Genomic DNA, 72,089 nt, shown 5'->3' with positions numbered 1-72,089 from the left:
AAAAGAAGATCTAACGGAACCCAGTTGCCATTATAAACACCATTTCTTTTCCTCAAAGAAAGTCAGGTCCGAAGCAGAGTTCTACCGTACAAATACATCCCCGAGGAACCTCCTAAAGTCTATAACCTTAAAAATTGAGTTAAAAGTGGTTAGAAAAGGAATATGATACAAGGCTAGAACTTGGAAGCAGAAGCAATAAACTCATTAACAAATATACTATGTAAATTTGTTAGCAAAGCCAAATTTGTATAATCCTCAATATGGGTACCTTAACACGACATAAACTATTAAGGCTAATATAATAAGATGGGTGCCATCAAATTAAGTTTCTTAAATAAATATGTCTGTCATTAACAGGGTAATTTCTTGGCATAAATATTATACCTAAGTTGTCCATTGATATAATAGATATCATATACAGCAGTAGTAGAACCCTGATGTAACAAACTATGTCTGCCAAGCCAGTTGTAATAGTCTTACATAAGCAGGTAGGTGCTTTGCACAAGACTAGAAGATAATCCGCTCACAAAATTTCCAATTAGCATTACTTCATCATAAGGAGACAGCAGAGAAACGATGGATATAATATGTTTATCATTCATATATTAATACAAAACAACTTCAGCATTGGACAATCATAAAATAATAAAGAATAATAATCCACAATTGCAAATTCATATATTAGCTAAAATGTAGCACAACAATTAATTAGACAAATTCATTCAATTCTACTGTACGAAGGTTTTTCTATTCCAATACAAAATCATATTGTACACTCCCTATTTCCTAAGCACCGAGTTGAAAACATTTTGTTCCCAATATACATAAGTGGGTGGTTTAGGCATTTTATCGAACACAAGTAGGCAATTCACCAAATGGTCTAAACTAAGTTACCGTTCCTTCATTTTGTTTCCAAAAAAATGATATAACAAAGGAAAAGTGAAGAACTGAACTAACAAAACCAGAATTATGTTTTTTCTTCTTTTTCTTATTTTGGTTTGTTTGGCTAAAATCAAATCTGGTCAACTAATAACCATATATAACGAGAGAGAGAAAGAGCACGAATGCATGAAGATTAACTGAATTAGCTAATGATAAGTTATACGCACAAATTAAGAAGATCAAAATTGAGAAATGCAAGAGAGATAGAGGGAGTACCTGAATATGAAGGAGAATGATCGAAGTGAGAGAGTTAGGAATAGACACTAGATCTGCTCTCAAAATCCACAGAAACACACGAAAGATAAGAATAAGAACAAAATACTGCAACATTCAAAGATCTATATATGCCATGTAGATTAGAAAGGTTGCAGATCAGAAAAGTCACCGTAGCAAAGAGAACTCCAAGATTTGACGCTCAATTGCAAGCATAATGCATGATAAAGAAAGGAACTGAGTTCTAATTGAAGCTCACGATTAAGAAAGGAAAAGAGTTCCAAGAACTCTAGATTTTGAGCTAAACATCAGGGTTTATCGATAATACAATAGATAGAGGTGGATAAAAAAGGAAAACGTTTTCTATAAAAAAAATTAAAAGAACTAAAAAATAGTTCCGCTACATTTAGAAAATGATGTCGCTAATTGGGAGCATATTCGTATTTTTCTCAACATGTAAAAAATGTGGTTAAAATTATGTGGCAATTGGCCGTGTTTTTTGTAGTGTGAACGTGAAGAAGCCAATATGCTGAGGAGAACATGTCCCTGTGAGAGTTAGGAACGACGTAACGAAGCTAACAGGAACGACGTAAATCCCAAAAAAATGTTAATTTTTTTATAGGTCATTTTTGTAATTTTATATATAAAAAGTGCTTTTTTTTTTATTTTAACATCCAACTAATTTTTTGATGTAAAAGTGATTTTCAGATCATACATCCAAACGTAAAATAACTTTACTTTTTTAAAAAAGTTCTTTTAAAAAAAGTAATGCATAAAAAGTTATAATTGCTAAAAGACAAAATCTTGTGTGCTTTAAAATGTCACAAACTAAACTCTTTTTAAAATAAAAAAAAAAACGTGGTTTGAGTGGTTCTGTTGTCAACAACGGGGCAATCAACAGGAGTATGTTTTAGCTCTTATAAATTTGTGTTGAATTTTCTTCAACTTAGCATTTAAAAGCACAAAATAACCCTTGTGAGTTTGAAGAGGAGTAACAAATAATGGCGACGAAGGAGGAGGTTAACGTAACAAGGTCTCAAAACAAAGCGAGGCTTGCCATTTTGGAAATAGCACACATGATGAGTGTCCCAATGTCTCTCATTGCCGTCATCAACATGAAGGTACCTGACACCATATGGCAAGGTGGTTCCAACACTCCCCTCTCCGCTTCACAGATTCTTTCCCGCATTTGCCCCCATAGTGGCGGCGGCGCGGAGAACCTCCAGCGCATCCTCCGCTTGCTCACCAGTTATGATATTTTTACCGAGCACTTAAGCAGCACCGGCGAAAGAAAATACTTCCTCACCGACGTCGGCAAAACTCTTGTTGCCGATTACGAAGGTCTATCCTCCGCGCACTACGTGCTCCAGCATCATCAGGTTAATTTTTTTGTTACCCTAATTTTTCAAGTTTTTTTTTTTGGTACATTTTTTTCAAGTTTTTTAAATACAAAATAATAATAAAAATATGATATGATCATGAGATATGTAAATAAATAATTAAATATGGTATTATATATTGTTTAATACCAAATGGTTATAAAATAAATTTGACTTTAATTTTTTAATAAAAAAAATGGTTATAACATGTGAAATGAGATGAGCGATTTATAAAAAAAAAAAAAGTGAAAAACCACTCCAATAAAATTCCGATTTACGAGGATAGAGCTTAAGCAAGGAATAATATCATTAAGAAGGATGATTTGGTGATAAGTATTTGTTTATTGTCATCACTAGACTCACAATAGTTCTCTCCAATGATACTTCCTTGTCTATATATATGACTCTCAAGTGGGGTATGTGTGTTTTTGAGATGTGCATATATAGGATGCGTTGATGCGAGCTTGGCCGTTGGTGGAGGAGGCAGTGGAGGATCCAACGGTGGAGCCATTCGTGAAGGTGAACGGAGAATCAGCAATAGCACATTACATGAAGCAGCCAGATATAATGGATTTGATATATAAGGCCTTATCTGGGATTTCCGTACCCTTCATGAGGGAAATGTTGGAGCTCTACGATGGCTTCCAAGGAGTGAAGACACTAGTTGACGTTGGTGGTAATTCTGGTGTGTGTCTACGCATGATAATGGAGAAATACCCAAATATACTTAAGGGCATCAACTATGATCTTCCCGATATGGTGGCTCTTGCACCACAGTTTCCAGGTTAGGATTACTTCCATTTTGGAATGTGTGGGTTTTGATTTGTTGTTCTTAGCATAACATTAACCTAGCTACTTGTCTTGTGGCTTATATATTGTAGGTATAACCCATGTCGGTGGAGATGCGTTTAAATATGTCCCTTCTGGGGATGCTATCTTCATCAAGGTGCCTCTCTCGCACGTTAAACTATTCGTTCACGAAATAAGATTCAAGAAAACATCGAGAAACTATATTCCAAAAATAAATAATTGCAAAAGTTGTTGTGACAAGTAATGAGTAATGTTATTCATCCTATATTTCCTATTATCTCTTAAAAAAAAAAAGACATATTCAACTTTTTATAAACGGTATCATTAAATTGACAACTTAAGAACCGGTAAATTATATTTGAAAAAGTATTAACTGCCCGTGACTTTTGGTTTCACATATGTCATACCTGTTGATGTGGCATCATAAAAATATATATCTGTGGAAATTGATATAAATTCAATTATAATTCGATTATTAAAGTTATATATATGAGAAGTAATACGTGTGTGTATATATTTATGGGCCTAGCATTATTGTTAGATTTGTAAATAAATTGATTGTGCTTGTCTTTGGTGTTATTAAAAGTGAATTATTTCAATTGAATTCTATAATTAAATTTCATGTTTATAGTTCACTAAAACAAAATGCAATATGAATCAATTGGAAAATTAATTTTCATCTTATATATTAACTAAACTCATTTTGTGTAAATGAATACATTGATCACTAGAATAGATAACAGCTACGAAGCACCGACACTTCAAAAACTCTGACGTGTCGTGTCCGACACTTCCCGACACTCTCGGACACTCCGACACTCCCTGATACTCCAACACGCGTTATATAAATTCAAAAAAAGGTTCAAAAGTTAAGTTGCGTTGAGTTTTTAGTTTTAACTATTAGATTCGTTGATTACGATTACCATTTTATTGAGTTTAATATAAATATTGGGATACCTTATGTTTTTTTGCAAAATTTATGAATATTATAAGTTTAGATATAATTTTTTTGTTAAATTATTGAATATTAAATATAATATATACTCCATAAATTAAAAATATTATTTAATATCAAAACGTGTCCTAACGTGTCGAAATCTAACATTTTTTAGAATTAATGTGTCGGAGTGTCGTGTCGTATCGTGTCACGTGTCCCGTGTCAGTATCGGTGCTACATAGGATAATAGAACTAAGTTAATAAGGTTAAATTTCTTATTTTTTTTATAATTAAAAATAAGATTTTATGAACACGTGCTCTTAAGATATAAAGATGACATTAATTTATTAATTATTTTAATTACTTAAATAATAAAGTATTAAATACTTTTCAAATTGTGAAGGAATTATATTCTAGTACTTTTCATTTAATAATTTTATAACATTTTTTTAAATAAATCATCCATAAAACTAATTTGTCTCCAATTTTTTAGGGTCGATATATTCCAACATGATGTTTTGTATTAAAAAAACCTACTTAAACCTTCTCTCATCAAACTTAACATAGGAAATTTTAAAACATTAATACATAATATATATGATATATCTATTTTTGCAGTGGGTATTTTTAGGATTGACGGATGAAGAATGCAAGCAGGTCTTGGAGAATTGTCATAAGGCAATTCCGGTGGACGGAAAATTGATTGTTTGCGAGCCAGTGGCGCCGGAGTTGACCGATGAGAGTCAAAGAACAAGAGCATTGCTTGGGGGTGACATATTCGTAATGACAATATATAAGGGGAAGCACAGGACTGAACAACAATTTAAAAACCTCGCCATTTCTGCTGGTTTTTCTCATTCCAGTGCCTTCTATCTTGATTCTTATTTTGCTATACTTGAGTTTCAGAAATAAGTAGGCTTTAATTTGAAGTATGGTGATATGAATTGGGGAAAAATAATTAGGAACAGTACTGAGACACTAATGGCGATTGTTCCTTAATGAATAAATATTCCTCATAAGTTTAAAATATGGCTCCTCATTATCTTCTGCTTTTATATTGCAGTGTTGTTACGATAGTCGCAATAGCAATACGACCTCAACTTTGATTTAAATTATTTACATTAATTTTATTTAAGTAAAGAAAATTAAACAAATTTGATGGTTTATTTTCTTTTCTTTTTTTATTTTTAGTTAATATAAATTTTCGTTAATGATTACAAAAAGTATAATATTATTTTTACTGTATTTTATAATGAGTTTTATGTTTGTTATGTTACGTAACATAACTCCACCTTCCTACACACACAACAAAGGGAAGAGAGAAAGTGGAATGATGAAAAAGAGAAAAAAATATGTGAACCCCACATCTTTGATGTGTGTGTAGGCAAGTTGAGTTATGTTATGTAACATAACAAACATAAAACCCTTATATAATTTTAAGAATTTGCGAAGGTAATATTGAAAACAAATAAAAATTTGGTTTCACCATTTCACTCACAACATCTTAAAGACAACAAACAGTGTGCAACGTAGGGGTGCTAAGCTAAGCTTATATTTAAATGTGTCAGCTTGACCAAGCCTGTTAGCTGTTATAAATATAATTATCGGCCTGTGGCATGACTTTTTTACAAAAAAATAAAAGTCTAATTTAGCCTATTTGCCTGTTTAAAAAAGAATAAGACAACAAAAATATATCCAAATATAATATACAATCAACAACATTAGTAATTTCATAAATATTCATAAATTCAATTATATCCAAACAGCATAATATAAAACAAAATCATTCAAAAAGTCTGTTAACCAATAAAATAGGGTGAAATAGATTGAGGAGAGAGAGAGCTATAACAAGTAGTATAAAAAATATAAAATAAAAATTAATATACTAGGCAAGCCTGAGAGGCTCTAAGGCCGAGCTTTTGAATTGGAGCCTAAGGCCTTTTTATTAAACAAGCTTTTATACAAGTTCAAGTCTGGTTCCAAGAATCAATTTTAAACATGTAAGCTCAGGTCTTCACAAACCGAGCCAAATGCCTCTGTAAGGCCCCTGGTTCGTTTACTACTCCTATGTGCAAGTAAGGTTCCATTTTTGTAATTCTAAACAATAAAAAAATATCAATTGAAAATAAAAGTAAAAAACAAACCAAAAGCAACTTCAATATTTATAAGTATTTTATACTTGCAATTTAATCAATGTACGCAGGATCCTAAACCGTTGAGCATGACATCAGACTTGGCCCTCTCCATCATAGATCTCAATTCTATTGGCTATATTTATTTGTATCTTTGTTTGTATTTATGGACATTTTGACTACTTTCCGATGCACTATATATGCTGGTTGTTTGTATTGACGGAGATTTGTTACTAATCTATTTTCCTTGATAGTGCATCAGGATGATAATTGAACGCGTACTAGGAGGAATAATTTCTTCTTCTTTTTTTGGATATTAGGAAAAACAAACAACAAGACCAACAGGCTACTTAAAGATCGTTGTGGATTTAACACATCCCAACAGATCCTTCTCTATAAAACAACTACAGCTAAAGGGAGCATTACGTAAAATAACTAAACCTCAAGAACTATGATCAACCTTAGTAGCCAAACAATTAGCTACTTCATTCCCTTTTCTATTTATATGAGTGAACATAACCTTCCACCGTTTAGCAACCATCTCCTGGATTCTATTAATTAACCAACTGGTAGAAAGGATGGTCAGTAGAACAACCATCTTGAATTAATTGCAAGGCTTCAGTTGAGTCTCCTTCCAATTGGACTTGTCTAAATCTATGGTCCCAAGCAACCTGAAGACCCATTAATGCACCCCATAACTCAGCCTTCAGAACATTTCCTTGTCCAACTTTCTTCATATATCCAACCACCCATCTTCCATCACTATTGCGCAGAACTCCCCCACAGCCACTCTGGGATCCATCAAGAGAACAAGCACCATTAGAATTGATTTTAACCCATCCCTCTAGGGGAGGCCTCCACTGCACTACTGTATCTTCCATCTTCCTCAATCTATCAGCAACCACATCCAAGGTAGATTCAGCATGCATCACATTTTGAACATATATCCTCACCTTGTGACAAAAAATTTTAGGGGAACACACTTCCTTTCTAAAAACAAAGCTGTTTCTGGATTGCCACAGCATCCAACAGGTAACTCCAAATGTGAGCCTCCATAGCTGGCCTTGCTCATTGTCCCTCCCTTTCCACAGATTATTTTGGATCCACGCTAGAAAAATTGCCCGCAAAAAAAGAATTGTATCTGGTCTTAGAGGTCAGAATGGACTAGACCTATTTAGCCCAATAGCAATCTCTCATCACATGGCTGCAATACTCACAGGGGAACAGTCATTTAGGACAGTGGGCCTCTCCTCCCATATGTCTACGGCTTCTTTGATCATTTGTTAAAAGATTGTTCCCTAGAAGGAGCCATAAGAAGTGTTTTATCCTTTCTGATCTCCTCCAACTCCAGGCAAGATCCCAATAATTATTCTGGTTCTGGATAATAGGGGAATCATTTTTAATAAAGTGGTAAGCAGTTCTAACAGAGAATATACCATTGCCAGAAAAACTCCAAATGATTCTATCTTCCCCATCATCTTCCTTAGGGGCCTCAACTCTAGCTATAGCTTCACAGACCTCTTCAGGAAAATATATACTAAATTTAGTCGAATCCCAATCTCCATTTTGAGACACACAACAGGATACTTTCCATAGATTAACATCTTTAGGGATTGGGATAATAGCTTTATCAGTAAGCCTACCCATTCCAGGAACCCAGCAATCCATCCAGAATCTAGTTTGTCTTCCATTACCTATTAATATTTTAGATCCTGCCAATATATGATTCCAAGATGAGCATATACCTCTCCAAATGTTACTAGCATTCACAAATGTTACTAGCATTCACAGATCTCGAAATTCTGGGCAGTAAACCCTCCTCAAGTTTATATTTATTGGAGGAATAATTTCTTTACTTCTAATTAGTTGCCATTCAAATGAGTACAAATGAAGAATATTAATATGAATAAATAAAATCATCCACATAGGGTGAATATGCACATGCAAGCATGCATGCAGCTATAGCATGGTTGTATATGGGTATTTAAATGCTATAAACTTGCCACATTGACACCGTTGATCAATCAAGTTTAATGAATAAGATTTTTCGTAACCCTCATCCTCTTAGAAAACGGTTGAAATAACATTATACATATGAACATGGTGCGACATAGCAATTTCACTGTTTGTCTGCATAGCTACATTGAGCTTGTGACAATGAGGAGGACAAGATTATGGATCTACACTATCTTATTTCCTTTTTTTCTCAAAATTTATCAAATAAAATATCAAAATCTTGTAAGAGTTATTAACCCTAGATAATGTATATGATTATAAAATACCTAAAAATATTGAAATCAAAGTTGAGATTGTGCGTATCTTGTTGGATCATCACAAAGTCAAAGGAAAGAAGGGATTGCATGTCAGGATCTTCCTCTCTATCACCTATTCCTAAAATGGAAGCCTCGGCGATGGGAGCATGACGGCTCATGAGGCTTAACCCCAATATAAAAAAGCTAAAGAAAGGATCTAGCAAAACCCTAATCAACAGTGTGTCTGATGGGTTCACCCGTCACAGAAGCCCAATCAAACATTAATGCCTACACTGTGCTGCCCAACTAAGCCCAATACTAATACATGCCATAAGCCAACTCAATATGATCACAATGCGCTAGTCAAAATAATACAATTGGAATATCCATTAACCCGATTAATTTTAAAACAGAAAATTGATTAATTAATATTGCCCACATAAAGGAAAATTTCTAACATTCTCCCACTTGAACAATATTAATTAATTTAATATTATTTTGAAAACGACTCTATCGGGTTAATAACTAAAAAATCATTTTAGGTGGCCACGATTTTAAAAAATAATATTCCAATTCCATTTCCAACATCTCAACACAATTCAATCCAACATAACCCTATCATAGGAATATAGCGGTCAATATATCGAAAATATCATAGTATATGATTGTAACACACTGTAGTTAGGGGTGTTCATCAACCGATCCAAACCGATTCAAACCGCAAAAACCAAACTGAAAAATCGATAACCGAATAAACCGAAAACCGAAAAATCGGAAACCAAAAGAAAACCGCAAATTTTAATTGGATTGGATCGGTTTTCAGATGGGTTGATGAAAACCGATCCAATCGAAACCGATCCAATATATTAATTATCCTCTACCTACTTGTCCTTTCTCCAATCATAGCCCAAAAATTTCTAAACTCAAGACCCATTAACTCATCAACTAAACCCAAAAAAAATTTAGTCACGTCTCATCAACTATAATATTGTTTACTGATATTTTTGTATTTCGAATATTTTTTTTTACAAAGCCAATATATACAAAAGATGTTATTTGTACAATAATCATGAAACTAATTTTAGGATATTCAAAAAACCGAAAACCGATCCAATCCAAACCGAAAAAAATTGGATTGGATCGGATCGGATTTGAAAAAAAATCTAAACCGAATGGATGATTACATGATCAAACCGAATGGATTGGATCGGATGAGTTTTGCTTCCAAAACCGATCCAATCCAGACCGCGAACACCCCTAAATGTAGTACTCCGGTTGTTAACATAAATGATATTTAGCGTACACAGCGGAAGACTTTATTTTAATAAGAGTAAACACCCTTTTTGGTCCCCGGCAATATCTATGAAATCCTTTTTAGTCCCTGGCAATAAAAAAGGACCAAATTGGTCCTTAAAATTATGAAAAAAGGGCCACATTAGTCCTTATGTCAACTCTTCTGTCACTAACGTAGCCCTTTTTACATACTGTTAGGGACCAATTTGGTCCTTTTTTATTGCCAGGGACTAAAAAGAATTTCGTAGATATTTTCAGGGACCAAAAAGGGTATTTACTCTTTTAATAAATATAAAATCGTCTCTTAAAAATATGAGTTAACTTTTTCCAAAATGTTTTCTAAAAACATTTCCAAAATCGTTCACATGAGATATTGAGAAAACATAAATCTAACACATATAGTTACTAATTAATCCCATTAGCCAGTATTAGTGGCCATTGACTAACCGGATATGACAACAAGTGTCATTCCTGCCATAGTCTCACAGACAGCTTAACGGATGTTTAACGGATAACTGGGAGATCATAATCTCACGCACATTTACACCTGATAGACACAGTTACATAACAGATAGCTTGCGAGTTCCACGTGGACTGCAATCCCCATATAAGGTCAGTACATACATAATGGCTCTGTGCCCAAATTAATAAATCTATACATCATGTCTTTGTGTACTCATCACATGCATATAACATAACTCATAATACATACATCAATAATCCAAAAGCTCAAACAGTAATAATCCTGAGCATTATTACATACAGCAACATATTACTACACATGCCACATAATAACATAACGGCATAAAAATAAACGTAACATCAGCCACAATCCACTAATACATAGTTGGGCCCTTGCCCTTAGACTGCACACTGCTACCATGAGTACCTGAAATGATATCTCCAAAAAAGGGTGAGATAACAACATCTCAGTAAGCTCAAGGTTTTTAGAGGATCCTCTAATCCCCTGAGCCCACTTCCTGCATGACAAGTCAGATATAAAGCATATATAACAAATATACAACATAAACATAGCATCATACATCATCCTCTGGTTAACTATTCAAGGGCTCTCCCAAAGAATAGCTAACTGATATGTCCCACATGCCTAGTGTGACTTTCAGGGTCAAACCATAGACAGTCAACAACGACTGTAGTATGAAATAACTTCCAGGGTCAAGCCATAGGCAGCCTACATACATATTCACTGGCCAGGAACCTCATACCATACATCATCAGTGCATCATCATAATATCAATAATCATATAATATCTATATGAATGTGAATAAATGCACATATACCATACATCACATACTTTCATACAATTCGATCATAATGTCCAGCATCATGGTGGGGCCACAAGAGAGGAGCAACCAAAACCAGGAGCTTACCTTAAGGAGCTATCACAAGCCCATACTCCAATATAATACGTATGCTCCACCGCAATCCTCAAGTGCAAGGTTCTCTAGCACACCTAGAGTAGGAACCATTCACATCATTAATTACATATTAATTAATCAAGTCTTATCCAAGACTTAATCATTTAATGATTCCACTTTCCATACTTATATGCCAATAATATGCCCATTACAAGTCTAGATCATTTATTCCTTAATTACATGTTTTTAGTGCATAAGGAATTGTTCACTAAGTCCACAATAACTCATTAGATACTTAGTCATTTAATAAACTCTCTTAGATTAAGGCATTTTTCACTTAACTTACAACTAATCAAGACATTTATCATCAATATATGTCATTCCTAACCTTGAACATTAATTATTATTAGTTACTAAGGGTTCCCATAAACTCACTTAGCCTAAATCTCACTTTTACGAGTTTTTATAATTGTACACGCTTCTATTTTTTAGTCACTGTGTGCAACCCTCTTGTTAGAATATTCTCATATTTTAGTATATTAATCTAGACTTAATTAACTTTCCAACAAGGTATCACATGCCTCATTTGGAGTTTTCTAGCTTCGGTTATCACTGTTTGAAGTTAGACAATAAAACTGTCCGCCAATCCCAAACAGAGCCCCAAACATTCCTCACCATTTCTGCGATTCTGGAAAATATACTAAACCAATTGCTCTCAACTTTTTATACAAAAAACTAGAAATATTAAGCTTAAATTCGGTATATCATGAGCGTAATTGAGTAAGAAATGAGGAAGAAAAAAATTCATGGAAGATGCAACCACGCACAGCCCCTGCACATGGCCTCCCTGGGCAGTCTCCACTCAATCGGACCTACAGAATGCTACATATCTTCAAATGGTACCAAATTTAGACACCACAAATCTGACATCTCAAGCTTCAAAATGATGTTTGAAACATCCTTATTGGACTTCTGTGGAGGGAGATATGCTCTCCCTAAGTTAGCCTAAAAATTGGTCATTTAACCATAGTGGGTTTAATTAGCAAACCTTAATTATCTTTGATTAAAAACCCTAGGTTACTTTAATTTTAGGATTTTTTATATTATTAGGTCACTTATACATTCACACATATTCACATTAGGTCTTAGTTCATTAATTTCACTAATTATATAATTAGTGCTTCTAAACCCTAATTAGGTTCATTTTTTGGGTTTTATAATTAATTAATCCATTATACATGGTCCACCTCACTTAAACCCTTGATAAGTATCCTAATTAGGTCTTGAACCATTATTTAACATACTAACCCAATTGATCCCTAATTGGCCAAATTATTTAGGTGCTAAAAACAAGGTTTTTAGCTTGTCAACTTTCCCATTTCTTTAGTTAATTAAGTCTACACTTAATTAGTTCACTAATATATTATTTAATTAAATTTTAAACATAAAATCCTAATTATACTATTTAGGACAGATTTGATATAATAGAGTTATTAGAGTTTAAATCCATTCCTTAATCAAGATTAGCATTTTTAAGCTTAAAGGTTGCTTTTTTAGTATTTCCCTTGGTCCTACACATGATTGTCCACCCTTAACAACCTCAAGAACCAATTTTTATCAATTAAACACATCAACCCCCTTAAGAACTCAAGATGGCTGAATAGTTTGGGTGGTGGTGGTGGTGGAATTATTGTTACCATTTTTTCAAAGTTTCAAGCTTACATCTTCAAATGAGCACCAATGCTTCAAGCTTCCATCTTTCTCAAGCAAGTATGCTGTCTTTCCACAAAGAACATACCTTTAAGAAAACTCAAGGTTAGAACTCAAGAACACAACACAAAGGTGGGATTTTTTAAGAGAAAAACTCAAGAAACTTACACTAGAACGTAGGGAAACAAGCATCCAAGTGGTGTTCTTCAAGTATAACTCAAAGCACCATCACCATGGCTTGAGGAAGCCATGAACACGATGTTGTATGGAGAAGAAAACCCACGAAAATTTGGCTTTTCAAAATTAAAAATAGGATATTTTTGAAGAGGATGATGAGGGGAACAACTTTGGTGAAGAGTGTTTGATGATTTGAGGGAGTTTTGGTGATGAAATTCTAGAGAGAAGGAGGAGAAAGTTTGAATCTCCAAAGGGTAGAGAGAGAGTGGGCTTCTGATGGGAGTGTTTGGGAGGGTTTCCCTAGTCTTCTAGGGTTTTGACCAAGTCACTTAAGTGATTTTCTGTCCTTTAGTGACATACAGTGTAATTTTTATCTGAACCGTTATCACTTTTTCCACCCGGAACCTCTAAGACTCAAACTTTAAGTAATTAATATTAAGTTTGTCTAATTATCATGTTCTTAACTTAAAAATTTGATTAGTAGATCACAGATCCACTTACAGCTGTTTAATTAACTGTATACTTCACCGGTGTTCTTAATTGTACCCGAATTTCATAATCTCCTTAACTTTAATATTATTGGTCTAATTATGACTTGTTAGGCATATATTGGTATTTCTTTCCATTTTCTCATCTTTTTCCCGTTCCGGTATTCTACCGGCTACTTCTACAACAGTACAAAATACCCGACAGAAGTGACTTTTTCAAAATACCCCAATATGGGTATCAAACTTCATCAAATCATATACTAACCTCATTTATGATACTCGTATCATCAAAATAACTCTCTAACTCAATTTTGGTCAATTGGAGCTATTCTACTGACTGTTACTGCGTCAGCAATCAAAAATAACAGATAAAAATCCATCTATGTCAAATACCATCAATATAGATATCAAACTTCTTAGAATTTCATCCCCATTCCATTTATGACCCTAAGGCCTTCATAATAATCCTTAATTTTTGAATTTATAACATTAGGGTTATTATATTCACCACGCCTTTTAAAAAGATTTTGTCCTCAAAATCGAATCATACCTGATATAAAAATCAGGATATCGCCGGAGAATATCATCCTCCCGCTCCCATGTGGCGTCCTCTGGTGTCAATCCTTCCCAATTGATCTTGACTATGGGAATGACTCTATTTCTAAGTCGCTTCTCATCTCGAGCTACAACCTTAAAAGGTCCCACAACGAACTTCAGGTCCTTCTTAACCCCTACATCATCAAGCTGAACAATATGTGAATCATCAGATATGTATCTACGGAGCTTACTCACATGGAGCACATCATGTAAATTCGCCAAGTTGGGAGGTAAAGCAAGCTGATACGCCACTGGTCCAACCTTTTTTATTATCTGGTAGGGCCTGATGAACCGTGGACTCAACTTTCTAACTCCCAAAGCACGCCCAACACCTGTGGTTGGTGACAATCTAATAAATACACGATCCCCTTCAGAAAACTCAAGGGGTTTGTGCTTTTCATCATAGTAACTCTTCTTACGACTTTGTGCTTTCTTCAGCCGGTCTCTAATCATCTCAATTTGTTCTGTAGTCACTTGGCCCAGTTCTGGTCCTAGTAATTGCCTTTCTCCATTCTTCATCCAACATGTAGGAGTCCTACACCTACGGCCTGTTAGTATATGGATGTCCTAGAGACAATCTTTTGATTAGATTAGGACATATGTGGACCTTTTTATATTGTCGCAAATAAATAAAAAGCACTCTTTATCATGTTTCATATTTTGTCTCAATATTATTGTTAATATATTATATGAGTAACTAGATAAACTCCTTGGAATAAAATAGGTATCTATTGAGTATCTGTGATGAGATCACGATCATGAGGATTTAAGGATACCGGATGTTTATTCCTAATTTTATGTTCCTAGTCTAGAGACACTGAGAATGGGGATCAGTAATCTCGGATAAGACTAGCACAACTTATTTACTTGTATTCAGATACAATGTAAAGACCTCATGAGCTACAGATATGGAGATGTCTTAGCTAAAGTCGTGGGTGGACCTATAAGGATATAGCTCGCACTGAACAGACCCACAAAGAGACTCTATGAGGAAATCTTACAAAAGTATCATTAGAGCAGTCTCTTAATATTTGGGTATGTCTTTCCTTAGACCATAAGTTGTCACCTAGACTGTGTTCTAGAAGGCATGTTTTGATTGTATACCTCGTCTTCCTGAAACATGGAGACTCGTAGGTATACTTTTGGGCATGTCCTGAAAGAGCACAGGCCTAGAGTGATAAGCTGAATGAATTCGTCAAATCTCTGTAAGGAATTAGGTTATCTGTAAACCGGAGAAATCGGGATGACATTTACAAGACTCGGGAATCTATGCATAGTAAAAGAGATCATGAGATGATCTGCCTTTAAAGTCAGTAAATTGAAGATTCCTTATTTCGAATTAAAGCTTACCCTAAACCGCAAGGGTTGATACACTTCCTCACCCTAGGTTTAAAGGGAAGGTAACCGAGACGAAAGGAAATACATACGACCACCAAATATGTGTAATAGGATGATCAAGTCATTAATCTAACTAGTTCTGGGGCAACAAAGCATTGCTAGTGCTTTGTGTTGTCATTAAATGGGTTGTGGGCTTGTTGGGCCCGAGCCCATTTATGTCAGTGGCTTTGTTGGACCTTATGGGTGACACACTAACACCTTATTGTCATGATGATCTAGCATTAAAGGTATTGGGCCTAATAATGGTTGTTAGCCCAAAAAGAAGTTTAGAAGCCACCTAAAAGGAAAAAGGGCGCATGGATCATGTAGTGGGCTTAGATGGTCCAAGACATTACTAATTAATTTAATTAGTTAAATTAATTATCAAATATTTAAATTTTGAATTTTGAATTTGAATTTTGAATTTTGAATTTTGAATTTGAATTTTGAAATTCGAATTTGAAATTTGAAATTTGAGATTTGAATTTTGAATTTAAATGTTTGAACGTTTGAATTTAAATGTTTGAATTTGAATTTAAATTGGCTATGAAAAGTTGTTTCATAACAAAAGGATAAGATAAGATCTTGTTGGAACAAATCGCTTGTATCAAGAGGAGATCTTTAGAGATCACCAAGGGCTGTTTGGGGCGCTGATTTAACGTGATTATAAGTGTCATCTAGTCAACCAAATAAGCTCCAATCAGATCTGGTTGGTTGAGAGAATCAGTGAGTGAGTTGGTTCAAATTTGAATGCAACTGCTCAATGTATCTGGACCCCTTTTGGGGCTGAATGGGGGGCATAGATGGTTGGCCATATGATGGCCATTAGGTCAGAATTTTGACTAGATAAAGATCTAGTCTCATGAGGATTGTATGGTAGGTTGTTGGGAATTTTGAATTGCAACAACTCCACCCTTTCTCTCCCTTTAAGTGCGCCATTTGTGATTAGAATTTGGAGAAAAAAATCTGATTGCATCCTTGCTTCCTCTCATCCTTTTGGTGCGCCACTTTTGTTAGGTTTTTCCCTAAGTGTTTTGGAATTAACCTAGCCTTTTCTAAGAGCATCCATGCCCCACTTTTGTGAAGTTTTCATGCTGAAGACTTCACTCTTCTAAACACCTTTACCTAGCCTCCTCCTTCACACATTGGACGCCTAGCAAGCTTTTGTTGTGATCAATTGGTGGCTTTTCAAGAAGAGTTCGTGCATCTTGACATGGGGTGGTGTAGATCAACGTTAGAGGGTTTGAACCCTTCAAATCTGACACTGATCTCCTTGGTGTTTGAATCACAAACAAAGGTAACATCATGCTGTCTTAAAGCATGAATCTTGATTGCATGTGTTATTCCGCTTGAAAATTTTTGTTTTTCCCTCTCACATGTTTCGACCTTCAAGGTCACTTTTTCTTTCACGTCCATATAAGGCCTCATAAAGATCTATGCCCAAGCTGGCGTGATAACTGTTATTGTAGGAGAACTCAAGCAATGGAAGGTACTTGTCCCACACATTTCCTTGCTCTAAAACACATGCTCTCAACATGTCCTCCAATGTCTGAATGGTTCTCTCTGTCTGACCAGTCGTTTGCGGGTGATATGTTGTACTCAATCTCAATTAAGTACCAAAGGCCTCATGCAATGCTTCCCAGAAGCGTGAAGTAAACTTGGGATCCCGATCACTGATTATACTTTCAGGAATGGCATGAAGTTTCACAATCTCTTTGACATACAATCTAGCTAGCTGCTCCGTGGAGAAAGTCGTCTTGACTGGAATGAAGTGGGCGGATTTAGTCAATCTATCAACCACAACCCAAATGGAATCAGATCCAGCCTGGCTTCTCGGCAATCCAACAACAAAGTCCATGGATATGCTCGCCCATTTCCACCCTGGAATCTCTAATGGCTGTAATAAGCTTGATGGCTTTTGATGCTCAATTTTCACCTTCTGACAAATAAGGCACTTGCTCATAAACTGAGCTATATCTCTCTTCATCCCAGACCACCAGAAATTGTGTTTCAAGTCTTGATACATATTGGTAGCACCTGGATGGATGGTGTACTTGCTCATATGGGCCTCAGTCAACACTTCTTCTACCATTGGCCCCTTCAGAACAATCAGCCAATCCTTGTAGTACTTTTCATTAGAAGTATCTGTGAATACAAACTCTTGCTCTTTCATCCCTTGAATTCCTTTATCAAGCAATTGGGCCACTTTAACTCTTTCCATAAGTGAATTTAGGACTTCAACTGTAGTCATAAAATATGAAGTCTCAAGTGGTGTCACGGGAATTCTCAAATCCCTGAACTTCTCAATCAATTCATACTCTGCAATCATCATGCTAGCCACACTCTTTGTCTTCCTGCTCAAAGCATCAGCCACCACATTGGCCTTTCCAGGGTGATACTGAAGGTCAAACTCATAAACCTTCAGAAATTTCATCCATCTCCTTTGCCTCATATTAAGCTCTTTTTGATCGAATAGGTACTTCAAGCTTTTGTGGTCTCTATAAACTGTGACATTAGCACCATACAAGAAGTCCCACCATATCTTTAAGGCAAAATCCACAGCTGCTAACTCAAGATCATGAGTAGGGTAGTTCTCCTTATGGGGTCTCAACTGTCTAGAAGCATAGGCCACTACCTTTCGTTCCTGCATCAACACGCACCTTAATCCATACTTGGATGCATCACAAAAGATTTCAAATCTCTCTTCAGGTTCAGGAAGAATCAAAACTAGTGCGGTAGTCAACTTATCCTTCAACTCTTGAAAGCTCACTTCACATCCAAGGGTCCATGCAAATGGCACCCCCTTTCGGATCAGTCAATGGTAAAGCAATTCTTAAGATCCATTGATAAACCGCATGTAATATCCTGCTAGACCCATAAAACTTCGGATTTCAGTAACATTCTTGGGTCTCTCCCAATTCAACACAGCTTCTATTTTACTTGGATCAACATCCACTCTTGCAGATGAAATAACATGGCCAAGAAACTGGATCTCAGGCAACTATAACTCACACTTGGATAGTTTGACATGTAACTGATGCTCCCTCAAAATTTATAAGACTACCTTCAAATGCTCTGCGTGCTCTTCTTCAGTCTTGGAATAGATCAGAATATCATCAAAGAAGACCACTATAAACTAATCTAAATACGGTTTGAAAATTCGATTCATATAACTCATGAACACGGCCAGGGCATTAGTAAGCTCAAATGGAATCACTAGATACTCATAGTGCCCATATCTAAATCGAAAAGCCATTTTCAGAATATCTTCTGTTGTTACCCGGATCTGATGATATCCGGAATGAAGATCAATCTTCGAAAATACGGAAGCACCTCTAAGTTGGTCCAACAAATCATCAATACGAGGTAGAAGGTACTTGTTTTTCACAATCACCTTGTTCAATTGTCGGCAATCTGTGCACAACCTCATGGTTCCATCCTTCTTCTTCACAAAGATAACTAGTGCTCCCCAAGGAGACACACTCGGTCTAATGAAATTCTTGCTGGACAGATCTTCTATTTGCTTCTTCAACTCTACAAGTTCCACTAGTGACATTCCGGTATGGAGCCAAAGAGATAGGCCCTACATCAGGCAATAGGTCAATGGAGAATTCAATCTCCCTTTCTGGTGGAAACTGTGGGATCTCATCTGGGAATACCTCCTCAAAGTCACATACAATAGGGATACTCAAAGTTGGCTCCTTAGAGTCACCAACCAACCCTCCTAGCATGATATATCCCCCATCTCCCACATTTAGAGCCTTTATCGTCTGCAACACTGATAAATATGGGGAGTCATTCTTCTCATTCTTAGCAGAGAAGTAAATCTTCCTACTACAACAATCAATCATGACTCCATATCTGACTAGCCTATCCATGCCCAGAATGATGTGCAAATTCATACCCTCAAGCACAATCAGATCAACCATATACTCTTTCTCTTCACAATTGAATTTGACTTCCTTACACATCAAAGAAGTGGAAACTAAGTCTCAGGTGGCAGTCTTTACTACCATAGGAGGCGTAAATGCATATATAGGCAAGTTCAAACCATTCGCAACAAAACCCGAAATAAAGGAGTGGGTGGCTCCCGAGTTAAACAATGCAACAAAATCATGGCCATCGATGGAAATGGTACATTTGATCAAATTTGGAGACTTCTCTGTATCCTGCTGGGTAACTGCATAAACTCGTGTGACTGAAGATACTGGATGCTCCTCAATAGTAATGGGAGTTGGAACAGCCTGAATAGTCGTAACTTGCCCCCTTTTCTTGGGGCACTCTTTAGAAAAATGTCATGCTTGACTACAACTGTAGCATATATTTCGCCCAATTCGACAGACACCATAATGAGATCTCCCACACTTAGCACAAGTAAGAGTCTTCCCATTCCCAACTCTTCTATTTTCCTTCTTAAAGTTCCCATTCCTCTTAGACTTGTTTCTGTTCTGCTTTACCTGCAGGCCCTTGCTCTTCCCGTTCCAGGGAGTAGTCTTCCCCTGGAGACTATTGGTTGCAGTATCCTTGCCTCGGGTCCTATAATACTCATGTATGTCCTGCTGTGGTGGTGGTGGTGGTGGAGGTCCTGCTCGAACCTCAGCCAATAATAGTCTTATCATCTCCACGTTCTCCAATCTGTTCTGAGCCATGAGATCCTCATTGGTCTTCCTCATGTGATCAATGTCTCTCTCTTTGGCCTCAGCCAACCTCAGTAGATCAGCTTCCCAAGTAGTATTCAAAGTCTGTTGAAGAGCTGCTAGAGCAGCTGCTATGGGATCCGGTGTTGGATCCTCAACTACCTGACGGGTCCTTCTTTGAGGAGCCATGATAATTGCACACAACTACACCCGGAATGAGTTAGCTACGCTCATACAAGTAATGACATATGCATTAACAAAGCACTCAAAGAAACACTCTATAGGTTGTTAACACTTAAGCAAAAAATCAGTGAACGTCCCAGTGAAACTGCTCTGATACCATAATTGTAACACCCCGTAGTACTTCGGTTGTTAACATACATGATATTTAGCGTACACAGCAGAAGCCTTTAGTTTAATAAATATAATATCATCTCTTAAAAATATGAGTTAACTTTTTTCAAAATGTTTTCTAAAAATATTTCCAAAATCGTTCACATGAGATATTGCGAAAACGTAGATCTAACACATATAGTTACTAATTAATCCCATTAGCCAGTATTAGTGGCCATTGACTAACCGGATATGACAACAAGTGTCATTCCTGCCAGAGTCTCACAGACAGCATAACGGTTATTTAACGGATAACTGTGAGATCAGAATCTCACGCACATTTACACCTGATAGACACAGTTACATAATAGACAGCTTGCACGTCCCACACGGACTGCAATCCCCATATAGGGTCAGTACATACATAATGGCTCTGTGCCCAAATTAATAAATCCATACATCATGTCTTTGTGTACTCATCACATACATATAACATAACTCATAATACATACATCAATAATCCAAAAGCTCAAACAGTAACAATCCTGAGCATTATTACATGCAGCAACATAGTCTCAAAATAATCTGACTAGTCATGTCAAAACACTACACATGCCACATAACAACATAACAGCATAAAAATAAACAGCAGCCACAATCTGTAACATCCCGTAGTACTCCGGTTGTTAACATACATGATATTTAGCATACACAATGGAAGACTTTATTTTAAAAAATAATAAAGCATCTTATAAAAATACGAGTAAACTTTTTCCAAAATATTTTCTAAAATATTTTCAAAGCGTTCATCTGATATATTGCATTAGCGTAACATTAACATCTAAGTCTACTAATTAAAACCATTGGCCATTACTAGTGGCCGTTGACCATCCGGATATGACCTCAAGTGTCATTCCTGACGGAGTCTCGCAGACATCATAACGGCTGTATTTCGGATAACTGGGAATATGGTCTCACACATACAATAACCTGATAGTTAAAATAATTAAACAGATAGCTCGCAAGTCCCACACAAACTGTGATCCCCTCTCTGGGTCAGTACAAATAATAAGGCTCCATGCCCAAATAACTGAATACATACATCATATATATATTTATTTTTAAAATGTCTAAGTATCAGTAAATAATCCATGGCTCCAATACTACAATCAAGAGCCTAAATAAATACATAATGTAATCTCAACATAAGATAATTAGGCATGTTAATAATTATACATGTCATCACAAAATCTAATCAGAATATAATTAATCAGCATCGCCATCCACTACTCCAAGGCAGGAGCCTTGCTCCTAGAAGCATCTCCACTACTCTGGGTACCTGAAATGATGTCTCCAAACAGAGTGAGATAACACATCTTAGTAAACTCAAGGTTCATAGAGGATCCTCTAATCCCCTGAGCCCACTTCCTGCATGACAAGTCAGATATAAAGCATATAATATAGGAATACAACATAAACATAACATCATCATATCATCCTTGTGTAACCACAGGGTAAAAGCCATAGATTGTTACACAGGTGCGACTCCAGGGTCAAGCCATAGACAATCAAACAACCTCAGTATGAAATAGCTCCCAGAGCCAAGTCATAGGCAGCCTACATACCATGATCACTGGCCAGGATTCTCATAACATATATCATCAGTGCATCATCATAACATCAAGAATCATATAACATCTACATGAATGTGAATGAATGCACATATACATTATACCACATACTTTCATACAATACAACTATAATGCCCACCATCATGGTGGGGCCACAAGAGAAAGGAGCAACCAAAACCAGGATCTTACCTCAAAGAGATTAGGACAAGCCCACACTCCAATATAATACGTATGCTCCAATACAATCCTCAAGTGCAAGGTTTTCTAGGCACAACTAGATTAGGAACCATTCACATCATTAATTAAATATTAATTAATCAAGTCATATCCAAGACTTAATAATATAGTGCTTCCACTTTTTATACTCATATGACAATAATATGCCCATGACAAGTCTAGATTATTTATTACTTAATTATATGATTTTAGTGCATTATGAAGTGTTCACTTGTTACACAATCAACCACATAGTTTAACCACCTTACATAATCTTAGAATCACACTCTAGGATCACTAAGTTAACTTAGATTATTTTCAACTCATCTAAGCCATATATATGATTATTATAAGTTACTAAGGGGTTCCCATAAACCCACATAGCTTGAATCTCACTTTTACGGTTTTCCTACAACTGTACACGCTTCTATTTTATATTCACTGTGTGCAACCCACTTTCTATAACCTTCTCATCTTTTAGTATGTTAATCTAGACTCAATTACCTTTTTAACAAGGTATCATGTGCCTCATTTGGAGTTTTCTAGCTCCGGATATCACCGTTTGATGTTGAACAAGCAAAACTGTCTGCCAACCCCAAACAAAGCCCCAAACATCTCTCACCATTTCTGCGATTCTGGAAAATGTACTAAACCAATTGCTCTCACATTTTTATACAGAAAACTAGACACCTTCAGCTTTTATTCAATATTTCATGAGCCTAATTTGAGTAAGAAATGAGGGAGATAATTTACAAAAAAAAAAAAAAAAATCATGAAAGATGCAGCCACGTACAGCCCCTCCACATGGCCTCCTTGGGCAGTCTCCACTCAATCGGACCTACAGAATGCTACACATCTTCAAATGGTATCATATTTTGACACCACATAGCTGACATCTTAAGCTTCAAAATGATGTATGGCACATCCTTATTGGACCTCTATGGAGGGTGATATGATCTCCCAAAGTTAGCCTAAAAACTGGTCATTTAACCCCAAGTGTGTTTAATAAGCAAATCCTAATTATCTTTGGTTAGAAACTCTAGGCTTTGTTTGGGAGTTGGTTTTAGGAGGGGAAGGAAAGGAAATGGAGGATTTTAGAAAGTCCTTCCCTTGTTTGTGAGTTTAAAAAAAGGAGGAGAAGGATTTGAGGATTTTTACTAAACCCTCCAAAACCCTCCTTCTTCTTAAAATTAAAGTTCCCCCAATTTGGAGGGTTTAGGAGGAAAATATTAAAAATTACTTATCTACCCTTAGCATTAAAATGTGAAAACTACATAAATGTGAATCATTTTTAAATGTGACATTATTAGAAAAGTCTCCAATACCGACATAATTTATCGACGAAAATAGTGATAAATTTTTTGATAAAAATCATATACGTAAAAAAAATTTCCGTCAAAACTAAAGACTAAACCAGATTTTGCCATAATCACTCACATAAAATTTTTACGTAAAAAAAATTCAATCAAAATTATTGATAGAATCTAAATTCCGTCAAAACTTTTAAAGAAAATATTTTCGTCCAACATTTTGATGAAACACATTTCCATCGAAAAGTTTCGACGTAAAACAATTACGTCAAATTTTTTTACGAAAAACATTTTCATCAAAATTTTCCTCTAACATTTTCTACGAAAAATATTTCCTTCAAAATTTGTGAATAAAAACATTTTTGTAAAAAATTTTGACGAAATATTTTTTTGTCAAAATTCTTTATGGAATCTAAATTTCGTCAAAATATTTCACAAAAAAACATTTTCATCAAAATTGACGAAAAAAATTTTCATCAAAATTTTTAATGAAACACATTGCCATCGAAAATTTTTGACGAAAAAAATTTCATCAAAATTCTTTACGCAATTTAAATTTTGTCAAAAGTTTTCGACAGAAACATTTTCGTTAAACTTTTTGACAAAAAACATTTCTATCAAAAAATTTCGACGAAAAATATTTCCGTCAAGTTTTTTGATAAAATACATTTCCATTAAAAAAAATTCAACAAAAAACATTTCTGTCAAAACTTTTTGACAAAATATATTTTCGTAAAACATTTTGATGAAAAATATTTCGAGAAAAAATTTTGAAGAATAAAATTTTCATTCAAAATTCTTTACAGAATCTAAATTTCATTGAAAGTTTCGAATGAAACATTTCCCTTAAAATTTTTGACAAAATACATTTCCCTTAAAATTTTTGACAAAATACATTTCCATTGAAATTTTGAACGAAAAAACATTCCATCAAAATTTTTGACGTTATTCTTTTTTCGTTTAAAACATTTGATGGAGGAAATCATTTTCGTTAAAACTTTTGAGGAAAACTAAATTTCGTCAAAAAATTTGATAGAAAATTTATTTTTGTGAAAAAATTTATCAGAGAAAAAATTTCGTCGATTTCGACAAAAAGTATTCTGAAGAAAAAATAATTTTGTGACAAATTTTTCATCGTTTGCAACGTAGAAATTTCATCGAAAATATGATTTTTTTTTTAATATTGTGAAAAAGACATAAATAATTTTGTTAGAAATTTTAAGTTTAATTTAATTTGTAAAATATAATATTTATATTTAATTTAAAAATGGGGTAAAATGGTAAAAATATCTCATTAACCCGTCTATTTTCCTCCCTTACCCTTTTTTTAACTCACATACAAGGTAAGGGAATACCCTTCAATTTCCTTTCTTTCCTTCCCCTCCCTCCCCTTGGATCCATTTCCTTTCCTTCCCCTCCAAACTCCCAAACAAAGCCATAAGTCACTTTAATTTTAGAATTTTTCTATTATTAGGTCACTTATACATTCTCACATAGTCACATTAGGTCTTAGTTCATTAGGCTCACTAATTACATAATTAGTGCTTTTAAACCCTCATTAGGTCCATTTTAGTGTTTTTACAGTTAATTAATCCATTATGCATGATCCACCTCACTTTAACCCTTGATCAGTATCCTAATTAGGTCTTAAACCAATTTTTAACATACTAACTCTAATTGATCCCTAATTGGCTGAATTGTTTAGGTGTTATAAATAATGTTTTTAGCTTGTCTACTTCACCATTTCTTTAATTAATTAAGTCCTACACTTAATTAGTCCACTAATCCACTATTTAATTAAATTTTAAACATAAAATCCTAATTATACTCATTAGTGCAAATTTGACATGATAGTGTCATTAGGGTTTAAATTTCATCCTTAAGCAAGATTAATGTTCTTAAGCTTAAATGTTATATTTTTAACATTATCCTTGGTTTAACTCATGATTCTCCACACTTTCCAACATCAAGAACTCATTTTTATCAAATTACAACATCAATCCCATAAAGAACCCATGTTGGCCAAATCATATAGGTGGGTGTGGGAGAGTTTCGGTCACCATTTTTCCAAGTAACCATGCTTACTTCTTCAAGTTAGCTCCAAGGCTTCAAGCTTCCACTTTTCTCAAATAAAGATGCATCCTTTCCACCAAGAACACACCTTTAACAAAGACTCAAAGTTAGAACTCAAGAACACAACTCAAAGGTGGGATTTTTTCAAGGAAAAGATTCAAGAGACTTACACTAAAATTCAAGGAAACAAGCACCAAGGAGTGTTCTTCCAAGAGAACTAAAAACAACATCTCCATGGCATGAAAAAGCTCCAAACCGCTGTTGTTTAGGGAGGGATTCACCACGAAAATTTGGCTTCCAAGAACAAAAATGGTATGTTCTTGAAGAGGAGGATGAGAGTAACAAGTTTTGTGAAGGAAGTTTGGTGATTTGATGAAGTTTTTGTGGTGGAATCTTAGAGAGAGGGTGAAGAAAATTTGAAAGCTCAAACTTAGAGAGAGAGGGGGCTGCTAGGGTGCTGATCAGAAATGAGGGGAATGGTCCCTTATGTTTTTAGGATTTATGCCATGTCATTAAGTGGCTTTCTATCACTTAGTGACACCCGGTGTAATTTTTCTTTGAACTGTTATCAAATTTTAACCCGAAAATCTCCAAGATCCCAACTTTAAGTAATTAATATTAATTTTGTCTAATTATCATGTTCCTAACTTAAAAATTTAATTAGTAGATCATAGATCCACTTACAGCTGTTTATTTGCACTGTATACTTTACCGGTGTTCTTAACTGTACCCGGATTTCATAATCTTCTTAACTTTAACATTATTGGTCTAATTATGACTTGTTAGGCATATATTAGTCTTTCTTTCCATTTTCTCATCTTTTTCCCGTTCCGAAATTCTACCGGCGGGTTCTACAACAGCACAAAATACCCGACAGAAGTCACTTTTCCAAAATACCCCAATATAGGTATCAAACTTCATCAAATCATATACTAACCTCATCTATGATAATCATAGTAATAATCCTGAGCAATGATACATACAGCTACATAGTCTCAAAATAATCTGACTAGGCATGTCAAAACAATACACATGCCACACAATAACATAACAGCATAAAAATAAACAGCAGTCACAATCCACTAATCCATAGTTGGGCCCTTGCCCTTAGACTGCACACTGCTACCATGGGTACATGAAATGATGTCCCCAAAAGGGGCGAGATAACAATATCTCAGTGAGCTCAATTGATTAGAGGATCCTCTAATCCCCTGAGCTCACTTCCTGCATGACAAGTCAGATATAAAGCATATATAACGAACATACAATATAAACATAGCATCATACATCATCCTCTGGTTAACTATTCAAGGGCTCTCTCCAAGAATAGCTAACTGACATGTCCCACATGCCTAGTGTGACTTCCAGGGGCAAGCCATAGACAGTCAACACAAACTGTAGTATGAAATAACTCCTAGGGTCAAGCCATAGGCAGCCTACATACATATTCACTAGCCAGGAACCTCATACCATACATCATCAGTGCATCATCATAATATCAATAATCATATAATATCTATATGAATGTGAATGAATGCACATATACCATACATCACAGACTTTCATACAATTCAACCATAATGTCCACCATCATGGTGGGGCCACAAGAAAGAGGAGTAACCAAAACCAGGAGCTTACCTCAAGAAGCTTAGCACAAGCCCACACTCCAATATAATACGTATGCTCCACCACAATCCTCAAGTGCAAGGTTCTCTAGGCACACCTAGAGTAGGAACCATTCACATCATTAATTACATATTAATTAATCAAGTCATATCCAAGACTTAATCATTTAATGATTCCACTTTCCATACTTATATGCCAATAATATTCTCATTACAAGTCTAGACCATTTAGTACTTAATTATATATTTTTAGTGCGTAAGGAATTGTTCACTAAGTCCACAATAACTCATTAGACACTTAGTCCTTTAATAAACTCTCTTAGATTAAGGCATTTTCCACTTAACTTAAACTAATCAAGACATTTATCATCAATATATGTCATTCATAACCTTGAACATTAATTATTACAAGTTACTAAGGGTTCCCATAAACCCACTTAGCCTAAATCTCACTTTTACGATTTTCCTATAACTGTACACGCTTCTATTTTCTAGTCACATTGCATTCAAACTCTGGTTCCACAAATTCATCCTCTTCTATGGCTAGCTTCTTACCATTGCCGGTCGTAATACTATTCCCAAAGGATATATTGATCTCAGGCTTACCTTAGGAACCAAAGAGGCGTATAAATCCGAAAGGTTAAGGTTCATCGTAGCCGACTTCCCTTCGGAGTACAATGTCATATTGGAAAGGCTGACCATCCACGATTGGGATATTTTAGTTTCTACCAAACATCAAAAGCTTAAGATGATTGGTAAGCAGAATACGGTAATTACCATTTCCAGGGATCAGAAGGAATCCCGAGACTACTATTTCAAATCGGTTAGGACGGTGGAAAGCAGTCCCAAACATTCAGCCGGGATCAAAAACAATAACAGTAAAGAAGGCCCGAGCCAGGAGAAGAAAACTACGGTCAACATGGTGGAGTTAGACATGAGGGATGATACTCAGATGTCGAGGCCTGAACCCGATGGAGAGTTAGAAGAGGTAACCATTGGAGAGTAAGGACAAATTACAAGGATCGGTAAGGGGTTGGCAGACGAGGTAAAAGTCCAACTTACCGCATGTTTAAGGAACAGCAAGGACGTCTTCGCTTGGAAGTCCTCAGAAATTCCTGGGGTCAATCCTGCTTTCTGTTGTCACAAGCCGGCAGTGTACCCAGGGTCTAAGCCAGTAGCTTAAAAGAAGAGGAAGCTCAGCCCAGAACGTCGGCAGATATTAGAAGATCATGTGAAGGAACTGTTGGAAGCAGGATTCATCAGGAAAATACAGTACACAACTTGGCTTTCTAATGTGATAATAGTTAAGAAGCCAAATGGAAAGTGGAGGGTATGCACGGATTACACCGATTTAAATAAAGTGTGCCCTAAGGATGCATACCCTATGCCTAACATAGACCAATTGGTTGATAGCTCTTCCGGGTTCCAGATGCTGTCGTTTATGGATGCCTATTCGGGGTATAGAATATCGCACTTGGTTAACTTCATTCTTGAAGGCACTAATGACAGCTTTCTCAAGGGCGGCCCGATTGAAATCATAAGCAGCTTGCAAATTCTGGAGATCAGACTTCAATTTGTCGTTCTCCATAGTCAGTACCACAACCTTTGATTCTCTCTCCGTTAGTGCAGTAGCTTGCTCCTTGAAATGATTCACAATACTGTCTTTGTCGGCAGTCAGATTAAAGGCGTCAAAAATGAACTTCAGATCTGCTTGTGATTATTCTAGAGAGGACTTCAATTCGGCAGCACTACTTGTTAAATTCTTGTTGTCTTGAATGGCCTTGTCATGATTAACCCAGAGCTCATCCAGCTCAGTAACAACTTCAGAATGTTTATCAAGTAGTAGAGAGTATGGCTTCAGCAACGATGCCAACTTGAAAGCATACAACTTGGTCTTCTGAAGCTCTTCCATCTCGGCGCGGGATATAATTCCAGAACCAAAAAAGGCAGTCGGTTGGCGAACGACACCTCGAAACTCGGGGGCTACCCCGGAATCCCATAAAGCACCTCTCCTAAGTCCGGCTGGGAGGGCGGCTGGAGCTGGGGTACCCCGAGGAAGGGAAATCACGGCCCGAGTGTTACCACCACCAGATGAGATTGGTGAAGCCGGGTTAGCACTGGAATCTAGATTCTCAGAGTCGTTGGTGAGATCTAGTATTGAGATGCCGGGATTGAAAGCAGGAGCAGAGGTTGTGGCTGCAGAAGGGCTGACTATTCTTGCTCTTTTAGAAGGTAGAGGGCGTGCAGCAGCGGACTGACCTCTCAAAGACAAAATATAGTCTGGTCCCGGCCCCTCCTCTTCCATGTCAAAATTCATACTGGAACCTACAAGTTAAAAGATGACATTATAACAGTGAAAAGAAAGTATCAAAAGCAACAAAGATGAAATAATGTGAGCATACTAGTTGGTTCCGAGTGAGAGTGTGATTTAGCTACTAAGGAGGCTGCACTTAGATGGCCTTTGGAACAGACATGGGCCAATAAAGTCTTAACATTAATTTTGTCCTCCTTTGACAACCTTAGCTTAAAGTCAGCCGACTTGCGAAGATGATGCTCCCGAGACCAATAAAGGGGAAATACTCCCTCCCCATCAACGCCAATGAACCACGACCTTTCCCCAACCTCGGCCACCACTTTGAAGTAAAAGGCTTTAAAATCTTTGAAAGAGTCGTTGTACACAGAGAACAACTTCCTAGAAGGGTTGCTAGCATGACCTCGAATGCTGGTCCAACCCTTGAATTCGGGAGGCTCCGAACCAGTACGGGGGGTGTAGATGTTGAAAAAATATAAGAAAAGAGGAACTGTGCAAGACAGAGATAAGGATGGACACAACTACTCAAACGCGACGATATAAGCCCAACCGTTGGGGTGAATTTAAGTCAGTGCAAGGAGAAGGTGATTCAAGAGCTGAATCTTGAAAAAAGAGAAGGAAAACTGGATTTCGATCTTCGTCACTAGGTCACAGTAAAAAAAGAAAGAGTGTGGTTCCTCGGAGTTCCGCCCTGAGCAAACAGGCTCATCCTCTGCAGGAGTGATTGTGTTGAAGCCAACCGGGTTGCCGATTGGAAGCTCGGATACCTCTTCGGTGGACATTTCAGACCTAAAGCTTAAAACCTTTTATGTAACCCACGGGTATTGCTTTCAAAGGTCAGTACTAACAGGGGCAGAACCCTTCTCAGCCGGGCTCACCTCGGTCTCTTGACCCTGAATGAAGGAGGCAATGTCCACATTTAATTCTGCAGAAGAGGTCTCCATAAATACCTAGAACAGCAAAATGGGAGGATTAAAAAGCAATAAAAGTACGTAGCAAAGAGGATACGTACTTGTTGGGTTCAAAAGCTGTTGGATGAAAAGTGTATTATGATGAAGACGTTCCTCAGTCACTAAGAAAGAACACAGTTGTTCTCTTAGTTTAACCCAAGTGCGCAAGTGCACGCATCAAGTAATAAATAGGAGTATTATGCCCAGATTATCGTTCCCACGAGGATAGAACTTAATTAATGTCTTATACTGTTTTATAAAGAATGAAAATGAAAAGAAAAGTTAGTAATTGACCTGTTTGGTCAAACGTTCCCTACTGTCTTGACAACGTTCCTCAAGGACAGTAGGTTCAATCAGACAGCAAACAGTTCATCACTTCGTTATGTATGTTATCTTTCTTATTTAGGGAAGGATCAACAATATTCATGAGAGTTTTATAGATACAAGATTAAAGAAAGAAGAAAAATACAAAAAGTAATAACAATAGTCAATAGACAACAGGGTGGATGGTTTAAAAACAATAATAACAGAAGGAATGGATCTGCTGCTCCATTCATAAATAATTATTTTCTCTACTCGAGACTCAACACTTTTGTATTTGTTCCAGTCTCTTCCCTGCCAACTCTGATTCCTCAGCTCATGGACTAGATGGCTCACAAATTTCCATATTCCTATGGCTCCCTTGACTCCAACAGGTATTAGGTACAGGACCTTTGGGTGAACGAGGTGGTCCCTTATTCCTAAGGCAACCAGCAGTATTGTTTCCACAAGACTGCCTTCCCCCTCTGGTTAAGCTGTCTAAAATCCCTTCCTTATGGAATATCCTTTCTTAGTATGTGTTCGATTTCCAAAGATACACAATGAATATAGCACACTTAACTAGAGAAACACAAAAGCTGTAATACAAGAGTTTCGAAAATAACTCTTTAAGAACTTTGCAGTTTTTCCATTCCACAAATAGTTTAGCCCATGGCTACTAATTTAAACATAATTATTCCAAACTGAAGTCCCATAGACCCGAGATTCAATTCAGAGATAACGAGTGGAAAGGAGAGAAATAACACTTGTATTTAATTGAAAACAAATTGATTACAACAAAATGAGAAGTGGAGGATATGGTTGATGCTCGTGAGGAGTCTCAAATGGGTGATACAAAAAGAAGAAGAAGTGTTGTAACTTAACTAAGTTAAAACTATACAAATAAAAACTAAAAAAAAGTAAACTAAGTGATCTCTTCTTAAGGAATTCAATGGATGTCTTCGTGCTGGGACGTCCTATTTATAGGTAGAAGAGTGAATGGCAAGCTTGTAAATCTTTTGAGTCGGTTTCTTGACTGCATGAAAGGGGCAGTGTGAACAGTGCTTTGAGGGGCGCACGTGGCTGGATGTGACAGTTTTTTTTAGATTTGTCTTTCCTTCTGACCTCCTCATGCCTTGCTTTCCTTTTCGGCCAATAGGAACCGTTTATTCCTTGCTGCGCACATTTCTCCTTGGTTGAGTGCTGCCCACTTGTGTTAAGTTGGAAACTTCTTTTCACCGTTTCCTGAAAAGTGGTCAGAGAGGTTGAGTAAGTGAAGCAGGTGTATTTGATGTTCCGAATTCGTTCCCCTTTTTATATATTTTTCCAAAAGATTACGTCACCTTCCGTTTTCCACTGTGTTTTTGTAGTAAAGATATAAAATGTGTGTTTTTAGTGCTAAAGTTGCTCATCAGGTGATGGAACGGATGGCATTTTGCCATCAAAATGGGCTTAGATGGGAACGAATTTTCGTCCCATCAGTACCCGAGCTAAATAAACAATTATCGGAAGAGCTTGAGTAGTCATCGAAACCGACAACAGAAGCAGGGATAGGTGAACCAGGGTAATGTGAACAACTGCCTAATACTAAATCAATCATGAAGTCATTCCCTTTCTCAACAAATTGAGCGCTAAGGTATACGCAATTGAAGCAAGGTTCTAGACCCCTGTTATTCGGATAAGTGGGTATTCTTGGATGCGAAGCAGGGTTACAGGTCGGGGTCGGGGTCGGAGTTGAAAGTGAAGGAGGAAATGATGGAGCCAGATCATGAATTGGACGTCTGGGTGAAACTCCTAAACTACGGTCGGGATCCCGGTTGAGTCCCTGAGTGGGGGGCGAGATGAATATGCCCTCCTACTTGGATAACCCCTGCCACCCCAGTGACCCCCGCTCTGCCCTCGGATTGAGGGGCGAGATGAAGATGCCCTTCTATTTCTATCGCCTTGATAACCTCCTAGTAAGGCGGCTTGGGTCTCCTCCTCGGTTCGAGGTCTTCCATATAACCAGAACCTTGGACCGGGAGGCAGGTTTTGGATAAACCTTTCTTCTTCCGCATTTCTCTCTTCCTCCTCGGCATCAATTTCATCACCACGGCCAAAGATACGAGGGCAGTTAGGCCTCCCACGGATGGTAAAGTTTCTCTCACCCATACTAGGGGGATTTTCAAACTAAGATATGTGGGAAATGAACAGGCAACAGATAATCTTATATAAGCAAAAAAGCAAGAACAATATGGCACATTGCAAATACAGGCATGTGCATGCAACTGAACAATGCACGAAGAACACAGTAAAGCAGGAAACCACATGGAAGTAAAAAGGAAAGCATGCAAAATGATGAAGAAATACTAATAAAACGCACCTGAGGAGAATAAGCGTCAGGAAGGTTTGAGGATGATGGGTGGCAGGGAAATGCGATGAGCGATGCGAATGTTGATGAATGATTCTAAAAGATGGAATGGCAAGTTAATGAGGAAACTGAAGTTGAAAGGATTAAAACTGCGAAACCAAAAGGCAGGGGTATTGGAGTAATTTCAGGTTAGACAAGACAGTTGAGGGACATTTTTTGCAGTGGGAGTTAATGCTAAAACGGCGAAGAAAGGGCAATATCACACGTCGCACTCGTTGAAGGGGGTTACGTGGAAAGGTAATCATTAGGTGGAAGAAGAATCGTTTCTCACATAAGAGGAACCGTTTCTTGGGGAACAACAAGAAAGAGGAACCGTTTTTTGAAAAGAAACGACATACCACGCTACAAGCGAGGCACCCCGGATAGGGTCATACCCGGGGTGTCCAGAAGAATCTCGATTATCTCCTACAACCAGGATGAAAAACAGAGATCCAAACCAAAATAGAGAGTGGTAAGGCCAAGATGGCTGGAACCCGGGGTGAAACGCAGACATCAAAAGGCCTAACTTAGACATCCCGACATCCTGAACATTCAGTCTACTGGGCTGGGGGGCAACTGTTGTGGACCTGAGGAGGGCCCATATCCGCATGAAGCCCAAATAGTACAAGCCCAAATGTAAGCACTATAAATAGGAGCTAAAGACCACAAGTATGACTGATCTCTCTAAACCTATTTTATACAATCACATAAGCGCGCACACACACCCCCTTTGGCTGAGGCCGTCATAAAGTGTGTAGTGATTTGCTGACCCCAAGATACCTAGTTCATAGGTATCTAGAGAGAAAGCATCAGATCCAATATCAAATATCTAACCTAGAGTTGGATATCTCTGCCTCAGGCAGAACAACCGGTATACTTGCCGTTTTCGCAACAAGGGTGGAGGGGAAAGTTTGGAACTTGCTATGGAAGTGGAAGGGGTGGCAAAGAATTAAATTGTTCATGTGGAAGGTGTTACACGATTGTATTCTAACGAAGGCAAGAACGACGAATTGGGATGATGGTAGTCTATTTTTCCCTATTTATGAGTTGCGGAATGAAACACTGCTACATATTTTACGTGACTGCTCTTTCGGTCAACATGTATGGAAAGACCTTTGGCCCTCTGATTGAGGGACTGATTTCTTCTCTGTATCTATAGAAGAATGGCTGGCTACGAATATTCTGTGTCAGCATCTGGTTGGTAAAGGAATTCCTTGGTATTCTACTTTTATGATCACTTGTTGGATGATCTAAGGTTGGAGAAATAAGAGGGTTGCAGACTAGCTTCACATGGTGCTTCTACGAAGATGGTGGGAGATAAGGTTATGAAGATTCATGATGATTTACAAGTTGTAAATAGTAGATTTGTGAGGGGAAGAGTCATAAGTAAGGCAATTTGCTGGCAGCCACTGGAAGCTGATGTGGTGAAACTTAATACAGATGGTGCTGTGAGAGGAAATCCAAGTATTGCGGCATGTGGGGGCTTGTTGAGGGATTCATAGGGGAAATGGCTACGTGAATTTTCCTATAGAATTGGGCGGTGTTCAACGCTATTAGTAGAACTTTGGGGGATTTCGAGAGGTTTGAAATTTGCCTGAAACGCGGGTTGAAAAAGTCTTATTGTTGAATGTGATGCAGTAACAGTTATTTCTTGGCTCACCAAGCATGGTGCTGATGCCCGCGAGTGGCATTTACTGACTCGGTTACGAGAATGGTTGGATCGTGATACGAATAAACTCTCAGAGAGAGAAAAGGAATCGAAAAGACAGATTATTATTCAAATTGAAATTGGTACAATGCTTCATATCCACCTTTTATACAATTTCCCTAACTAACTCACGTGGCTTAAGCCAGCTCACACATTCTCTAACAACCTTTACATCTGAGTTACTATTGATATTCCACAACCTATCATGCCACATAATAGTCACGTAGCCTCACGGACTCCTTCCTTGTATGGTTAGACCTCCTGTTCGTATCAACTGCCCCCTGGACAACTTCAACCTTGTCCTCAAGGTTTAAAAAAAGGATAGGCCTTGCGTACATTAGTTGTTGTTTCCCAAGTTGAATGTTCCAGAATTGATTGGGACCACTGAACCAAAAATTGTTGTTGTGGACGCCCCTAGCTGACCTCATCCGTGAAGACAAAATTGCAACCGGTTGCTGTATGGGTCTGTTATCTGTGGTTTGAGGTGGAAGGCTCTCATATTGAAACTGAGGTGAAGCACGAAACGGCTTGAGTGCAGAAATGTGGAAGGTGGGGTGGATCCTAGAGCCTTCAGGGAGCTGAACTTGGTAAGCTACAGAGCTGATAACCTTCTGCACTGGAAAGGGCCCATAATATCTTTTAGCCAATTTGTGATTCGAACGTTTTAACACAGAAATCTGGCGGTAAGGTTGGAGCTTCACGAGGACTAGATCACCAACTTCTAGTTTCCGATCTAAACGATGTCGATCTGCCTGAAGCTTCATTCGATTTTGTGCCCGTGATAAGTTCAACTTCAAAGTTGTCAACAACTCATTACGGTGTTGCAGCATGGAATCCAAAGCTTCGAGTTTAACCATCCCACGTGGGTAATGAGGGATGTGGGGTGGCAATCTGCCATACAATGCTTGGAATGGTGTCATCTTGATAGAAGAATGGACTGAGGTGTTGTAGTGAAGCTCAGCCCAACACAACAAGAGTGACCAACGTTGATTCTCCTCTGAACAGAAAGCTCTCAGATATTGCTCTAAGTACCGGTTGGTGACCTCTGATTGCCCATCAGATTGTGGGTGATAAGCTGAAGTAGCACTGAGCTTTGTTCCACTTAACTTGAACAGTTGCTTCCAAAACTGGCTGAGGAAAATGGAATCACGATCCGAAACCAGTGAGCGTGGGAAGCCATGAAGACGCACCACCATATTGGAGAAAAGTTGAGCTACTGTCGAAGCTGTATACGCAGCTTGGAGGGGTCCAAAATGGGCAAACTTTGTTAAACGGTCAACAACCACTAATATTGCACTGTACCCGTTTGAACAAGGAAGGCCAGTCACAAAATCCAATGTTAAATCCTCAAACACAGCTTCCGGAATGGGAAGTGGTTGCAAGAGTCCCAATGGAGCTTGTGTAGAAGTTTTAATTTGCTGACATACGATGCACTGCTGGACAAATGCCTTGACATCATCTCTTATTTTAGGCCAATGAAAAGTAGCAGACAATCTGCAAAATGTTTTCAAAGTACCAGCATGGCCTCCTAGTTTTGTAGAATGAGCCTCTTCAAGTAAGTGGTCCTTTAATTTCGATTGAGAACCCAACAAATATTTACTCTTGTAAAACAGAATGCCATCTCTACATAATAAGGATGGATCCACATCATCTCAATTCTGCAGCTTTTGATGTAGCAATAACAAGTCAGGATCAGAATTATTTTCTGCTCTGATCACAGTGAGCAAATCAAACTCAGGTTCGGACCACAAAGTGCATAAAAAACTAACTTCCTCATGCTGTCTTGACAATGAATCGGCAACAACATTTGAAATTCCTGGTTTGTATTCAATTCTGAAACTGTACCCCAATAACTTGATAACAAACTTGTATTGCTCGGGAGTCAACACTGTTTGTTGAAACAATTGCTTGAGACTTTGGTGATCCGTTCGAATTATAAACTCAGCACCAAGCAAATAATGCCGCCACTTTTTCACAGCTTCGGCTATGGCATAGAGCTCTCGAATATAGGTAGAAGCAGCAGCCATTCTCGGTCCAAGCTTCTTACTATAAAAGGAGATGGGTTTCCCATGTTGAAGTAGCACAGCTCCAACACCAGATTGGGATGCATCAGACTCCACTATAAATGGAGATGTGAAATCTGGAAGTGCCAAAACAGGGGTGGATGACATAGCTTCTTTCAACTGCTGAAAAGCAGTCTCAGCCTCTAGCTTCCACAAAAACTTGTCATTCTTTAACATGTCAGATAACGGGGCAGCAATTGTAGCATAATGATGCACAAATCGACGATAATACCTTGTCAGTCCTAAAAATGCTCGCAGTTGTCTAACAGAAGAAGGTTTGGGCCATTCAAGCATTGCTGACACCTTCTTTGGATCAGCTTTCACACCCAACTCAGAAACAATGTGACCCAGATAAGATATTTCAAATACAGCAAAATCACACTTACTTAGTTTCACAAAAAAACAATTCTGAATTAAACAATGCAGTACCTGGGTGAGGTGGTTCACATGCTCCTCCAATGATGAACTATACACAAGGATATCATCAAAGAAGACGATAACAAATTTCCTAAGAAATGGCTGAAAAATCTTATTCATCGTCGATTGAAAAGTGGCGGGAGCATTCGTTAAACCAAACGGCATTACAAGGAACTCGTAATGGCCGTCATGAGTGCGGAAGGCTGTTTTATGGACATCTTCGGGAACCACTCTAATTTGATGATACCCTGCACGAAGGTCCAATTTGCTAAAGATCACAGCTCCTAGCAACTCATCTAGAAACTCCTCGATTGTGGGTATGGGAAAACGGTCTTTCACCGTGATTGAATTCAAGGCCCTATAGTCGATACACATGCGCCATGAGGAATCTTGTTTCTTCACCAACAGAACAGGGGAGGAGAAGGGGCTCTTGCTGTATTGAATAAAACCAGATGACAAAAGTTCTGAAACTTGTCGTTCTATTTCACCTTTCTGTTAGTAAGGGTAACGGTAAGGTTTCACGTTCACCGGTTGGGAATCCTTGCTCAAATGAATGCAAAGATCCATTCCTCTAAAAGGGGGTAAGGATTTTGGAATTGCAAACACCAATTCACAACGCACCAAGACCTGCCACAATTGGAAAGGAACTTTATCTCTGTAAGTTTCCAATTCGGAAGTCAACTCTCCAGTAGCTATGTTCCCTGGATGGCCCTCCAAAATGCAACACCTTTCTGCATTACTGTGTTGTGAAACTCCATCTGAAATTCCACATAATTTCACACAGCCACCTTTCCATGCAAATTCCATCGACAGGTCACCATAATCATGAGTGACTCTCCCTAGCTGGCTCAACCAACACATGCCTAAGATTACACTTAACCCACTAAGATCAGCAACCCACAGGTCCACCACAAACTCTAAGCCTTGTATCAGTAGCGAGACATTAACACATTTTTTCTCACAAATCATATACTCACCATTGCCCATAAAGACCTTCATTCGAGTTACACGAGACATGGGCAACTGTAAGTCATCAGCCAACTGTTTGCGGATGAAATTATGTGAGCTTCCAGAGTCAATCAACACTGCTACTTCCTGCTTTCTGATTAAAGCTGACAGTTGCAATGAACGTGGATTAACTGATGCTGCCAATGTGTGTAACGCTGCATGAGTGACATTCTCATCCGTATTCGCCACCTGCCACACAACCTCCTCCTCTGGTTCCTGTGGAGGATCATCTGGTTCTCCAATCAGTAGTAACATTCGCGCCTTGCATCTATGACTCGCTGTCCATTTCTCATAGCAAGTATAGCAGATACCTAAATCTCTCTTGCGTTGCAATTCTTCTGGTGGTAATTTTTTAATGGGTAACGACGAGAGTGACGAAGACTGTAATGCTAAAGGAGCTGAAGTATTACCTTGAGTCAGAACAACGGTAGACGTATTCGAAAGCAGTTTGTCAGTGGAGTTTTTCCAAGAAGGTAATGGTGAAGAACGATTGGGAACGAACTTCTTAGTTGATGAATTGAACGAGGATCGTAGCTCATTAAAATGAGAGTCATACGACATTGCTAACTGCATTATGTGATGCAACGAAGTAGGCCAATGTAAGTGTATAGCTCCTCGTAACTCTGGTTGGAGGCCAGAAACGAAGAATTCCATCAAAAGATCATCTCCAAGATTCGTGACCTGGTTCATCAATCGTTCGAACTCCTTCATGTAATCAAACAACGTCCCTGTCTGCGTGAGCTTGGAAAGAACCCCACGCACATCACGATGGTTAGGAAAAGCGAACCTCTGTTTTACTGCGACACAAAATTCTGGCCATGAATTCACTGTACCACTGCCATAGATCCATTGATACCACGGTGCGGCTGCTCCCTCCATTTTCAGGCCTGCAAGGTGCACCTTCAACGCTTCGGGATCTGCTGAAGACGAAAATAAAGCTCTGTTTTGAAAATCCAATTGTTTGGATCGGTGCCATTGAATGCCGGAATCTCCGTCTTCACTTGCTTACAAGGATTTCTCGTGTCCGGAAACTCCATGTGTGGCTGTAATGAAGAAACTGAACTCGAAGAGTGCGGAGAAGCATGAGACATATCTCTCAAACGAGCATCAATGGCTGCAAATCGAGCATCCAATGCAGAAATAGATGACAAACGCGCATCTAGGGTTTCAGATATTTGATCCAATCATTGCTGGATCTCAACACGGTGGGACGCGAACTCTTCCGCTAAGTCTTGGACTCGCATCGTTGCTGAGTGCAAGATCGATGAAAGCACCAGATGATACGAATAAACTCTCAGAGAGAGAAAAGGAATCGAAAAGACAGATTATTATTCAAATTGAAATTGGTACAATGCTTCATATCCACCTTTTATACAATTTCCCTAGCTAACTCATGTGGCTTAAGCCAGCTCACACATTCTCTAACAACCTTTACATCTGAGTTACTATTGATATTCCACAACCTATCATGCCACATAATAGTCACGTAGCCTCACGGACTCCTTCCTTGTACGGTTAGACCTCTTGTTCGTATCAGATCGTGACTGGCAAATTCGTCTAGTGCATGCTTTCCGGGAAGCAAATTATTGTGCAGACTGGTTGGCTAATTACCCTTATACGATCACTCAGAGTTGTATGACGTTTGGCATTTCTTGAGACCTCTAGTAGCCCTTGGTTTGCTTCTGCAAGCTGATGCATCACGAGTTTCCGAGCCTAGAAATTTCATTTTGGGATGATTTTGTATCGATTTTTTTTCTAATTTGCTTTTCGTTTTTCTTTGTTTTGGGCTTTTCCCTTTCTTTTGTTACCAAAAAAAAAGTATGAATAACTGCTCAGTCAATATCTCACATTTTTCTACAGATCATAATATCATAGAATCCAAGTTAAATCTCTTATCACAATTTCTACAGTCACTATACGTATCCAAAACCTGAGAAGTACCCCTTAAACATCCTCAAATTTTGAGGCACTTTATTCCAGGCATGTTAATAGCGTCACATTGTCATTCACTCCAATACCAACCCGCGAACGGCAAGCACTTGATACGATTCCTAAATTAGTAGTTACAACTCCATGTATGTGTTGTTCCAATGATGTATCATCGTACTCTCGACTTGAAGGACAACAAAAATTAACAGAATAACTTGTCTTGGCGTTTGGTGGAAAAAAGAAAAAAGAAAAAAGAATATTTTAATTTTAACATCAATGGCGAACGTTTGCACTTTATTTTATTTTTCGAAAGTATTTAGTATATTAATGATGAATATTTAAATTATTTTCCAATAACGTAAAATTCACTTTAATTGGAATTGGAGGGAAATTAATCGTTCCCCCCGAGCCTAGGAGTGCGCATCTTTGCAATTTTTTTTTTCTCTTTTAATTATTTCGTACCTCACCTTTGTCGTTCTTCTCTCTATAACAAAGAAACGTCGACAACGACCACCACCACCGCATGATTGCCAGTGCAACCGTAACCACCGCCATCAAAACGTTGTCGTTTGGAACAAGGCGCGGAGATCCATTGCGCAATTCGATTCAATTCCATTTTCTCGTGCAGTTAGAATCAGATTCACATTTCACCTATCACGCAATTTAGATACCTTCATTTCCTCGAATTGAAGCCGCGTTGCGATTTCTAGGGGGAAAATATTCCCCAATTGTTCCTGCTACAGCTTCAATATTCGGTGCCCTCATTTTGCTCAAGAGAAAGCGTGGATTGTGTTGTTCTATCGTTTCCATGATCGATGCAAGGGTTTCTTCTGCTAAATTGCAGTAGACGCCCGAATCGGACAAGCGATGAGGGTGGCGATTTGGGTTCGTGAGAGGATTAGGGTTTTCAGCGAAGGTTTTAGGGATTTGTAGGGTTTATAATTGAGGGGCTTAGAATGCTTTAGCTGGTGATTTAATTGAAATCAGGGTGGTTTTTTTTTGGCTGAAACGAGACAAGGGTTGGTCTCGGTTTTCCCTTGGGGGGGTTGATGATGGTACATTGAGGATGGTGAGGCTTTTAGGATTGAATCGTAGGGAGGCAGATGAACCAAGGGAAATTGTTTCGAGGTCCAATCTGACCAGTGAGTCCAGTGAAAATGGTTGGCTCATCAGGTTCTTTGATTCCTCGTTCTTCTGCGAGTGGATTGCTGTTAGCTACTTGTACAAACATGATCACTCCGGGGTTCGTGATTATTTGTGTAATAGAATGTATACACTTCCCTTGCACGGGATTGAGAGTTATTTGTTCCAAGTTTGTTACATGATGATACACAAGCCGAGCCCGTCTTTGGATAAGTTTGTCATAGATGTGTGTTCTAAGTCGCTTAAGATTGCTTTGAAGGTACATTGGTTCTTATTGGCGGAGCTTGAGGACTCGGATGATAATGAAGGGATTAGTAGGATTCAGGAGAAGTGCCAGATTGCAGCCACCTTGATGGCTGAGTGGCCACCCCTGATACGGCCTCAAGGTGCACCTTCAAGCCCTGGAGGTAAGAACCAAGTTTTGAATAAGATATTTTCATCAAAACAGCGGTTGTTGTCGCTAACATCTTCACCGCCTACTCAGAGGTCTTTGTCATTTACGCCTTCTTCGGGGAACAATTTGCAAGGGGATGGTAGTCCGCAATCTCCTGATGAAAACAAGTTATTTAAGAAATTTATGCCAGGTCCAAAGGTAAGAGATGCTTTGCTTTTTAGGAAGTCAGTAGAGAAAGATGATGATGATTCTGAAAAGGATGGTTTTTTCAAGAGGCTTTTAAGAGATAGCAAAGGTGATGATGAGTTGGGCCAAAAAATTCGAGATGCTTTTCTCTTTCGTAAGTCATCTGAGAAATATGATGAAGACTCTGAAAAGGATAATTTCTTCAAAAGGCTCTTAAGGGATAGCAGAGGAGATGATGAAGACTCTGAAAAGGATGGATTCTTTAAAAGGCTCTTAAGGGACAGTAAAGGTGAAGATGAGGATTTGGCCTCAAGTTCAGAGGGATTTTTTAAGAGATTGTTTCGTGATAGCAAGAATGATTCCGAGGATAAAACACTCACTAAAACAATGGAAGATGAAGAGAAGGAGGGATTTTTCCGAAAGTTTTTGAGAGAGAAATTTGAAGATAAGAAGGATGGAAATGATGAAGGAGATACTGCTAATTCTGAAGAGAAATGTGTGATGCCTTCTGAAGAGGATGAAAAAGAAGGGTTTTTCAGGAAATTCTTTAAGGATAAATTTGAGGACAAGAAAGATACAAATGATAAAATTGAAGACGCTACTACCAATGTTGAGGAAGAGCCTTCTGATTTTTCTTTGTTCAAAAGACTATTTCGTGGGCACCATGAGGATGGTAAAAGTAGTTCAGCCAATGAAAACAACAATGGTGGCTTGCTTGAAAGTAGTCCAGGTACGGAGAATTTTTTCCGCAAACTGTTTAGAGATCGTGACCGTTCAATTGAAGATTCAGAGCTATTGGTGTCAAAGAAGCAAAAGGAGGTCTGTTGAGTATTTATAACAACTAACATTTAGTTTATTTGTATATTGGTGAAAAGCAAACCAAAAAAATGAGCAGAATCCATATTCAGACATGCCAAATAATTTCATTTTTAATCATACAAACGTCTTAATTGCACTAGGACAAAATGATAAAATGTCCATTTTACAGTTGTAAACTAGAAATATATTTGGGAAAACTGGACCGAATGTGGGTGCAGGTCTCTGCATTTTTATTTATTAAATCAGGCTAGCAGTCAATGTAGTAATGCTAGCTGTACAATATAGTGCCGAGGACATAAATACCCTCTGCACATTAATCACATTCGTAGTACACTTAGTTCTCAACATTCCTCTCAAGTTGGATCAGAGATGTTGATGATGACCAACTTTTACAAAAGGTAATCAACCCTACTCTCGTTAAGTTCCTTCATGAAGATGTCAATTATCTGTTCTCTAGTTAACATATGTCCAATAAACACAACTCATTGCTGTGTTTTTTCTTGAATAAAATGACAATCGACTTTTATGTGTGTTATTCTTTCATGAAACACTGGCTTCAAGGCAATGTGAATGGTAGCTTGATTGTCACTCCAAAGTTTCATAGGTAGAGGGCCATTGTATGCTACCCAATCTCATTGAATAGAAGATGCACCCATAATAACTCACAAGAAGTTTGGCCCATTGCTCGATATTCAGACTTCTTGATCTCACTACCACATTTTGTTTCTTATTTTTCCAGAAATTAACTTTCCTCCAAGGTACATACAAGAACTAGAGGTTGATTTAAGATCTATATGATACTCAGCCAGTCTGCCTCATGATAACCTTATACTCTACTATGCCCATTCTCTTTATAAAGAATTTTATGACTTGGAGCTCTTTTCAAACACCTCAAGATGTGCAAAACCTCATTCGATTGAGAACTTTGAGGAGATGACATGAACTGACTGACTACACCTACTAGGAAAGAAATTATAGACGTGTCATAGTACAATAGTTAAGTTTACCAAATAACTTCTTGTACATTCTTGTTAAGATTGTAACTCTCCATCATCTGCAGTTAGTTTCACATTTGGAACCATTTGAGTATCACAAAATATCACAAGGTCTACTAGCTCCAACATGCCAACCTTAGAAAGGAGATTAAGAACTTGATTTCGTTGAGAGAGATAATCTTCTTTTTGCTTCTCCTTACTTCATATCCTAAGAAATACTTTAAAGGGCCTAGGATTTTTTGTTTGAAATCGGTTTGAAAGAAGCTTTTGATTTTTGCAATACCAAATGTGTTGCTTCCCAATTTACTATGTCATCAAGACATCAACATAAACTAACCTTCCTTGGATTGTCGACAAAAGATAGAGTACTCATAGCTACTCTTCTAAACCAAGAATTTGGAGATTGTTTCAATCTATATACGGATTATTTAAGTCGACAAACTTTTTCACGTACTCCTAAGCAATAAAGTCAAATTGTTGCTCCATATTGATTTCTTCCTCTAAATCACCATGGAAAAAGGCATTCTTAACATCAAGTTGGTGCAATGACCAACAATGAGATGAACCAAGGAATAAAAGCCAACATAATCATGAGAGATGTTAGAGATATAAGCCGGTGAGTCGGTGACGAACTTTTCACCATGATTAGAAATATAATATAAAATTATTAATGTGTCTTCACCCAACAACTTAAGCTTTTGGGAAATTTGGTTCTTGACATGGTATTAGAGACAATGGTTTAGCTGTGCCACGTATTTCGAGATGGTGGAGTATTTGGACAGGCCTCCACAGAGGCTAGTGTAACTCCAAACTTGAAGAGGCTTCCTTAGAGACTTGGCCTTACGCGAGAGCATAAGGTTGGGCCTACACTTGAGGGTAGAATATTGAAAATTCAAGTGTGTGAGGTGAAGTCCCATATTGGTGAAGAATGGATCAAATGAGAGCTATATAAGTGGAAAGACTCATAAAACTTAATGCGTTAAGATTTTGGGTTGACTTGTGGTCTCAACCCCATTTATTGTGGTTTGTTGCTTAGCTTATTGATGGGAAGCATCCCTTGCGAAGGTTTTGGGCACCCATGTACCACTTATGGTCTAGAGTTTGACCCCTGCCACCATTCTTCTAATTAGAAACGATGAAAATTTTAACACAAGGGAAGCGGGTTTGTGCATTGTTCACGCTTCAAGCCCAAGGGGTTCTTGTGGGAGGGGATGACTTAAAGATATAAATCAGTGACGAAGCTTTAAGCATGGTTTGATATATAATATAAAATCATTCATGTGCCTTCACTTAACAATCTAAGCTTTTTGGAGAGTTGATCCTCGACAAGAGGGAAGGTTTTAGAGTAGTGAATAACCAATAGAGTTCAATGAGTCAATGATAACTTTAATCAGAAGCTAATAATCAGGAATCGACCAAGAACCTTTCTTCAGGATAATATCATCTACTTGAGGATCTCTGGTCCACTTAATTTGTGAGTACAGCTGCATATCCTCTTGTATCCACAAGTCTTTAGTAGCCACATTTGGACCATTTTGAGTAAGGTGATCTTCCTTACTATGGCCTTTCAAATACATCTCAATCATCTTCTTCCACTGAGGGTAATTCACGCCATCACCACCCAACTTCCTGTCAGTGATTTTTGCATTAGATGGAATCAATTCAACCAACACTGTTGTTGAAGAGGCACTATCTGTGATGCTACCATTGGTCCTTGCCACTGGATCAATGAAAACTTTGAAATTGTCGTCAGGCATACTCATAAGCCACAATAAGGTAGCCAAAATTAGAGAATTAGAAGCCAAATCACCCCCGAAAATAAGGGATCAGCTTTACATGGATGCATGACATATTGCACACATGATAGAGGCTTGAGGAAATGATCCTTATTAGTGATGTATCTGATAATAGTTGTGTGGGTTAGAGTTAGATGAGTAACATCGGTATTGTGCATTCTGAAGTCTGTTTTCATTGTCTTCATATTTTTGCTGGATTTTAATATTAGATAAAAAGCAATTTGCCAAATATTATGTTATTATGCCTCAGTTGGATTTTATCATGTTACTTTGGCAGAAGCGTCCTGGATCGCCAACGCAGCAAAATGATAAATTACGAACAAAGCCTCCACTTCCAATTAATCCATCGCAGTTCCGGAAAGGAGCTTACCATGAGTCATTGGATTTTGTGCTGTCATTATGTGAAACATCTTTTGGGTTAGTGGATGTATTTCCAATTGAAGATCGCAAATGTGCTCTGCTTGAGGTTATTACCTTACATTTTTCTTTGATGTTTTCTTTATCTAATCCACATAGTGGAAATATGTAGGTTTTTTCATACATGTTTGAACCTGTTACATTCTAATGCTTCTGACACATATTCTTTGATATTCCTGTGTTTCAAGTCGCTTGCAGAGATCAATTTACATTTAACAGAGGCTCAGAATACTGGAGGTACTTCTTAACTGTTAATGAGATTAGTTTAGTGATGTTCAGTAGTGCTCAATCGATTCCACTATTTATGGTGTTTCAATGGCAGTAGTGCCACCTTTAGAGGAAAATATTTCCAGTGCTACGGGAGTACTGGGCATCCTTTACCAAATATGAAAAAAATAATATAATTACACTATCCATGGCTTTATGGTTATTTCCTCCCATATCCCCTTTTTTTTCCTTTTTTAGTAAGGGAGTATGTACTCCCATAACACAGAAAATGTGCTCCCTTTAGTGGTGAAGAGTCAGAGAATGTTTGTTTCTCTTATTTTTTGGAATATTACCTTGATACATGGTTTGGTTGTCAAGCAGATGGGCAGAGATCTTTTTTGTTGGTGAAGTTTATTGGTGAAATTAATGTTACATCTAACAAAATGGTGAAATTTTCCTTACATCTAACATATGTTTTGTCATTTATCTAGGAATTAATGTTTAGAAACCATCATTATGGTGTTTATTAGGGGCCTATTTATTAGAGGAACTGCTGAGAAGTTTTTATATTATGTAAATATGTTGTGGAAATTGTTGCCTATTTTAGTTCTTTACTTTAAAATTGTCACTTTTTGGTGTGCCAATTATGCTACTGTTCCATTTGCTTATGGTTTTCATTTATCTTCTTGCTTGTATATGAGTCTTGCTTTTCCTATATTCCTAGGAGTTTGTTTTCCATTGGGAAAGGGCATGTACCGTGTGCTTCATATACCTGAAGATGAAGCTGTTCTCTTGAATTCTAGGGAGAAGGCGCCTTACCTGATTTGTGTTGAAGTTTTGAAATGCGAAATGCCAAGGTATTGCTTGGATAATAATCCTCATGCGTTGTGGAAAATAGTGCAGTTAGTAAAATGAGAATCATATTTCTGATATATTCCCCTTCCTGCAAAACATTTGTTGTAGTAATTCCAAGGACACATCCAGTTCTCAGAAACTTTCTAAAGGTGGAATTCCTTTGGCGAATGGAGATGCTTTCTTGCAAAAACCACCCCCCTGGGCTTATCCATTATGGTCAGCACAAGAGGCATATCGTAATAGCAATGATAGGATGTCCAGATCAACTGCTCAGGCTATTGACCTGGCAATGACCCATGCATCTGAGGCAAAAGTCAAATTTGTTAGTTTGAATCTTTCTGTGGAAACACAATTACATGGTCTGCTGGAGAAGACTGAAGTGGATCTACGTGGTGATAGTCAGCATCCTGCTTCAAATTGTAGAGAGAGTGTACGAGAAATGGCAAGAGCAGGACATGACATTGATGTGGAGTGGGTACGTGTAGTATTGAAAGCTGATCCTGGGGTTAGAATGGAAGATATTGAGGATCAAGCACCACGACGGCGGAAGGAACATCGCCGTGTTCCAAGTACAGTGGCAATAGAGGAAGTAAAGGTCAGTCTTGGAGTGATGTTTAGGGATATTGAGGCTGCTATTCATATTATTTTGGTCAATGTTACTATTGAGCTTCATTTTTTAAGTTCTCATTTGCTGTCAGACTTGTAAAGAAGGTTAGCCAAGTTTCTCCTTCAGACTAATTCTCAGATATCTATGGAATGTACTCAAAAATTAGTTCTGATTCCTACTATTCTTGTTTATTGTAATTAAAACCGTTTTACTGTCATTGGCTTGTAAACCAATAATATGCCAAGTTGTCAACTTCCGAGCAACTTTATCCTTTTCCTTAGCTTCAAACTTCTAATTTCATTGTATCAATGTCTAATATCTTATGACAAATTGATCGTTCATGTCTTTATTTGGCATTTTTCGGTCATGTTACAATTTAATTTTTGCTAACATTTCAAATTTGCTAGGCTGCGGCAGCAAAAGGGGAGGCACCTCTTGGACTCCCTTTGAAAGGTGCTGGTCAAGATTCATCAGATGCACAACCAATGGTAAAACATTATTTTTGTGATTTTTATTTTGTTTAACCTTAGAAATATGCAGGTTGTTATACCTGACATGATTCCTTTGAACAGGCTAATGGAATTACTCCCAAAGCCAGTGATGCCTTGTCTGGTGAACTTTGGGAGGCAAAGAAAGAGAGGATACAAAAGGCTTCTATATATGGGAAATTACCTGGATGGTACTTGCGATCTGTAAGTATATTTATCAATCAAAAGATTTTGCTTTAGATGTCATTCTTTTGTAAATTCAAGAAGACATGAATTTAAATCATAAATATAAATGGTATGCGTAACAGATATAAAGAATGGCACCCACGTATCTCTTGATCATTCATTTCTTATTACCTAAAGAAAAGTGTTTAGTTTATTTACTGATTTTCTGTTTGATCTATTTATCCAAGTCGAAAAATATTGTTTGTAATTGTAACAGATTGTAGTTTCTAGTGGGGTTGAGAATGTTGTGCTGTTACACATCATACTTTTTATCACATATTAAGGTGCAGTGCATTCAATATTTTTCTGAAAAATATTGCTGTCAAAGTATTTTCTTAATGGTTTTTATAATTATACTTGACAATATCAATGGAACAACAATCTGAAAGAATGTTCTCCAGCGGGGCAACTATAAGAAAGGTTGACAAACTTTTCGGACAAGCTTGCTTTTTGGATAATACATAACATTTTAGCATTGAAGAATCTAGTTAGGAAAATGGGCTAGCCATGAAAATGTTGTCTTCACGTTGCTATTAATGAAATATTTCCTTCATTCTTTGTGTGCTGTTAGAGATTATGATGTACCTCTGTATTGGCACATATCATGATGTAATTCACATAATAGAGTCGGGAAATAGTATCTATATTTGGCAGAAAAGACCTTGATTTTTCCAATGTGTTGAAAGCCTCACTATCATGTCTTTCTTTACTTTATCAATATGGTTCTGTAAAGTGTAAAATATGGTCAGTTTTTGTTCTAGATGAGTTATTTGATTATTCTGTTTGAGAATGTGTGCTTTAAGGCAACAATTCTTTTGAGCATGATAGCACAATTTCCCCTTTTCACGTAGGTTATTGTAAAGAGTGGGGACGATTGTAGGCAGGAGCATCTGGCAGTTCAACTTATTTCACACTTCTATGGTAGGTGGTTTCTTTCAGACTTTTCCTTTGCCCCTTCCTATTCAGAATTTAACAATTCTTTGTTCTAAATTCCAATGATATTCATTATGGTGCAAATACATATTTTTTTTATATTATTTTCTCTTTTGGTATTTGATTTCCACAATACCTTTATATTTATTTATGAAATTATGATTATGGTCAAATAAGATATATCCTATATTTCCCTGGATCCTGCACATAGCTGGAGCTTTTTAGCACCAGGCTACCCCTATTTTTAAGACTAATTTTCTTTGAATAAATGTTGTTTTAGAATTTCCTATGCATGCATAGATTTAGTATGCCCTGAATGACAGAAATCGAGATTTTTCATTGGTTATGCATTCTGCATTAAGAGAAGAGAATGAAAATGTCTTTTGGGATCCATATGATCCTTAATAATTTTAATTTTGTAAAGCAGCTAAGAAGGTTTTACAAACTATTCAGAAAGTTCATTCTCTTTTCATTTTTCTGTTATTTAAAGGGGAAAAACAGGCCATTACAAGTCAGCTAAAGTCCTTTATCTTCTACGAGCAAATGTTTGATTTTTTTATCTCAGTTTTAGTTCCATTTTTCGGATGTGCACATTGAGATATGCTAAATCTACTTGATTGCAGTTTCCAATGGGGTAGTTGTAAATTAAAGTGGAAGTATGTAAAAGCAAGAATGAAATTATCTAGTGAACAGGTTGGATGCACCCATGAATTGTTGATGAAGCATGATTAGATCTTATTTTCCTATGCTATGATACCAGATTACACCAGGATGCAGCAGACTCTTGTCTGTTTGTGTTGCTTACAGTCATTAGATTTTGATGCCAGATATTTTCCAAGAAGCTGGTCTACCTCTCTGGTTACGCCCTTATGAAGTTTTATGTACTTCTTCTTACACAGCTCTTATTGAAACAATTCCAGATACGGTAATTCTGTGCTTGCACATTCCAAATTTATTGTAACATCTACAATTTTATATTTACTAATCATTAAAAATATATATGATTTGTAGGCTTCTCTACATTCTATCAAGAGTAGATATCCCAACATCTCAAGTTTACGTGAATTCTTCATTGCCAAGTATCAAGAAGATTCTCCGAGTTTTAAACTTGCCCAGGTAATGTAGAGATGAGATACTCTGCATTATTATGGACTGACATCGTTCATCTTATAACTTGCAATAAATTCTTGATTGGACATTTTTTCCACAAGCATATATTTGTTTGACATTCTAATTTCATGTTTTCTTAATTAGACCTATAAAACATTCACGGAAACAAAAGAGCTGAATATAAATTTGTTTGTCTTGGTTGTTTGTTTTCCTATTAGTTTATCTAAGGAGGATATCTTATCTTTCTTCTTTGTGTATTCTTTCTTTGTCACGAACTTGTGATCCACCTTATGATCCATGACCAGCGCATAGGCTGAATATTAATATTTAATTCAACCAGACAAGCCTGATGACAGAAAAGATTTTAAAATACCAACTTTTCATAAAAATGTAGTTTAGCATATTTAGAAAAAATATAGTTAAATTGCAGAAAAGTAATAATAAACATAGAAAAAACAAGAGGAAAAACTCCACTTCAAGACAACATCCTAGCCTTGAGAGCTTCCCTATTTACTCTTCTAGTTCCCCATCCTAATTCCCGATTTACAAATAACAATCAGCATAAAGAAACCCCACCCTAAACATCTATATATAACTAATTCCTAATTGATGGGCTTGGATACTTATTAAAGGCCCATCAATATTTCCCCTTCAAAATTCACCTTGTCCTCAAGGTGAAGGAAGAGACTAGGATTCCACCTGGATCGCATTGTTTGAAGCATCTTGACCACATTGGTAGCTTCAATTCATGAGTTATATAAATGGTCAGAGATACATGGGATGTCTTATCATTGGCTGAATCGGGCCTATTTTCCCATCCACCATTGGCTCAATTATGAGTCAAGGCTTCCCTAATGTAAATCCCATCACCATGACCTGTTCCTCCTAGAACTCGTCCACCCATTGATCCAATTTGACCCCAAACAGCCTCTCTTTCTTTTTTTCTTTGGGCCAAAACCATCATCTGACCTAAGTCATCAACAAAATCCATATTCACGTCTTCACGAATTTCTCCTCGTAACCCATTCAGTAATGTTGCTTCAATCACTTCATCATCAATATAGCGAAGAGGAAAGGACAACATCTCAAATTGTTTGTCATGGTCAATCGAGCTTTGTAAATGGAACCTCTGTAACAGAGATAAATGCAACAGCCTCCAATCGATAATGGGCTGGCTGAATAATCCAAGCCCATTACTATCTGAGAATTAGTATATATAGAAGTTTAGGGTGATGTTTCTGTTATGCATGAATTGAATACTGGTTTAGTGGGGAAATTAGGAGACCTCTAGGGAACTCTTAAGCCTAGGTATTTGGTTTGAGGGGGAGTTGAGATTTTCTGCGTTTTATATTGTATTAGTGTATGTAAAAAGAGGCTATGCCTCCATTGTTAATGAATTCAATAGTGTATTTTTCTGGGTTCCATCAATTTGGTATCAGAGCACTTCCGATCTAAGGGTGTTTCTGTTCCGGATCTAAAAAAAGAAAAAAAAAAGAATGGATAACAAAGTGAACAAAATGGAGAGGAGCTTGGATCGATTGGAAGCAAGCATGGATCGAGTGGAAGAAGGAATGAATCGAGTTGAAGACGCTTTTCATCAACTTCAAAAAACAATTTGGACGTTAATAGAGCGCATCGATCCTTGTTTTGCAGAAGAAGAAAAAAAGCGAGAATCAAAGAAACAAAAGTTGAAAAAAAAAGAAGAAACGAAACAGAAAAAAGAATTGGAGAAGAAAAAGAAGATCAAGAAAAGAGAGCAGAAAAAAAGAACAAATCGAAGAAGCAATCAGAGAAGGAAAAAAAGGAGCATCCCACCTGAAACATAGGCTTTGTCTTCCCCTGTCTTTAAGCACCTCCCGCGTCAATCGGTGAAATCGCAGTCCACAACATCCATTTTGGCCACCGTTCGTAGTTTCGGCTTTGCCTTGCACCATCGCTCCAGCCCCAACAAAGAGGTGTTGATTCTGGCTCACATAATCCGACGAGAAAGGCGCATTGCAGTGGAAACGAAGATTGCATCGTAGTTCGTCGTTGAGCTCCTCCGGCCTGAGGCAATGGATCTTAGCCGCTCTTCCTCCTCCATTCATGCTCGGGTTGCAAATACCAGCAGCTCCCCCTTGGTTTGTCACGCTAGTCTTTAAAGATTGCCCAATTGAAAACCTATTTTTTCCATTTCCTCCTATCCCATTTGTTTCAGGTTGGCCCATTTTCCTTGGTCCGTTGCATTCTAAATTATAACCCAGAATAGGCTGCATCTCAAAGTGGGTACTGGCCCTGTTTGACCAAGCCAGCAGCGAGTGACATTCAACTTCAACCCCATATCTGTAACTCGCCCAACCCGTTATGGATCTGACCCGTATCCACTCCTCCCTTTCTTCAACCCCTTGTGCCATACAACCTAGATCAGTAACCCATTCTCAATCTTCTCTCTCATCTACGTGCTCTCCTCACGGCTTATCCTTCCCATGGCTGATCTGCGAAGACCCATCCTCTTCTTTGTGGAGGTCCAAGTTCGATAGCTCATACACATGATTTTCATCGCCACCTTCTTCTCCCTCTCTTTCCTCCATCTCTTGTTTGGTAGCTGACTTTTCTTGTATCTCTTATCTTTCTCTTTGGGTCAGGATTTGAAATGCAATCTTCCTCCTTTGTTTGTTGTTGTTCTTCTTCAACCTCTATTCTTCCTTTGTGCGCTTTTGCGTTTCCTTCAGCTCCTCCGTTTCTTTCTTTTTCTTCATCGATTTCTTCTTTTTTTCTTCTTCTGAGTTTCATTCTTTTTCTTCTTTTCCTGCTGCTGCATTTTCTTTCTTTTTTTCTTTTTTTTCTTCAATTTTTTAAAACTCTTCCTTCTCTAATGCCTCATCTATAATTTTCACCATTTTCATCGTCATTTCCTTAAGCTCAAAATCTCTGATTCCTCCCATCGTTTTCATTTACCAGAAGCACCTCCGGATCGAAGATGCTCTGATACCAAATTGATGGATCCCAATTAGAATTGATGGTATTAATGAAAACATACAATTAAATTGAAAAGTAATAACAAACATAGAAAGAACAAAAGGAAAAACTCCACTCCAAGACAACAACCTAGCCTTGAGAGCTTCCATATTTCCTCTCCTGATTCCCGAATTACAAATAACAATCAGCATAAAGAAACACCACCCTAAACATCTATATGTAATTAATTCCTAACTAATGGGCTTGGATACTTTATTAAAGGCCCATCAACATCTATGTTCAAAAAATGTTTCTCCTGAAAATTCAGCATAATCTCTGAAAATTTAATGTCCTCATATTTAAAACACCTGACAAACATCCCAAAAAATAACCAGATATGTGGTGGAAAACACCTTATTTTATGTTTTTAAAAAAACGCTCCCCATTAAACCTCGGCTAGCGAGGATAAGGATGAGGACAATCCTTATATGCAGCCTTACCCTTGCATATTTGCAAAATGTTTGTTTTCCGGATTTGAACCTGTGACCTTTCAATAGAAAAAAAACTGCAAGAAATCAAGAGATGTTGGGGATGTAGTTAACATATTTGCGGGGTTGGGGAGGGTTGTTGCAGTATGATGTGGCAGAAGAACAGGTTTGCTATCATTTGTTATTGATAATTATGGTGATAACTATGTCAACTCACAATAGTCTATTAAAATTTATTTTATAGTTATGCTTATTATCTTCCTTCTGTTACCTATTGTTTATAGGTTGAGTCATGAATTACATTTTGCGAGGATTTGTGGATAGTAGATATTCCTTTCTTATTCTCTTTCTTTTTTATATCATTTACTACAACAATAACAATGGCTTATCCTGCTTGGATTGGCTACATGGGTCAATCAATACTTAAATCCTAATTTTTTCAGTAAAATCAAGGGGGTTTTTTGGACATATTAAGGGAGGTGGGAGAGCTCTGCATTTTTTTTGGGGGGGGGGGGGGGGGGGTTGTTAAATTTTGTTGAGGGTTGTATTTTGAAGGCTAGTCTTGGAGTAACTGCAAAGTTGTTTTCTTTGTGATTGGGGAAGGATACGGGTTCGAGTCTGGGAAACAATCGCTGTTTCCAAAAAGTGCAAGAGTAAGGTTGTATACAAACCTCATCCCTACCCTCACAAAATAAGGAGAGCTTTGTGCATTGGAGTTTGCCCTTTTTGGGTTTTATTTTCTGTAGTCTTGATTTTATGTTAAAATGGAGAAAATATCATTTGTTATAATTTGATGATTTGTTTACTTTTTTTGTTTCAGAGGAACTTTGTTGAAAGTATGGCTGGATATTCCCTGGTTTGCTACCTTCTGCAGGTGTGTAACATTTTAATATGCGCATGCATGCATTCTCTACAACTGGTGCATTACCTGCTTAAATTGCAATTTATATCATAATATTTTGCTGTTTATTGTTATTGAAGGTTTGTGTTTTACCCACTTCTCATTTTACTTTCTTGTCATCCAGGTGAAGGATAGACATAATGGGAACCTCTTAATGGATGAAGAAGGTCATATTATACATATTGATTTTGGCTTCATGCTTTCCAATTCACCTGGTGGTGTTAATTTTGAAAGTGCACCTTTTAAATTAACCCGAGAGCTTCTTGAGGTAAAACAGAGACCATTTGCTGTTTATTGTACATCTGATTTTGAGTGTCCTTTCGATCAGTTTCTAACTTTTCTCTATACAATAACCATGATAATGTGATTGTGCTAGGTCATGGATTCTGATGCTGAGGGCATTCCAAGCGAGTTCTTTGATTATTTCAAGGTACTGGTGAATATATATAGATAGATAGATCCTTAGAGTCTGCAGATTGCCTTTGCTTTCATTAGCTCTAAATTTGTCCAATGCTCTGTCCCTTGTAATCCAGGTTTTATGCATTCAAGGCTTCCTTACTTGCCGTAAGCATGCAGAGCGCATTATTCTTCTTGTTGAGATGTTGCAGGTAATATAAATGTTAGCAACCTCCTGTGGTCCCTCTGTCATCTAATATGTAGCTTGCTTGTGTTCATTGTCTGCTTGTGATTTGTTCCAATATCTCATAACAGAACAGCTGGTTCTATGTTATGGTCCGCTTTTGGTTCTTGGCCCAAATCTAATTCATGCTGCCCCCTAATTTCTTATGCCAACCTCAACTTTTTGTTATTGGCTTCCATTGCAAGGTGTTTAATGTTCAGTGACTAGTCCAACATAGCTTATTTAGTGATGGAAATTTATACCTTTTCAAATAACCTTTCTAGTTGTCTACTGATTGAATATCTCATTATATTTACATTCCTTCTTGTAGAGTTGAAGTGATGTGTAGTGTATGATATTTCCAAACAATTGGATGCTCACATCTTCTGCTAATAGAAGCTATTTGAAATTTTTCCTGTAGCGAATTTCGGTAAAACTGAAGAGTGTAGAAAAATTACAGACTACTTGGACAATGAAGTGCTTAAGAATCTATGCATGCACATTGGACATCTTTGAACTACAAAATTGAAACAAAATATAGCAATCTATATCTTCCTTTATGATTGTAATTTTATGAATCTTATGAAATATTTTGTTTTCTGATTTGAAAATTGGTAGAAGACTGTATTCTTCCGAAGCTTGTGATGAGCCTGTCTTTGTATTTTATAAGATAGTTAAGATAATCTCTAATAGTATATTTTGCCCGAGTACCAAGCACTACACAATTAATATCTATTGAAGGTGTAGGAGTTGGAAAACATGTATATGTTTAATGTTTATCTTTTTTATTTAGGATGACAATCATAACAAGCAATTCTGAGTAAATGGTATGTTCCAAATATTTGTGTTTTGGTAAGGAAATGGTGGATATGGGCAGTATCCAGCATGACTGTTGGCCAATTGAATAACCATAGTTGTTTTAGATATCAGGCAGTGGATGGAAAATTGGTGAGGTTGTTAGGTTTGTCTAGAGCATGGCTGAAAAAGAAAGTTTTCTGTGTCTTGGGAGTGTTCTTCCTTCCAACCCAAGCACAGTGAAAGGAAAAAGCAACTGATTGGAATCCGGTGAGGTAAGAGAGGGAATTCAGAACGTGTATTCTGTTTTAAGAACGCTGATATCAATATGATATCAGTATGAAGACATAATCACAGCAATAACAGAAAGGAAATGATAACTGAAGAGCTTTCAAGAGGTTCTGGACCTGGTCTTCTCCCAAGAGACTACCCACAATTATCCCCCCTCCTCTCTCCAAATCTGTTAGCAAAAGCTTCTCCCACCAAGAATAAGTCACACGTCCTTGGCTTGTGAGGGGCCCAATCCCCAACAGCCCCTACTAGTGTACACCCTGGTGGGTGTGGTCCTATCAGCAACTTATTTTTCTTTAAACAGCAATATGTGCAAAAAGGTTATACTGCATCTGTTTGATTAGACGTTAGAGAAATAGAGGTTTCCATATTGCCCCTGCCTTGTTAATGATTCTTTGCTTGATTGTAACCTTGGGGAATTAATAAGGTGATAGGATTCATGTCTTAGATTAAAAAATCATAAATCTGAAAACCGAGTCGAAGATAATTGATTTGGTATAAACTTGACACAAAATGAACCAATTATCCTAAATTATATGACCTCGTTTAAATAATTCAATTTAGATTATTAGATCATTTTAGTTTGGTTAGATTATCGTTCATGAAATCAATCTGACAAACATTTTTGTGAGTGTGAGAACTCTTATGGCTTTGCATTATTCATAAGTCACGTGTGGCATCATGTTTATCTGGAAGCAAATGCACGTGCTGATGGCCTAGCAAAGTGCTGTCACTCACGGGAGCTTGGAGTTCAATTTATTTTTTTGTTTGTTTTTAAGGTCTCATCATTTTTGTCTATTCTTTTCTTGTTAATGCATCTAGCACGAGTTTTAACTAGATAGTAACGTTTTTGTCTTTTGCCCCCTCGTCTTGCAACATGATCCTGAGTTTAACCTATATTTTAAGTGAGCTTTGCTAGTCTTGACATTCAACTGTGAGAGTACTTTTGTGGGCCTCTCACTGATATTATGCATCTGTATAGACATGGGAGGAGAAAATCAGGAAATACAGTACCATTCATGCTGAATTTTCCCTGAACTACTGTTTTCTAATGTTGGTATCAGGACTCTGGTTTCCCCTGCTTTAAAGGTGGTCCACGGACAATACAGAACTTAAGAAAGCGATTCCATCTCAGTTTAACAGAAGAGGTTTCAATACTAATATTAGTTACTTTATTCACTGCAAATTTTTTTGCAAGTGATTGTTAACAGTTTTTTGTTTTTTCTTCTCTCCTGACAGCAATGTGTATCTTTGGTGCTTTCACTTATTAGCAGCAGCCTGGATGCATGGCGGACACGGCAGTATGATTATTACCAGAGGGTTTTGAATGGAATATTGTGAGATAGTTTGTCAATGGTGATCATATGCTTGTTCCCTTTTGACTAAGCTTGCACGGTGAATGCTCATGAGTTAGGATTGCATTTATAAGTCATTGAAGGGTGGTCGGTTCACTGTGTTATAGCTTTATAGAGTTTTTGTGATATGTAAGAATTAATAGGAGGCAGTGTGCAGTCTCATTTCTCCTGGTGGCTGTGGAAGGAAGATTCTACCTCCAAAAGTACTTCAATAGTCTAGGAGGCTAAATTTACTCGAGCTGAGTCTTTTTGATCTTTCCCCCCCTTTTTTATTGTGAATGAAGCTCTTCTACTTGGAGAAGTTGCATCAGCCTCCTAAATGCTGAGAGATAGTGCAAATTGTACAGTGATTTTAGCGGGACTACAGGCCAGATTTATATTGGATGTTGATGAGTAGTGCCTAAACTATTTGATTCATCAAAGTCTTGGGGCTGCGTTGAACTGTTGAGCATTTACTGAAATGGTACGTTTTGGATATCCATTATCATGGGCAGGCCTCCAGTATTGAATTGCTCTGTTATCTCTTCCTGATCTCAGATTATCTATGGCGTCTGTCTTCCCAGAGTTGATTCTTCAATACTTACACTGGAAAATTGTTATCGAAATTCTTTGATGATGTTTCATTGTATCATGTGTAATTGATCTTTGTTTACTTTCATGGTGAAATTTGTTCACCTTCATATCAATCATATAAAGTTTTGGTAACATCGTGCTAGGAACCCAGTTCTTACTTTTCCTGAAACCGTGGCTTTATTTATAATTTACTGTCTTAACAACTCTCGATTTCACGAAGCATGTTGTTGATGATGCCTGTTTTCATTTTGGAATTTTGTTTGTTCAACATTTATGCGTTTGGCTGATTCAGTGCCTATTCAGTAGAGGGATTTCATAATAGATTTAAGAACATTCAAATAATTGCGTGTCATACATATATTTAAGGCTGATGCTACGATTCAATAGTAACTGTTTTGGATCGTTTTGTTTTTAATCAAATTTGTTTAAATGTTAAACCAGACTACAATTAAGAACTATGACTTGATTTAATCGCTTGAATTTCAGTTAGTCACTTATCAATGCGATTAATCATATTATTTTTAATCATTTCATCAAAGCGAGTAGTGAGAAATCAAATATAGTCAATCAAAATCTTGGAGTGGGTAAAATGCTGGTCGAATCAGTATTACTGATCTATATTTCATGATTGGCTTTTGTTAATTTCTACAACAACCATAGGTTTATGCCAATTTTGGCCAATTGCTTTTCGCAAATTTTTTCATGAAGAAATCATGAAGTCTCCAATTCAGAGTTTGAGGCCTCTAATGCAAGAGAGTATCTGTCATTTTCAATGTTAATTTTTACTCTAAATCTTAAAATTTCGTGTAAATATTTTTCTTACTCAAAGTCGAGATTTTTTTTTTTGGGTATAAGCAATTGCTGAGACAATTTTCGGTTGGAGATAATTATAAGGTACAGTTTAATATTGCAGGTAAAGTTTGTCTATGATAGCAATCCACTTCCAATTCCAAGTAAATATTTATTTTTTAATTTTTAATTAGAGAAAAAGAATTACTTAGACTATTTATTGAGTTCATTTCATTTATTTATTTTTGCCAGGTGATTTTTACATTAAAGGCCTATTAGTACTTCGGATTTTAATTTTTTTTGGTAGGTAAGTACTTCGGATTTTTCAATATCCTATTGCTACTTCAATTTTAATTATTTTTAAAAAAAAACACTTTAATGATATTCTTTCTCTTTTGACTGTTTTTTATTATATAAGTTTAATATGTCTTATGTTATAGGAGATAAAACTATTTCCTACACATATAAAAGTGTGTATGACCATGTAGGGTCATGTGAAGAGAAAAGAGAAAAAATAAATGAACCCTATACATTTCTATGTGTGCGGAAAATAAAAATTTCTTATAACATAAGAGACATTAAACCCTTATTATATATGTTAGTTATTAGATACAAATAAATTAATGACCAAAATTACATGTCAGACTTTCTATTCTTACACCAGTAAAAAAAATAAATTAACCTCTCAACTATTGATATCTCAAATTGTTTATAGTAAAAGATTTAAAAAATGTGATCATTACTTAACAGAATGTATGCTAATAACAATATCTAAATATTTTAAAATATAATTCAATAAAGATTTTGATGTCCAAAAATTTTATTTTCTCTTTTTTAATTTTATATGCAGGGACTGTATGCCAATTTTCTCTGCACAAATGACGTTCTAAGACCCAGTAGTATCAGTTATAATACACCGACACTTCAAAAAATCTAAAGTATCATGTGGACGTTTTTTGACACTCTCCGACATTCCGATACTCTCCGACAGCACGAGTTGCAGAGACTCAAAAAAAGGTTCAAATATTGCGTTGCATTACTTTTTACATTTTTAGTTTCAACTATTAGATTCGTTAAATTATAATTATCATTTTATTTGAGTTTAATATAAATATTTGTGATATCTTATGTTATTTTGCAAAATTAATTAGTATTATAAGTTTAGCTTCATTTTTTTGTTAAAAAGTATCTAATGTTACTTTAGATAACTTTATCTAATGTTCATTGAAACGACGTCGTTTATGAGTTGAAAAATAAAAAAATTAGAATGATAAAACTATTATAACCCTTAAACGAATTAAAATTGCAAAAACACCATGATTTCCACCCCAAACGACGTCGTTTCGATAAACATTAGAGAAAGTTATCTAAAGTAACTTTAAAAAAAACAAACCCTATATATATATATATATATATATATATATATATATATATATATATATATATAAGATAAGATTCTTTGACAACAGTGTCAAATTTGAAATTTGACACCTCATCTGAGAGCCATTAGATCAAAAAAGATCAACGACTCTGATTTGCAAGCATGTGACACCAGTGTCAAATTTGAAATTTGACACCTCATCTGAGAGCCGTTAGATCAAAAAAGATCAACGAATCTGATTTGCAAGCATGTGACTCCGTTGATCTTTTTTGATCTAACGGCTCTCAAATGAGGTGTCAAATTTGAAATTTGACACCGGTGTCAAAGGATCCTGCCTCATATATATATATATATATATATATATATATATATATATATATATATATGGGTCAGGATCATTTTACACCAGTGTAAGTTACACTCTCATTCTTGTCCATTGATCCCATTTATGTCTAAGGGCTCTAATTTTTTAGTAATGTGAGTCATTGGATACAAGTGGATCAATGGTCAAGATTGAGTGTAAGACTTCTAACTCTTACACCGGTGTAAGAATATCCTGCCCCTATATATATATATATATATATATATATATATATATATATATATATATATATAGAAAAAATATTTCTGCAGCCACTTTAGATAAGCTTATATACAGCTATCTATTTATAACTATGTTCTCCCGGGAGAACATAGTTATAACATTAAAGTTGCTTTTTTTTCTCTCTCCACGTCGGCAGACAGGTTCTGAAAAGTAAATGAAGAGAGAGAAAAAAGCAATTTTTAATGTTATAACTATGTTCTCCCAGGAGAACATAGTTATAAAGGGTAGCTGTAGATAAGCTTATTTAAAGTTGCTGCAGAAATGTTTACCCCATATATATATATATATATATATATATATATATATATATATATATATATATATATTATCTCCGCCTATCTCAAAATTACGTTGTTTTCTTTATTTATTTCCTTATATTAATTGATTCTCCTATGAATAGTTATGATTCCATTTTTCTCTCTCTTTCATTATCACCGTTGATCCATCTTTGTATGGTTGTTATTTAGTAGCGATAGATAAAGTTATCTCAAGTAACTTGAGAAAAAATAAACCCTATATATATATATATATATATGAGGTAGGATTCTTTGACACCAGTGTCAAATTTGAAATTTGACTCCTCATCTGAGAGCCATTAGATCAATAAAGATCAACGACTCTGATTTGTAAGCATGTGACACCATTGGTCTTTTTTGATTTAACGGCTCTCAGATGAGGTGTCAAATTTTAAATTTGACACTGGTGTCAAAGCTACCTCTCTCTATATATATATAGGTAAAATTATTTCTGCAACCACTTTACGTACAATAACGACAGGTATATGGTTATGATTCCCCACATTTAATGTTTTAATCCTTCTTATGGTTATGATTCCCCGCATTTAATGCTTTCAAGTATATATATGGCAAGTATTTGATTGTTGCACGTACAGCAGCTGCAGAAATGTAAACCCTATATATATATATATTTATATATATATATATGGGATAAGATATTCTTACACCGGTGTAAGAGTTAGAAGTCTTATACTCAATCTTGACCATTGACCCACTTGTATCCAATGACTCACATTACTAAAAAATTTGAGCCCTTAGATATAAGTAGAATCAACGGACAAGATTGAGAGTGTAACTTACACTGGTGTAAAATGATCCTGACCATATATATATATATATATATATATATATATATATATATATATATATATATATATATATATATATACGAGGTAGTATCCTTTGACAGTGGTGTCAAATTTAAAGTTTGACACCTCATATGTGAGCCATTAGATCAAAAAAGATCAATGACTCTGATTTGTAAGCATGTGACACCATTGATTTTTTTATCTAACGGCTCTCAGATGAGGTGACAAACTTTAAATTTAACATCGATGTCAAAGGATCCTATCTTTTATGTGTGTGTGTGTGAGAAAAGTGTGTATCATTTTAAAGGATGTAAAGTTGTGTCATTTTAAGTGAGAGAAAGAGATAGATAAAGGAGGAGAGAGTGAACAAAAAAATATAAAGATGTGAGTCTCACCTCTTTGTGAGAGTGAAAGGATATAAGTTGTGTCATTTAAAAGGACAAACACTTTTTTCTCTCTCTCTATCTATATATATATATATATATATATATATATATATATATATATATATATATATATATATATTGGGTTAGCTCGATCCATTAAGTTTTAGTCCTTGTAAGTTAGGGTCAAATGATCCACAATAGTAAAGGTCCATAAGGACCAAAAGCCCTATGGATTAGGGTAAGCTCATGCACCTTCCAAAATTATAATTTCAAAAAAAATTATTTTTTATCAGATTTAATACATTTAAAATTATATAAATAATTAAATATTTAGTTAATAAAATAATATTTACACAGAAATATACAAGTAAAAATATAAGAAATTTTTTATTTATTTTCTCAATAATCTTTGAAAAGTTGGTTTTATATTGAAATCATTAAAATCCTCACTTTTTATTATATCTTGGAACAATGATTTTTTTTTATTTAATTTTTTGGTAATCTTGTATTAAGTGATGCTTAAGTGAACATTTTTATTATTCAGTGAAATTTTCAGTATATGCGAAAAAATTAACCGTTCGACTTTTTCAAATAAAAGTTTACCAAGATTTTGTATAGCTTTCTCAAACTTTTATCGCGGTAACATATCAAGTAATGCTGAATTTTTTTACTTATTTTTATACTTTTAATATTTTAATGTTCATAACTATAGAAGCTATTTTATGTTACCGTTATATATTTTAATATCTTAGTTATAATTTTATACACGATAAACATGTAATTGAAGATTTAATTAAATTATAAAAAAGTTTCTTACCTAAATAAAATAAAACTAGAAACATAAAAATTCTATTATTTTCTTTAAAATTATATGAAATTATTTAAAATTTTGTTAAATTATAAAGATTTACAAAGTAAATTACCTATTTATAAAGCCTTATAGACAAATGTCGAAGGTTTATTATTTGTTATTTTGTTTAAAAAAAAAGAAGAGAAACATTTAAAAGAATCTAGGAATAGATTCTCTCATATTTAATTTTAACTTAATTTTAACACGACCAAGTAATATGAATCTATATCGTTTAATGACATATACTGACCAACAATTAATTTGAATATTTTTTTCTTTTTCATTTTATATATTTTGTCAATAAAATTATGACTATTAATATGTTATTAAATAGTTGAGATTCATCACATGACATGATAAAGTTAAAAATAAATACAAGGTGATTCATTCCCATAAACTTATGCTAATATTTATTATTAATTATTAAAAAAAATTAACATTCCAAACTATTAGATAATGTAAATCCATATTTTAATATAAGTTTATCTTTTTATGTTATTTCAATTTTGATAGAAGTGCATTTTTAAGTATTAAATTTAAATATGTTTTAACTTGTGAGTAAATTTTATTGTAAATATTATTTAAGAATGAATAAAATATAATTATAAACAAAGAAAGAAATATCTTTCACTTAAAATAGTTTAAAATAACAACTAAGATAATAAAAAAAGTTATTATTGAATGGTTAAAATATATATTTAAATATATTTATTATATATATTAAATAATAGAAATTTTGATAAAAGAAAATATTCACGAATAAACTCAACCCAAACTCGCTAAATCATAGAGCTTTAGAATATGCCTACCATTATTATGGAAGCTGTTACCTCTTTCTTTATAATCTGAATAGTGGTCCTCAAGAGTTGCACATGAGCTGATTCGTTGGATGCATAAAATGAGAAATAGACGATGTTTCTTTGCTATTAAGGTTGAGTTGGAGAAAGCGTATGATCGTTTGAATTGGGGTTTTCTAAGAAGAATTCTGGAAGAGATGGGGTTACCTGTTGATTTTTCTTCCATTATTATGGAAGTTGTTACCTCTTGTGAATATTTTGTGGATTGAAGGTCTCTCGAAGGATTTCTTTCCATCCCAGGGTCTTCGTCAAGGAGATCCTCTCTCACCATACCTTTTTGTTTTGGAAATGGAGAAACTTTCCCATATTATCTTGTCTGCAATCTCTGGTTACTTATGGAAGCCTATATTTGCAGGTAATAATGGTTCTGGTATTTCTCATCTCCTTTTTGTAGATGACCTCCTCCTTTTTGTTGAAGTTTCATTGGACCAATTAGAAATTGTGCTTAAATGTTTAAGTCTTTTTTAGGACACTTCTGGTTTTAAGCTTAGTGTTCCCAAGATTTCTATTTATTTTTCAAAAAATACTCCTGATGATCTTGCTGAGTCACTGACTGCTAGAAGTGGGTTTAAGAGGATAAGGAATATTGGCAGGTATATGGGGGCTTGGATGATCCATGGAAGAACTACTAAACAACATTTTGTGCATATTATTGATAAGCTTTCTTCCAAACTAGGTGGTTGGTAGTGCTTAACTTTGTCACAAGCTGGGCGTATCACCTTAGCAAAATCGGTTCTCTCATCTATTCCTAATTTTTACATGCAACATGGGGAACTTCTTGTTGGTATTTGCATGGAAATTGAAAAAATGATTAGGAATTTTATTTTGGGTGATTCTCAAAATCATAAGAATGCTCATATCTTAGGTTGGGACATTCTTCAGCGTCCCAAGGAGAAAGGAGGGTTGGGTCTTAAGAATATGAGTATGATGAATGATGCTTTCTTGGGAAAACTAATTTGGATGTTGTGTTCTGATGAGCAGTCCTTGTGGGGAAATGTTTTGAGGGCTTTGTATGGTATTAATAGGGAGCTAACTTTTGGTTTGACTTCTGGTTGCTCACAGTTATGGACATCTTTGTGTCGTGTTTGGGTGAAAATCAATCTGCAAGAGACCTGGAATGTGGGAAATGGGAAAACCATCCAGTTCTGGTAAGATAGATGGTTGTTCCAGGATACTTCCCTTGCAGAGATGGCCCCTTTTGTTCCCTTGCAAGACTTAACCAAGTGTCTTACTGATTATGTTTCAGATTCTAGTTGCTGAAAGATTGATCTGATTTCTACTTGGCTTCCTTTTGTTGTGGTGTTGCATATTCGTAGTGTGATACCACCTTCGGATTTGGATCCCCTTGATAAAAAATAGTGGACTCTGGGAAATGGTGATCTGGTCTCGGTTAGGGTGTTATATTATCTGATTAGTAGCACTCAAGAGCTGGAGCAGATTATTTGGGAAGAGAGGTGTTAGTCCAAGATATGGAAGTGGAATGGCTCTAATCGTTTAAAGCTTCTTTTATGGAAGATTGCTCACGGTAAACTACCTACTATAAATTGAGTTGCTTCTTGGTTTTATGGAGATAATACTTGTCCTGTTTGCAGGCAAGAAGATGAGACAATTCTTCATGCTTTGCGCGATTGTTCGGTGATTTGTGAGTTATGGTGTGCCTTTATTCCTTTAGCTCTTCAAGATGAATTTTTTCAGGGCGATTTATTCTTCTGGTTACATGAATTTTGGTTCCTTGAGAAGCTTGATATTCGTAATTGGTCTTCCTTTTTCATTAATTTCCTATATCAGATTTGGTATTGAAAAATCAAGTTGTTCATTCGCATATGGTGGCTGCTCCATTACCGTATTCTATTGCCTTTATTCAGCGTCAATTTGTAGACATGATGTATTTTTACATTTGATATTCCTTATTCAGTTCATATTTTAGTCCGTTGGGAATTTCCAACATTTGGGTTCATTAGGCTTAATACAGATGGTGCTGTAAGAGGATCTCCAAGTGTAGCTGCTTGTGGGGGTTTGTTTCGCAACCCTTATGGTTCTTGGCTCGTGGGATTTTCGTATCGCATTTGAATCTACAATGCGCTTACATCATAATTATGGGGGGTTTGGAATGGTCTTAATGTTGTTTGGCAGAGAGGTTGGCGTCATCTAATTCTTGAGAGTGATTCTACTTCGGTGGTCGCTTTGCTCACCAAATATGGTGGTGCAGCTCGTGAGTCTGGCTTGGTGACTCAGATACGGGCACTTCTTGATCGTGAATGGCAGGTTTCGGTTATACATGCATTTAGAGAAGCCAACTATTGTGCTAATTTTTTAGCTAATCTTTCCCTCAATAATTTTGGATTTCAAGATGTTGTTATATTTGACGAACCTCTTAGCTCGCTGGAACTTCTTCTCCAAGCGAACGTGACGGGCATTCTTCATCCTCGAAAAGGAAAGGGCTAGTCTTTTATTTATGTCTTTATTTCTTTGCTTTGTCTTTTATTTATTTTCATGTATAAAAAAAAAAATGCCTACCACGAAAAGGGTTAAGTGAATTAGGATTCAATTTAGGATTTTGCAAATTGGCGCACATGCTATCACCCATTTTTATATATATATATATATATATATATATATATATATATATATATATATGGGACAAGATCTTTTGACATCAGTGTCAAATAAAAAGTTTGACATCTCATCTAAGGGTCGTTAGATCAAGATCGATTAAAAGAGTCATATGCTTACAAATCTGAGTCGTTAGATAAAGGTAAGATCAACGACCCTCACATGACGTGTTAAACTTTTTGTTCGACACCGGCGTCAAATGATCTTGTCCATATATATATATATATATATATATATATATATATATATATATATATATATATATATATATATATATATATGGACATGATCATTTGACTCCAGAGTAAGACTTAGAAGTCTTACTGCCTATCTCAGCTAGGGGTGGCAAAAATGAGCCAGCCCGTCGGGTTGGCTCGTAACCCGCACAAAACGAGCCGGGTTGGGTTGGCAAAAATGAGCTGCCAGCTCGATTTAGCTCGACCCGAGCTCAAACGAGCCAGCTCGCGGGTTGAACGAGCCAGCTCGCGGGTTACTCTTTTTTTTTATTAATAAAATACAATAAAAAAAGTCACACTCAGACACTCTCACTCTCACTTTCACTCACCGCCGCTCACTACCAGCAGACAACAGTCACCCCACCCCAGGTCCCCCACCCCACCCACACCGACGGGCGACGGCGGGCGACGACATCCTCTCTTCCGCAACTTTAAGGTTTTTTTTCCCTTTCTTCTTGTCTTACTGATCTTGCATTTTGTTAATTTTTTTTTCCATTTTTATTCCAGATCTTGGCAGCCAGTCAGCCACCGTGCTCCTCCTCTCCACCGACCGTCACCTCTGTGTTTTCAGGTTTCTTTTTTCTTCTTCTTAGTCTTAATCTTCAAATCTTCCCCTTTTTTTTTTCTTTTGGGGGTGATAAAATCTTAAAAACAAAAGAATAAAATAAAATAAAATAAAAATGATGTTCTTCTTCATCCCGCAACTCGATCTTAAGGGGAGTCGACCTTGCATGTCAAACACTGCTGTTCAACCTTTCTCAAAATTGTATTATGCAAAAGTGTTCGATCTCTGTTATGCAAAAGTGTTCGATCTCTGTTTTGTTGCTCTGAAAATGTCCTTAATTTGCTACAGAAATCAAAGTAGCTAAGCTGCTTATATTTAGTGTTTTAGTCTATGTTGTTTACATTTAGTGTTTTAGTTTCATGTGTACACAATTAGATTCTAAATTCTTTTGTGATTAAAATTGCACTGAACTAATCCATAATTTACCTAATAGAAAAATCTGAGACCCCTATGCATTAGTTTTGACAATACTTTATTGTAAATCAACCACCATCCATCACCAAACTTCCTAGCATTTCTGGATTCGGTGCAACAGTTTAATAATTTAGATCAGCTACTTACATTTCATATTATTGTTTTGTTTGGTTTCCTCTCTCCTACTTTCTGTATCCTATCAGTTTTGATTGTTTTGAAAAGATTGAAATGAATTCTTCTTTTAAGAAAGACATGGCAGTACAAAGAGATTGACTTATTATCCTCGTGAACATGTTGAAGTCACTTAATACCCCTTAATTTTGTTGCCTCAGTACATCTTTGGATAGTGATGAAGGATATTGACTTTTACATGTAGGTCTTTTAAAGTTGTATAAATGTGTGTCACTATTTTTCCTTAGTTCAATTACTAATATTTCTCTTTACACACTTTAAGCTCTGAAATCACAGAGTCTCCAATTCAACATGATTATTATGTAATCATATTGAAACGCAGCAATAGACTGCAAAGTACATATTCAAGTATTAGAGGAATAATATTTTTCATGTTCTCTTTATAAAATTCAAGTGAACCATTTGGTCCTTTTTTGTGAAGCTCGTTACAGAAAGAGTTCAAAGCACCACTAAGAAGAGAAAATACCATGAAATAATGATATACTATTTCCATGCATCACAGGTTGAAAACTTAATAACATCTTCTACTCAACCAGAAACAATGATTCTCCAACTAACTATGGGTTGTTGTAAACTCATTAATTGACCACCAAATGCTGGTGGTCCCCTGCAAACCTCTAAATGGCACCAAAACAACAAACTTGGTTTGGTGAATGTTACATGGCATCCTGCCATTACCTGAAGATAAAAATCAAAATTATCTGGAACAGGCCAGTGTTCTGTTAAAAGTAAATTTTTACTAGATAGGCTTAAAATTATAAGGGCTCTGTAGCTGCTATATCATGGCAATTCAACATATTATAAAATATCCTATGTTGCATGACAAACAATATATCTGGAATATATACATTGATGTATCAGAACAAGTTCAACTATACAGATAAATTATAGCACCAATGAATACATCAGGAAAAATAATACCCCTTAATCTGAGACCCCTTATTGTTTTGTTGCCTCACTTAATACCCCTTATTTTTCTTTACAGTTTGTAGAAGTTATTCTTAGTGAATTTCTTCTTTGATAAAAAAAGAAAAAGAATAGAGTTAGTTGGATGCCTTAAAATAAAGTAGCTTAGGATATTAGGCGAACTTTCTAAGCCACCTTCTTGCTGAGGGACTGTATGGATAAAGTAGCTTACTATATGCTTGTAGCTTGGATTAGGATTGTCTAATGCTTGTAGCTGATATAGCTGATGAGTTGTTTATATGGTCAGGAACCAAAGAGGAAGACAGATCATTATTGATCCTGCCCTTTACTTATCTTCGACTTGAAGTCTCTGAAATGGCTGATTCGAATAGGTTAATATTCTTCAATTTTTTTAAAATCTGTTATAGTTTAAATTATCTTTTCCACGCTATAGTAATTTTATATTTAACTTTGATGTAGGGAAAGCTTGGTGATGCTTGAAGAAGGCAATGATGCTGATGCAGGAAGTGATGAATTGGAAGAAGTTGAAGAAGGACCTGCTTTTAAAAAGCCTAGGAAAAGGCAAGCTCGTTGCTGGAAACATTTCACAATAATAGGAGAAAAAGGGAATGAAAAGGCAAGATGCAATGGTTGCAAGACAGAGTACAAGATTGACAGTAAGACTTGTGGTACGTCTACTTTAAACCGTCACATTGATAAATGCACACAAATTAAACATGAAGATATTGGTCAAGTCATATTGGACATGCAAGGTAAAATGAAGGCTATAAAAATAGATATGAAGGTAGCACGTGAGATGTATGCTGAAGCTGTTATTGAACATGACCAACCTTTTAACTTTGCTGAGTATAGAAAGTTCAAGCGTTTCCATAATTACTTGAATCCAGATTGGACTGGCATTTCTAGAAATACTCTTAAACAAGATGTTTTAAATTTGCACATGAGAGACAAGATGAAGCTGAAAAAGATGTTTGGTAGCATTCAAAGTAGGATATGCTTAACTTCAGATTTGTGGACATCTTGTAATACTGAGGGTTATGTTTGCTTAACTGCCCATTTCATTGATGTCAATTGGAAGCTGAATAGTAAAATTATTGCCTTCCGTCATATGCCTCCTCCTCATACTGGATTTGAATTGACTCATAAGATACTTGGTTTGTTAAAGGAATGGGGCATAGAGAAGAAGATTTTTACCATTACTTTGGACAATGCGTCTGCAAATGACTCTATGGTTAGTGGTTTGAGAAACCAATTGAATATGCAAAAATTGTTGTTATGTGATGGGAAGTTTTTTCATGTGCGTTGTTCTGCACACATATTGAATTTGATTGTTCAAGATGGAGTAAAAGTTGCAAATGATGCCTTGACTCGGATTAGAGAGAGTGTTAAATATATAAAAGGCGCAGAATCAAGAATGATCAAATTTAAGGAGTGCATTGAACAAGTTGGTGGAGAGAAAACTGTAACTGCATTGATAGCAGATGTACCCACTAGATGGAATTCCACTTATGAAATGCTTAATCGTGCTCTCAAATTCAAGCGTGAGTTAGCAATTCTCCAATTGAGTGATAGAAATTACAAGTATTATCCTTCAGAAGAAGAGTGGAATAGGTTGGAAATTCTTTGTCGGTTCTTGCATCCATTTTGTGAGATCACTAATTTGATGTCTGGCACTTCTTATCCTACTTCTAACTTGTATTTTCTACAAGTTTGGAAAATTCAGCGGGTTCTCATTCGTATGAGTAATGATGAAGATGTGGTTGTAAGTAGCATGGCTAATAAGATGATGGATAAGTTTCAAAAATATTGGGAAGATTATAGTGATGTGCTTTCATTAGGAGCTGTTCTTGATCCTCGCATTAAGTTTACTACATTATCTTTTTGTCATAGAAAGATTGATGCTTACACACATGATGACAAGATGGAAAATATAAAGGCAAACGTGTATAAGCTCTTTGAGAATTATGTAAAAATTAATTCATCAACTACCATTGATCAAAGTCAAGATAACACCCACTCTTCAAGTCAAGGGTCAATGGAATCGAGAGGATGGGATGATGAGATATTGGATGTAAGTTCATGTTTAGCAAAAAGCTTTAATTATGTTATATCATATTCATTTTCACGCCTTTATTTATGCATGTACTTACTTACTTCGATTATTATGTTTTTGCACTTCTCAAATATGATAGGAATTGACCTTGCACACTCAACACCAAGCAATAAATGCTGGAAAATCTGAACTTGATGTTTATTTAGAGGAGCCGCCTGTAATGGTTATTGACAGCTGGAATAGTTTAGATGCATTGCAATGGTGGAAGGATAATAGTTGTCGTTTTCCGAGTCTATCATTAATGGCTCGTGACTTGTTAAGCATTCCTATTACCACTGTGACATCTGAATCTGCTTTTAGCATTGGATCACGTGTGCTTAACAAATATAGAAATAAGTT

At 36.4% G+C, this 72,089-nt stretch overlaps 4 protein-coding genes across 5 annotated transcripts; 2 read left to right on the top strand and 2 right to left on the bottom strand.

Annotated features, from left to right (window-relative positions):
* Positions 1-2,156: 2,156 nt before the first annotated feature.
* On the top strand, positions 2,157-5,193 carry LOC133299635 (nicotinate N-methyltransferase 1-like). The gene is made up of 4 exons (XM_061499119.1): positions 2,157-2,534; positions 2,982-3,318; positions 3,416-3,480; positions 4,900-5,193. The coding sequence occupies exons 1-4, from the start codon at positions 2,157-2,159 to the stop codon at positions 5,191-5,193; spliced, it is 1,074 nt and encodes a 357-aa protein (XP_061355103.1).
* A 7,849-nt stretch (positions 5,194-13,042) lies between these two features.
* On the bottom strand, positions 13,043-14,829 carry LOC133299634 (uncharacterized). The gene is made up of 2 exons (XM_061499118.1): positions 14,264-14,829; positions 13,043-13,136 (listed from the first exon to the last, which is right to left on the bottom strand). Exons 1-2 carry the CDS (start codon positions 14,827-14,829, stop codon positions 13,043-13,045), a joined length of 660 nt encoding a protein of 219 aa, XP_061355102.1.
* A 4,346-nt stretch (positions 14,830-19,175) lies between these two features.
* On the bottom strand, positions 19,176-19,616 carry LOC133299633 (uncharacterized). The gene has a single exon (XM_061499116.1). The coding sequence runs from the start codon at positions 19,614-19,616 to the stop codon at positions 19,176-19,178; it is 441 nt and encodes a 146-aa protein (XP_061355100.1).
* A 21,497-nt stretch (positions 19,617-41,113) lies between these two features.
* LOC133299627 (phosphatidylinositol 4-kinase beta 1-like) lies at positions 41,114-58,800 on the top strand. Of its 2 annotated transcripts, XM_061499108.1 has the most exons (16): positions 41,114-43,126; positions 46,195-46,383; positions 46,523-46,571; positions 47,266-47,398; positions 47,505-47,991; positions 48,411-48,491; positions 48,576-48,695; positions 49,568-49,637; positions 50,477-50,574; positions 50,661-50,765; positions 55,005-55,058; positions 55,210-55,353; positions 55,462-55,515; positions 55,619-55,693; positions 57,855-57,938; positions 58,030-58,800. In XM_061499108.1, exons 1-16 carry the CDS (start codon positions 41,651-41,653, stop codon positions 58,129-58,131), a joined length of 3,321 nt encoding a protein of 1,106 aa, XP_061355092.1. In that variant the 5' UTR covers positions 41,114-41,650; the 3' UTR covers positions 58,132-58,800. The 2 variants fall into 2 exon arrangements, 1 of the variants encoding a protein (XP_061355092.1); XR_009749957.1 differs by lacking the exons at positions 55,005-55,058; positions 55,210-55,353; positions 55,462-55,515; ... (1 more) ...; positions 57,855-57,938; positions 58,030-58,800 and having other exon boundaries at positions 50,410-50,574.
* Positions 58,801-72,089: the final 13,289 nt, after the last annotated feature.

Source organism: Gastrolobium bilobum, unplaced genomic scaffold (assembly GCF_033153095.1).
Source record: "Gastrolobium bilobum isolate Gb01-03AN ecotype WA unplaced genomic scaffold, APGP_CSIRO_Gbil_v1 utg20433, whole genome shotgun sequence".
Taxonomy (NCBI): Eukaryota; Viridiplantae; Streptophyta; class Magnoliopsida; order Fabales; family Fabaceae; genus Gastrolobium; species Gastrolobium bilobum.
This window is presented reverse-complemented; position numbering and strand designations above follow the sequence as displayed.

Bases quoted from the DNA above. Each gene is read 5' to 3' on its own strand.
- LOC133299633 (XM_061499116.1), bottom strand. From the start codon at position 19,616: ATGGTTGATCTGATTGTGCTTGAGGGTATGAATTTGCACATCATTCTG.
- LOC133299627 (XM_061499108.1), top strand. From the start codon at position 41,651: ATGGTGAGGCTTTTAGGATTGAATCGTAGGGAGGCAGATGAACCAAGG. The intron at 55,059-55,209 runs GTGTGTAACATT...CTTGTCATCCAG, and splicing joins TGGTTTGCTACCTTCTGCAG to GTGAAGGATAGACATAATGG. The intron at 55,516-55,618 runs GTACTGGTGAAT...CTTGTAATCCAG, and splicing joins AGTTCTTTGATTATTTCAAG to GTTTTATGCATTCAAGGCTT.
- LOC133299634 (XM_061499118.1), bottom strand. From the start codon at position 14,829: ATGAAGAATGGAGAAAGGCAATTACTAGGACCAGAACTGGGCCAAGTG. The intron at 13,137-14,263 runs GTATGATTCGAT...GTTTTCTTAAAG, and splicing joins TATCCTGATTTTTATATCAG to GTATGTTCTTTGTGGAAAGA.
- LOC133299635 (XM_061499119.1), top strand. From the start codon at position 2,157: ATGGCGACGAAGGAGGAGGTTAACGTAACAAGGTCTCAAAACAAAGCG. The intron at 2,535-2,981 runs GTTAATTTTTTT...GTGCATATATAG, and splicing joins ACGTGCTCCAGCATCATCAG to GATGCGTTGATGCGAGCTTG. The intron at 3,481-4,899 runs GTGCCTCTCTCG...CTATTTTTGCAG, and splicing joins GGGATGCTATCTTCATCAAG to TGGGTATTTTTAGGATTGAC.